Source organism: Solanum verrucosum, unplaced genomic scaffold (assembly GCF_900185275.1).
Source record: "Solanum verrucosum unplaced genomic scaffold, falcon-dt-bn FXZP01000142.1, whole genome shotgun sequence".
Taxonomy (NCBI): Eukaryota; Viridiplantae; Streptophyta; class Magnoliopsida; order Solanales; family Solanaceae; genus Solanum; species Solanum verrucosum.
Genome location: NW_026020259.1, coordinates 515744 through 584778, shown reverse-complemented (window position 1 = coordinate 584778; position 69035 = coordinate 515744). Strand labels below are relative to the sequence as shown.

Below are 69035 nucleotides of genomic sequence, written 5' to 3'. Positions count from 1 at the left end.
TCCTAGTTATTTCAATTTGCGAGATGTTACAATATTCCTCCCTTCGGAACATTCGTCCTCGAATGAGACTACTCTTACTAGGCTAAGGGTGTAATATTAGTCATACATTTCAAACACCCAACAAGCAAATCAAACACTACTTGCCAATTTATAAGTAAAATGCCAAGAAAAGGATTAGTACCTTGATTTGGAACTTCTCCGGATTCGAAGAAATGTGGATATCTCTTCTTCATATGCTCCTCAGCTTCCCAAGTGGCTTCCTCAACAAATTGGTTCCTCCAAATGACTTTGACTGATGCTACTTCCTTAGTCCTCAACTTGCGAACTTGGTGATCTAGAATCTGAACAGGAATCTCCCCATAAGATAAGTTATCCTTGATCCCAATATCTTCAGTTGGTATGGTCAATGAAAGATCGCCCATGAACTTCTTCAACATGGAGACGTGAAATACCGGATGAATGCTAACTTTTGTGGTAGCTCCAACTCATAAGCTACTTTGCCAATCCTCTTAGCTATTCGATAAGGTCTAATATACCGGGGACTAAGCTTCCCCTTCTTACCAAATCTCATAACGCCCTTCATGGGTGAAACCTTTAAATATACCCAATCATCAACTTCAAACTCTAACTCTTTTCTCCTAACATTAGTGTAGGATTTCTGACGACTCTGCGCCGTCTTCAACCTCTCTTGAACCACTTTCACCTTCTCCATGGATTGATAAACTAGATCTGGTCCTATCAACCCAGCTTCACCAACTTCAAACCATCCAATATGAGATTTGCAACTTCTCCCATAAAGAGCCTCATAAGGAGCCATCTGGATGCTGGAGTAGTAACTATTGTTGTAAGCAAACTCGATGAGAGGTAGGTGATCATCCCAATTACCTTTGAAATCAATCACACAAGCCCTCAACATATCCTCCAAGGTCTGAATAATGCACTCTGCTTGCCCATCTGTCTAAGGATGAAAGGCAGTACTTAAGTTCATCTTTAAACCCAAGCCATTTTGGAATGACTTCCAAAACTGCGTAGTAAATTGCTTACCTCTGTCTGAAATAATGGAGACCGGAACCCCATGAAGTCTTACCACCTCTTGAAGATACAATTTAGCATAGTCTTCTGCCGAATGGGTAGTCTTTACTAGCAAGAAGTGGGCTGATTTTATCCTTCTATCGACAATCACCCAAATAGAATCATGTTGCCTGCGAGACCTTGGTAAACCTGTGATGAAGTCCATATTAATAATCTCCCACTTCCATTTCGGAAGTTCTATATTCTGGGCCAAACCACCGGGCCTTTGATGCTCTACTTTAACTTGTTGGCAATTCAGACAGTTAGCAACAAATTCTGCAGTGCCCTTTTTCATGTTGTTCCATCAATAGACTTCTATCAAATCGCGATACATCTTTGTGGAACCCGGATGAATGGAATATCTGGAGCTATGAGCTTCCTCTATGATCCTCTCTTGGATTCCATCCACCATTAGTACACACAAACTACCTTGATATCTCAATACACCATTTCCCCCTTGTTCAAAAGCTAATAATTTTGACTTATGAACATTTGCCTTCAATTCAAGAAAAATAGGATCTTGTTCTTGATTTTTTATCACTTCTGACACTAATGAAGATTCAGCCCCATTCATCACCACTACTCCTCCTTCTGTGGAATCCTTCAGTTGGACTCTTAAGCGTGCAAGTCTATGCACATCTTTCGTTAACTCTCTCTTTTCTTCCTCAACATGGACGGTACAACCTATAGACAACCTGCTTAAAGAATCAGCAACAACATTAGCCTTACCTGGGTGGTAAAGAATATTCATGTCATAATCCTTGAGTAAATCTAACCACCTCATTTGTCTGAGATTAAGCTCTTTCTGAGTAAACACATACTGAAGACTCTTGTGATCAGTGAATACATCAAGATGAACACCATACAAATAATGACGTTATATCTTCAACGTAAATACTACAGCAGCCAACTCTAAGTCATGGGTTGGGTAATTCTTCTCATGAATTTTCAACTGTCTGGAGGCATAAGCTATAACTTTGCCATTCTGCATTAACACGCAACCCAAACCAACTCTAGATGCATTGAAGTACACCATAAAACCTTGAGGACCCTCTGGTAAACATAACACTGGGGCAGTAGTCAACCTCTTTTTCAATTCCTGAAAGCTTTTCTCACAAGCTTCAGATCGTTGAAACATCCCTGTTTTCTGAGTCAACTTGGTCAAAAAAGACGAAATGGATGAGAACCCCTCTATAAACCTTCTATAATAGCCAGCCAAACCTAAGAAACTCCTAATATCAGTTGGAGATGTGGGTCTAGGCCAATTCTGCACTGCCTTTATCTTTTGGGAATCAACTTTAATTCCGTCACCGAAAACTATGTGGCCCAAGAACGCCATAGACTCAAGCCAAAACTCACATTTAGAGAACTTAGCATATAACTCCTTATTTTTCAAAGTCTGAAGAACTATTCTGAGATGGCTAGCATGATGTTCTTCATTCCTTGAATAGATTAGTATGTCATCAATGAAGATGATAACAAACATATCTAAATAAGGTTTGAAAGCTCTATTAATAAGGTCCATGAACTGCAGGTGCATTAGTTAAACCGAACGACATGACCAAAAACTCATAATGATCGTAACGGGTCCTGAATGTTGTCTTGGAAATATCACATTCCCTTACTTTCAATTGATGGTAGCTAGATATGAGGTCTATTTTTGAAAAAAAAGAAGCACCCTGAAGCTGATCGAAAAGATCATCAATTCTCGGAAAATGATACTTATTCTTGGTGGTAACCTTGTTCAAATGGTGGTAATCTATACACATCCTAAGGGAACCAATTTTCTTTCTCATAAATAAGACCGGAGCGCCCCAAGGTGAGACACTTGGTCAAATAAAACCCTTATCTAATAGATATTTCAATGATTTTTTAAGCTCTTTCAACTCTGCAGGTGTCATCCTATATGGAGGAATAGAGATAGGACGGTATCTGGAAGAACATCTATACCGAAGTCTCTCTCTCTCTCAGGAGGGACTCCGGGTAAATCATCTGGAAAGACTTCTGGAAACTCTTTAACTATAGGAACTGACTGAATGAGAGGTATCTCAACACTAGAGTCATTAACTCGGACCAAGTGATAAACACAACCCTTAGAAACCAACTTTTTTGCTTTAAGGTACGAAATGAAACGACCCTTAGGCACTGCTGAACTACTTTTCCACTCTAATACTGACTCATTAGGAATTTGGAACTTGACAACTCGAGTTCTACAATCAATGGAAGCATAATAGGCATGAAGCCAGTCCATACCTAGAATGACATCAAAATCTACCATGTCTTACTCAATTAAATCTGTCATGGTGTCTTTGTGATTGATGAAAATGACACAATCACGATAAACTCGCTCAGCTAGAATAGACTCCCCAACAGGTGTAGAAACAGAAAAGGGTTCACAGAGTTTCTCAGGAAGAACATCAAACTTATTTGCAACATAAGGGGTTACAAAAGATAAACTTGCTCCTGGGTCTAGCAAAGCATAAACATCAAAAGTAAAGACTTTGATCATACCAATGACAACATCTGGAGAGTTCTCTTGCTCATGACGACTAGTGATTACATAGAGGTGGCTTGCTCCTCCGCTAGTACTGGATGTAGCTCTTCTAGGGGCAACCTTGTCTGGTGGTGCAATTGATGAAGATTGGGCTCTATTGCCCTGATATCCACTACCTTGCATGTTCTTAGGGCACTCTTTCATGAAGTGACCTTCTTGTCCACACTTGAAACAACTTGACTGGCCATCACGACACTTACCTGGGTGGGTTCTACAACACCTAGCACATGCAGGAGCCCAATTACCTCATTGTGCCACACTACCCTAAGACTGTGCAGGTCTAGCTCTAAAGTTTTGCGAATTCTAACTATTATACTCACCTTTGTTTCTGGGTGCAGGTGCACTAGCAGATGATGAAGTAGGTCCCTTTTGCTTCTGCTAAAAAGACGAACGGTTCACATCACCTTTCTGCTGCCCGGACTCATTCCCTGTCTTAGCTTTCTTATTTCTGAATTCCTTCATATCCCTCAGCTTCTCTTTCTCAAACTGCTGCACATAGACCATCAACCTTGATATATCTATGTTCCCAATTAGCATCGCTGCCTTACCCTCCTTGCTTGATAGACGGGACAACCCAGTAACAGACATACTCATTCTACTCTTCATAGCTGCAACCATCTCCAAATCATAACGGGATAGTTGGGTGAACTTCAACCCATACTCATGAACACTCAAGGAATCCTACTTAAGGGTAAGAAATTCTCATACCTTACCCTCTTTCAGTTCTCGGGGGAAGAAATGCCCCAAGAAGACCTCCACAAAACATGCCCAACTCGCAGGTGGTGCATCATCAGTTCTATCCCCCTTCCACTGGTCAAACCAATTCCTAGCAACATTCTTCAATTGATATGAAGCCAGTTCAACTCGCTCAGTATCGGGAACATACATAACATCAAATACCTTTTTCAACTCCTCAATAAAGTTCTCTGGATCCTCAGTAGTTCTTGAACTAGTGATGCTTGGAGGATTCATCCTCAAGAACTCATTAATCCTCGAAGTATCAGTCACTTCCTATTTAGCTCCTCTCTGTTGCCCAACCTGGTTAGTCACAGCTTGACTGAGTAACCTTATCGCTTCTCTGAATTCAACGTTAGTGACTTCTCCTTAGGGTTGCACTTCAGGTGCATTGGCTACCTCTTACTCCTCAACATTACGCCTAGCAGGACGACCTCTGACAGCTCTTCGTGGAGGCATGATTATTTGAAAACACGCGCAAACACGAATTAGAAGGAAGCTTTTTTTAGAGATTAAACTCTAACGCATGAAATTAGTATGAAAGAAGTGAGAATATTTCCTAAGTGTTGCAGCCTCCTAATTATAGATGTGGCGCGCTTCACACCGATAACTAGGACTCTATAGATACAACTTCATAGACTTTCTAGGACTCTTGAACTATGGGCTCTGATACCAATTTTGTCACTCCCCGAGCCTACACCCCACTGACACTCGAGAACCATTGCTATCCCCAAGCGAACCCTTGACCTGGCTTACTTACTTATCGGAAGACTCTATGCATATTTATAATGATTAAAAGCACTATACTCACTTGAATAATAAAATACTGAGAATGCTTAAAAAGTCAAACATTCAACTTGGCCAAAATGGCAACTCAAGTCTTAACATATGAAATGAAAATGTAAAGACAACTGAACTACTAACTATCTGATTGTCTATGAAGCCTCTAAAATAAAGAGGGATGTCGGGACAAGAACCCCGATCATCCTAACAATGAAATATTGAAAGCAAATGATAAAAAGAGTCCTCCGGAATGCAATGAGGCTCGCCAACTGACTCTGAGTGTTCAACTGGATCAACGAGACACTGGATGCTGATCCTGGTTACGTGTGTCTACATCATACTAAGATACTAAGATACAGGCCAACTGGCATCAGTACATTGAATGTACGAGTATGCGAGTTGGAATGCTAAACATAACATAAGCTTGAAACGATTCTGAAAAAAACACTTACCTTGGCTCTTCTCAACTGATGAATAACGTATCTCATAACAAAGCAATGAAACACATGCAATATATGAAAAACTTTATAAAAAAGTAAAAGCAACTTAGTTCGTTAAAGAAAATGCAATAACAAACTCAATTTTACTCATGTAATAAAGTAATATAGTTTCTGTGGGAGTTTCTCTAACTGACAACCACCACTATGAGCCTAAGTGGTAATACATCGTCTTGCCCATGCTGCCAGAGTTGTCCTATACTTTGCCGTCACATAGAAAACTTAACTAAGTGGATCCACTAGTCTATGCTAAAAACATCTTAAGGAGTCATCAAAAAGTATTATCCTTTACTACCCATGATAACTACATGGTTTATGGAGACTTGAGTTAATTTCAACTCGCATCCCCATATCGGTGCTCAATACTACTCCCAAAATATACCTAGCTCATATGATTTAAAATCAAAACTTCTTTCTTTGGTTTGAGATAATTACTCAAAACTTAAGCTTACAAGCTCTCTTGGAAATCGGTGTTTCCCTTTCTTGTTCAAATGTGAAATCATTTTAAAATATTGGGAATACTTAGTTTCCTTATAGCTTTTGAGAAATGAACTCAACTCTTTACTTTTTGCTTAACTTGAAACTTAAGTCTTAAAACAAAGTTAAAACGTTTGTGAAAGACTTTTGAAAACTTTATAAACTTCTTGACTTGCTTCTTAACTTCTAAGCTTGACTCTTAACTTTCCTTGAATTGAATTATGGATTCAAGGTTCATGATCTCATGTTTATGGATTATTTCATGATGTTTAGATGTACCTAAGAGTGTTGGAATCAACTAAGAAACATAGGTACATTGCTAAGGAACAAGTACGAAAAGATGGGAAACGAATGGGGAGAACTGGCGTCCCTGGAACTCTGAGAGGCGCGGGGAGCCAGCCCTCAGCATTCAGATACTGTTCTGGGGTGAACTGGCTGGAGCGGTGCCCCAAGGGTGAATATTCAGAGACCCTTTTGGGGCTCGCTGGCTGGCGCAATGCCCCACATCTATCCCCAGGTGTTTGACGACTTTTCTTCCCCATTTTTATCTCTAAACCCCCTAAACTTCAATTGTTCCATCCCCAAACACTTAGAATAATTTATACTCTCAATATATAATAGATTCAAACCGAAATTACACCCGGAAACATGGATCAAATCGCAAGAAACTGCAACAACACAACCCATAAGAAAATCAAACAAATTTTTCAACAATGTTCATCAAAAGCTCAATTTCTAAACTTTCAAAGACATAAATTCGCTAAATTAAATCATGGTTGGTGCGTGGGTGAGCTAACCCAACGCTATGTGATCTCACATACCTCGTAGGGACACCCCTTGACGAAATCCCCAAGTTAAACTCAACGATCTTGACAAATCTTGATTTCTCTTCTCCCTTCTCCTCTTTTCTCCAAGTCTTAGCGTGAAACTTCAACTTTTCTAAACTGACTAAAATCTGATTTTACCCCAATTAACTTCTAAAAGCGAATTAGAATAATTAGGTAAGGAAATGATTAAATTACCCTTCAAAAATCCGGATTAAACTTTCCTTATTCAAATAGCCCCACTTCCAAAAGGTATAACTCACTCATACGAACTCGGAATCGCGTAAACTCAGCGACGTTAGAAAGTTTATTCTAAGATCTTTCCAACCATATTTGGAAATACACCTAACTCATCCTGAGCTAGGAGTTATGGCCGTTTGAAGTTGACCAAAAACTCAACTAACATACTTCACAATTTTCCAAATTTTCATATACTTTCCAAAAAAGATTCTTTCCCCAACTTTTAATCTTTCCTAGTTATTTCAATTTGCGAGATGTTACAGGATCCGCCTGTCGGAGGCGCCGTGATGGAATGATATCACCAAAATGGTTACCAACATCAGATACAATACAAACCATTTTAATAATCTTGGTAATACAATACGATGAAAATCCCATCTTTATCATCATATTTCTTAAACAGTTCCACTCTATCATAGGCTTTGCTTATGTCCCTTTTCGAAGTAACAAATCCAGTCTTTCCTTATGTTTTACATTTTAAATAGTGATTGCCTAAAAAACAATCATGATGTGATCAAGAATATATCTTCCAGGGATAAATGCACTCTGAGATTCTGCAACACTATCCTCAAAGCAAGATTCATGCGATTTGCCAACATCTTGCAAACTATACAATCAATAACAATACACAGAGATATCAGTCTTAGCTCAGAAACTAGCTCAGGTTGCTTCATTTTTGGAATAAAAATAATTATTGTAAAATTATTTCATGTAATGACTCCATAGTTATTGACAAAACTGAGTATCGCATTCGCCACATCTTTAGCAATTACAACCCAAAAATGCGGATAAAACACAAATTCATCCCATCTTGGCCTGGAGCCTTATTCGAATGCATTGAGAAGACTGCTGATTTTTGAAATTAATTTACAGGTGTCACACAAAAGAGGACAAAAGAAGTAACATGTATTATTTAATTTGGAAACTACGTAAAAAGTATTGTAAATCTCAATAATAAACAACATTTGATTGACTCTTGAAATTCAATTTGTGCTACATACATTGGGGAAAGGGGAGTAACACATATTAATTAAAAATTACGTAAAAAGTATTATAAATCACAATAGTTAACAACTTAAAATAATTTAAAATAATATTAAATTTAATTAATTCTCTAAATTCTATCTATATCACATAAATTGAGATAAAAAATAATGAATAGCACGGGCATCTGTATATAGTGTATCAATAAAAAAAAATGTATAACTGAACTAACAAAGTCTTGAATTTTTTAAAAATCTTTTTCACTCATAGAACTTGACTTAATTAAGAAAGTGAAAACTTAATCACTTTTTCATTTAAATCATCTTATGACTGATCAAAAGAGATTGATTTTATATTATTGTTTGACATGTCTAGAGCGTGTTTAGAAGAGTAAAAAATATTAATAAGATTTGATGGGTAGAGAAGGGGGATATATTAACAGAACAGGTAAATATGCATCATTTAACCGTTCATATTTTCATTAATTATAAAAAAAATGTTGCTCTTTTGAATGCAAATAAATAGACAAATAATTGTATGGAATTCATAAATTGCATGTCATACTAATTGTATGGAATTCGATGAAGTTTATTTTCATTTTTCTACTACGGACCTTACACATACATTAAGAATTTCCTTCATTTTCTTGTAATTTTGTGAATTGTTAGCCAAAATTATGGTGTATTTATGAAAGTAGATTTATTAACTTACATAGTAAACTTTAAAAAAATCCATCTAATTACCAAAAATCCCTACAGAAAATATGCAAAAATTGGTCAGCTTTCAGACAGACGGAAAAATTGATTGAGTTTATTGTTTGGTAAGTTTGGTATGGATTATAAGAAATAATTAATTTTGAGAGAAATTTTAGGATGAATTTATCTTATATTTAATTGGGATAAAAATTAAAATTATGAAATACTCCCTCTGGCTAACAATAGTTGTACACTATTGATTTGACAAACACCTTAAGAAACAATAACAATAGGGGTAATTACTATAGTGCCCTTGGAATTTATTAAAATTAATGCTTTGGAAAATGTATTAGATATTGAATAGTATTTATTAGCAAATGAGCCCTTAACTTCGTCACTAAGCTACTCACACAACTCGTACTCCTTCCTATAAAAGCTCCCAAAATTCTTGGTATTATCGCTTCACATTTCCAGAATCTTTTGAGTCCTCTTCAATTGCAGAAAAAATCAACATCAATGGCTTTCCTGTAAGTCTTAATTTCCTTAATTTTTTGTTAATTGTTCATGAAATGTGTTTAATTTGTTCAAAATAGTTAGTAATTATCAGTAATCATTTACGGAGGTACCGATTAAGAGATTGAGTTAAGTTAGAGGTCCATTTGTTGCTTGGAATGTTGGGTAGGGTAGAGAGGGATCTTTCCTATAGACTCTTGACTCAAAAGAAAAGTATCAAGATTTTATGAAAAATAAAACAACAAAATTGCAAGATACAAGATAAATGCAATAATATATGGTGGTTGCCATATAAAATTCCCTTTGTGGAGGTGTCCGACCCCTATGAGTTAGCAGAGAAGGGAGAGGAAAGAGGTCTTGGTGAATCATCATAATTAGTGTACAAGTCCATATATTGGGTGCCATATGAAATTGTCTGTGTTTTAGATGTCCAGCTTTAGTTTTAAGTGATTTAGGAATGAATGGTCTTCTGAGGGGTTGAGTTAGCTTCAAAGTTCATTTCTTTATCCATATGATATTTGAGTTGAGTACCTTTTATATGAAAAGAAGAAGATGAAGCGTTATATGGTACATGTTATTGTTGTATATGTATGTTGTATGTAAATTTATTTTTTTGATTTGCTTTTGATATTGATGTTGATGGGGTTAATCTTTTATTTGCACAGAATTGTACAAGAAGTTCTACCACCAACTTTGGATTCTACTTCCCAACCCCCATCTCTCTTTGATGGAACTACCAGGTTTAATTAAATTTTTTCTCTTAATTTCTTTCTTGTTTGCCTTAAGAAAAGGTGGTTTTTGTCTGCCTTATGTATAATGTGTTCTTTGTCATCATTATGGTTTTATTTCTCCGAGTGAAGATTGTGATCTAAATCTATTGTGTTGTCTGAAGGTTGTATATCAATTATCAATGCCCCTATTCTCAGCGTGTGTGGATTACCAGGAATGTTAAGGTTGACCTTTTTACCGCTTCCTCTGTTCTACTTTATCTAGCTCTTCTCAATGCAGTTTGTTCTAAAAACAAGGACAACTTTCTATATTTGAAGATTCTTTAACCTTGAACTTACCATTTACTCGTGATTGTATATCTTTATAGCTATAAAAATGTCACGACATGTGTAAGATCGAAAGTCGAAAGATACTTTTGATATGTGTTAAAAATCTTTTTTTCTTTTTCAAATTTCATGTCCAATCAAATAATGCCACATAAAATGAAAAAGAGGGAGTAGTTCTCAATTCGCTTTTTCTATTTACTAGTACACTGCGCGCTACAACTACCATCCCATTTGCTAGGTTGAGAAAAGACTAGCGTGAAACGACTGATGAAAATCAACATGTTCTTACGAGTCATATAGGGTTGGAACCCTATACAAGGGGCAACTTGCTTCTCGACCGAAGAGAAGAAATTATCGCTAATAAGATATAAGACTCAAACTTATTATATACAACTCTTATCTACGAGAAGCCTTGGGTCCTCTCTCCGATTTTAATAGTCGTTACAATTTTTGTGAATTTTCATATATATATTCACATTCAATGTCCAAAATATTCGGTTTGGATGAACCCATAGTTCAAAAGTTCTATCCACCTATGAAAGGAATTGCACTAATTAGAATTTTTGATTTTGTTGATGGCTTTTGTTAATTTCAATTTGGAAGTAATTTCTATCCTTGTTGAAATTATTCAATTTGTGTGTTCTTATACCCGGCAATGGTCCTGTGCCTAGATAAATTTTCTAACATTTTGAATTGCAGGGTTTGCAAGACAAGATCAAGTTAGTTCCAATTGATCTTAAGAACAGGCCTGATTGGTACAAGGAAAAAGTTTACCCCACAAATAAGGTAATTTTCCACCAAAAAAAATTAATTTTCGCTTGCCCAATTCACTTGTATATGAAAATCTTGAGCTATGATTTTGACATTGGCATTTGGCCTCACTGTAAATTGTATGAAAGAAATTAAAATGTCCATGAATATTTGGGAAAGGGATTTCTCTTCCTCTTCAAATTAAATGATTATTGACTGAGCCAATGCATAAATGCTCTAGTCTTATCTACCATCCGATTGGCATATAAACTTTTATATAAAGACTTTGAAGCAAGTGAATGTTTAAATGTTGGGAGAGCATGCATCCCATTTTACGCTTCAGGTTATTTATATTTTCTACTCCTCACAGGTGCCATCCATGGAGCACAACAACAAAGTGATAGGAGAGAGTTTGGATCTGGTTAAATATGTTGAAAGTAACTTTGAAGGACCATCACTTTTGCCAGATGTAAGCTGCAAAAGTTCATTATTGTCCTATCTATTTAGGAAAATCTTAAGTTGTCAATTGATTAAAATAAAATATTGGAAAATTTATGCAGGACCCTGAAAAGCGAAAATTTGCTGAAGAATTGATAGCTTATAGTGATACTACATTCGTCCCAGAAGTATACAGATCTTTCGCAAAAGATGCGCGGACACTGGCTGGTGAAATTTGAGCTTTTGTTCGTTGAAACTCATTATGTTTCGTTTGTTAAATGTTTCTTATGTAAGTTAATTGTATTCACACTTGTACCAGGGGCACAATTTGATTACCTAGAAAAAGCTCTCCTCAAATTTGACGATGGACCTTTCTTCCTCGGTCAATTCAGTCAGGTCATTACTATATTTCATTATTTTTTCCTTTCCGATGATGTGTCGTGTGCGATGGTAGCTCTGCCGATAAACATACTCGATAATCAGTGCAGAGTAGTGTGGGTGTACTTTTATCCTAGAATTTGAAACTTCATAGAGACTATGTGCTGATATGAAAACTCTGTTGTGCTAGGTTGACATAGCATATGCTCCATTTATCGAAAGGTTCCAAGTTTTCATGCCAGAGGGGTTTGACTATGACATCACAACCGGGAGGCATAAACTAGCCAAATGGATTGAGGTATGACTCGTATTACATATGGAGTTTAAAGTATGATTAATATTTTTATATTATATATGAAATTTTATTATTCTTATTTTTAATTTAGTTGTACTAGAAGTTGTATCATAGAATGTTCATCACAATAGAAAAGGGTCCACGATTTTCTCTTGGAAACCATAGAGACTAAGGCTTGTTAAAATTGCCAGTGATAGCGTAAACTTCAAGGATAGCTGGTTGGTGCATTTTTCATATATAATTCATGTGCTTTATATTGAAGGGCAGCCTTGGAACAACAATAAAGTTGTCTCTGTGTTACTAGTAAGTCTTGAGTTGCGCAGACTCTTCACTTTTGATGCACCCATTGACATTTTTAAAGAGTCCGAGCTACATAACATGTTATTTATAACAGGTTCAAACCGTGGAATCAACCATTGATATTTGTGTTAGGGTAGACTACATACATTACACCCCTTTGGCGTGCAGTATTATCCCAATCCTGCAGCGTGAACGTGGGATGCTTCCTGCATCATATTGTTCTTTTTTAAATGTGTTTCATTAATCATCTTGTAGGAAATGAACAAGCTTGACGGATACAAGCAAACAAAAGTATTGGAACATGAGAAAATGGTTGAGTACTACAAGAACCGCTTTCTGCCGGTACTCACTTTGCAAATATTAGATACATTTCTTTTTCTTTTTCTGGTTTGATAATTGTATATATAGCTACTGACAGTTCACTATATATGCATTTTAATTTTTTTTACAGAAAGCTTGAAACTTCAAAAATGCATCGTCAATCTTAGGTGAAAGTCACAGGGGCTTAGTATTTTGGTATCAAATATGTAATGGAGTTCTATAATGTTATGCATCAATAATAAATTTGCTTTGTGTTTTTCTTTATATGTAGTCTTTGGGATTGTATTTTCCTGCTAGAACCTAGAGAGACTTGTACTTTTATTTTATCTTAGATGTAACAGTCATGCAGTGAATTTAATTTCGACAAAAAAAGTATTTTATAATTTATTTATTTTTATTTAATATTTTTATGGTCTGATAAATTGTATATATTTTGTCTAATATATTTCACTAAACTATAAAAGGGAACTTCAAGTGCTCAAGCAGGTAGTAGGTCAACATGCCGGATTGAGCACTTCAATGGTGTTTTTGAAATTTTTGATGGTTCTTTTGTTTTAGTTTGTTTGTCTTATTTTATAGTCTTTTATATATATTTAAAAAAAATTGCCTAAACACAGTGTGATGTAGGAGTAAACACTGTTTGATAATATTAGCCTGCGACTCCAAAACATTAAAGAAATATATGGTGTCATCTGCAAAAAAGAGGTAATTGGTGGAGCTTTGGGAGTGACTTTCACCCCATGAAGAGTTCCTTCGCGGGGATGAGCACTTACCAAATTAAGCTGAAAGACCCACTGCTACAATGATTAAAAGATATGGTGACAGAGGATCTGCCTGTCGGAGGCACCGTGATGGAATGATATCACCAAAATGGTTACCAACATGAGATACAATACAAACCATTTTCATAATCTTTGTAATCCAATCCGATGAAAATCCCATCTTTATCATCATATTTCTCAAAAAGTTCCACTCCACTCTATCATAGGCTTTGCTTATGTCCCTTTTCGAAGTAACAAATTCCGTCTTTCCCTATGTTTTACGTTTTAAATAGGGATTGACCTCCAAAGAGATCATGATGTGATCAAGAATCTGTGATTCAGCAACACTATCCTCCAAGCAAGATTCATGCGATTTGCCAACATCTTGCAAACTATACAATCAATAACAATACACAGAGAAATCGGTCTTAGATCAGAAACTACCTCAGGTTGCTTCATTTTTGGAATAAAAATAATTATTATAAAATTATTTCCTGTAATGACTCCATAGTTATTGACAAAACTGAGTATCGCATTCGCCGCATCTTTAGCAATTACAGCCCAAAAATACGGATAAAACACAAATTCAGCCCATCTAGACTTAGAGCCTTATTCGAATGCATTGAGAAGACTGCTGATTTTTGAAATTAATTTACAGGTGTCACACAAAAGAGGACAAAAGAAGTAACATGTATTAATTAATTTGGAAACTACGTAAAAAGTATTGTAAATCTCAATAATAAACAACATTTGATTGACTCTTGAAATTCAATTTGTGCTACATACATTGGGGAAAGGGGAGTAACACATATTAATTAAAAATTACGTAAAAAGTATTATAAATCACAATAGTTAACAACTTAAAATAATTTAAAATAATATTAAATTTAATTAATTCTCTAAATTCTATCTATATCACATAAATTGAGATAAAATATAATGAATAGCACGGGCATCTGTATATAGTGTATCAATAAAAAAAAATGTATAACTGAACTAACAAAGTCTTGAATTTTTTAAAAATCTTTTTCACTCATAGAACTTGACTTAATTAAGAAAGTGAAAACTTAATCACTTTTTCATTTAAATCATCTTATGACTGATCAAAAGAGATTGATTTTTATATTATTTTTTATCATGTCTAAAGCGTGTTTAGAAGAGAAAAACATATCAATAAGATTTGATGGGGAGAGAAGGGGGATATATTAACAGAACATGTAAATATGCATCATTTAACCATTCATATTCTCATTAATTATTTTTAAAAATGTTGCTCTTTTGAATGCAAATAAATAGACAAATAATTGTACGGAATTCATAAATTGCATGTCATACTAATTGTATGGAATTCGATGAAGTTTATTTTCATTTTTCTATTATGGACCTTACACATACATTAAGAATTTCCTTCATTTTCTTGTAATTTTGTGAATTGTTAGCCAAAATTATGGTGTATTTATGAAAGTAGATTTATTTTTTGGTCCTTTAAGTAATGATCACGAGCATTTTTAGTTTTTTCTTTATTTTGAATTTGCTAAATAGAATAATTTAATTTAACTTACATAGTAAACTTTAAAAAATTCCATCTAATTACCAAAAATCCCTACGGAAAATATGCAAAAATTGGTCAACTTTCAGACAGACGGAAGAATTGATTGAGTTTATTGTTTGGTAAGTTTGGTATGGATTATAAGACATAATTAATTTTGAGAAAAATTTTAGGATGAATTTATCTTATATTTATTTGGGATAAAAATTAAAATTATGAAATACTCCCTCTGGCTAACAATAGTTGTACACTATTGATTTGACAAACACCTTAAGAAACAATAACAATAGGGGTAATTACTATATTGCCCTTTGAATTTATTAAAATTAATGCTTTGGAAAATGCATTAGATATTGAATAGTATTTATTAGCAAATGAGCCCTTAACTTCGTCACTAAGCTACTCACACAACTCGTACTCCTTCCTATAAAAGCTCCCAAAATTCTTGGTTTTATCGCTTCACATTTCCAGAATCTTCTGAGTCCTCATCAATTGCAGAAAAATCAACATCAATGGCTTTCCTATAAGTCTTAATTTCCTTAATTTTTTGTTAATTGTTCATGAAATGTGTTTAATTTGTTCAAAATAGTTAGTAATTATCTGTAATGATTTACGGAGGTACCGGTTAAGAGATTGAGTTAAGTTCGAGGTACATTTTTTGCTTGAAATGTTGGGTAGGGTAGAGAGGGATCTTTCCTATAGACTCTTGACTCAAAAGAAAAGTATCAAGATTTTATGAAAAATAAAACAACAAAATTGCAAGATACAAGATAAATGCAACAATAGATGGTGGTTGCCATATAAAATTCCCCTTGTGGGGTGTCCGACCCCTATGAGTTAGCAGAGAAGGGAGACTCATTATGTTTCGTTTGTTAAATGTTTCTTATGTAAGTTAATCACATGTGAAAGTTACGGGAGCTAGTACTTTGGTATCAAATATGTTATGGAGTTCTATAATGTCATGCATCAGTAATAAATTGGCTATGTGTTTTTCTTAATCTGTAGTCTTTGGGATTGTATTTTCCTTCTAGAGCCTACAGAGACTTGTATTTTTACTTTATCATAGATGTAACTGTCACGCCCCGAGCCTACACCCTGGACGTGGCCGGTACTTGAGAACTATTGCTGGCCCCAAGCGAACCTTTGGCCTGACTCAACTCTCAGCGGAAGACTTACTCAACATTAGATGAACTCAAATGTCTCAAAATAAATATTCAGAATATTTTAAGTAAAACATTCACTGGCCAAAAGAGGAAACTCAAGTCTCAACATTAACAATGGAACGAAATAGACTCATGAACTACTACTGTCTATCTATGAAGCCTCTGCTAACTGGGATGGACGATGGGACAAGACCCACGACATCCAAATAACAAAACTGAAATGTAATTCAATGTGAAACCCTCCGGAAAGCAAAAATGCTCATCACTCTAGCTGGAACACGACTGGATCAACAGAGCGCCGGTAGATGATCTTGATTTCCTGTATCTACAGCATGAAAGATGCAGGCCAAATGGTGTCAGTACATGGAATGTACGAGCATGCAAGGGAAAATCTAAAATATGACATAAGCTTGAATTGGAACTGAAGAAACAACTTACCTCATCTCAACTTAACTCAACCTCATCTCAACCTCACCTCAATTCAATATAAAAGCAATAATAAAGATGCAATATAAAGAAAGCTCTTAAAATAGGAGATAACAACTCAATGTATTTAAAAATACAATAATAACTCAGTTTGTATGTAAAAATACAAAATAACTCTATTTGGGAGATTCTCTAACCGACAACCATCACTATGAGCTATGTGATGATACACTGTTTCGACCACGCTGCCAGAATTGTCCTATACCTTTCCGGAGTATAAGACATCATCAACTAAGTGAATCCACTAAGCTATGCTTAAAAGCAATAAGGAATCATCTAAAAAGTATGACCCTTTCTACCCACATTGATTACATGGTTTATGAAGACTTTGAGTTGTATGAACTCGTCCCCATATCGGTGCTCAATACTACTCCCAAAAATATAAATCAGCTCATATGTTTAAAAACATTTCCTCATCCTCAAACTTTGAGATTATTACTCAAAAGATTCCTCTTAAAAGAGACAGTACTCAAAACTCCTCGTGAACTCATTTAGAAATCGATGTTTCCCCTCATTTTAAATGAAAAAAAAAACATTTACTCTTTGGGAATACTTAGTTCTCATATATTCATTTTGAAAAATGAAACTTAACTCTACCTATCCTCATACTCAAATACTCAAGTCTTAAAACAAGTTTTAAAAGTTTATAAAAGACTTCTCACAATGACTCGAAAGACTCTCTCGAACTTGACTCTTAACTCTATCTTGAATTTTAATTATGAATTCAAGAGTTATGATTTATGATATGAAGGATCTCGTGATGATTAAGTGGGGTTTAGATAGCTGATAAAAAGAAACGAGAAAATATATTGACGGGGAGCAAAGGTGCGACACGAAGAAGCATTAAAAAAATTTGTCGCAAAATAAATTTTGGGACAGTAGAGTCCGTGTCCTCTCCGCGACGCGGAGAGAGGGTACTTTTCTGGGGAATGGAATTGGGAGAATGTCTGCGACGCGGACCTGGGCGCTTGTTTATGCCCGATCTTTTCTTCCTCTCCCAAACTCGATTTAACTCATACCCACTGAAAATTCTAAGTTCAAAATTCTCGAATTTTTATAACCCAGAACAATCTTAGCGAAACCCACACAAGAAACTATCAATTTACTCAACTCATTCGCAACTCTCACCTCAAGAACTCAACAAGAACTTCGTTATCAAAGAATGAAGCACAAAACCTCAAGAACTCAAAGCATTCACCCAAGAATGAAATTACAGATAAAAATCACATGATTGGCGTGTGGGTGAACGAACCCAACACTATGAAAACTTACTTACCTCGATTTGGCGAAACAAATCCTTGATTCACAAGAAATCTCGATCGCTCTTCCTTTTCTCCTCTTTTCTCTTCTTGAACTCTCTTCTAAAACCCTAAGCGTATTTTAGGATTGTGAAAACTGACCCAAATCAGTTTAGACCCCTAAACTATTACTAAAAATGTTTAAAGTTGATGGGGTAAGGAAAAGACAAAATACCCCTCATTAATTCGGGTAAATTTCCTTAACTGGACAAGTTGACTTCAAACGGGCATATCTCCCTCATCCGAACTCGAAATTTAGCAAACTCAGTGGCGTTGGAAAGAGGATTCAAAGAACTTTCATTTGATATCTTATGGGCCACCTAACTCATCTTGTATTGAAAGTTATGGTCGTTTGAAGTTGACTCAAAACTCACAACTTAAGCATAACTTGCCAAATTCTCAATTTGGCTCTTTCCAAATTAGTTCTTTCTAAATTTAGCTCTTTCTAAGACCGAGGTGTTACAGTAACAGTCATGTAGTGGATATTTTTGTCCCCATGATTTTACAGATGTTCATTCAACTTTTATTTTTCGATTTTACCTTCCCTTATCTTATGGTATAAAAAATGGGTAAAAAACTTAACTATACAAGTTAAGTACCTTAATTACCACTATATAGCAATATTTTTTTTTCGCCTATATAACAATATTTTTTTTTCAAAGTTGTGTTTTACTATTAAAAAAAGGTAAAAAAGTAAAAAAAAAACGGTTGATTAATGGCCCACGATTTCCCAATATTTCTCAAATCTTTTACCTTCCATGATTTGCTCAAATTGGTTATAAATATTTTCTCCTATCACCAAAAGGTTTCTTAACAAAAATAGAACTCTCTTTCTGTTCATTTCTGGTCCATTTCAATCATGGATACCAATAATTATTCAATCCTAATTCACCATAAAGGACGTTGGGACGCATCGGGTATTAGTGATAATTCAATATTTGATTGGTATTACTTTTTTAATTATTTTTTGTAATTGAAAAGTTGATGGTTACGTTGTGAGTACTATGATTGATATTTGATTTTGTATTACAATGAACAAAATAACGTTGCAAATATATTGAAAACTTGATGGTTCATTGTGAGTACTATGAGTCGTTTATTCATTTAATTAATGGTGTAATATATATATATGTTGTTTATGTTATAAGCCAGTTTCATGTTCATATTTTTTTTATTAATTCTTTGATTTTTTTAGGGTTATGATAATCGGAATACAAATATATTTAGTGATAATATATGTTTTGATAATTGTTTTGGTGAAAGTGAACATTTTTTAATTATCAAATGTTGGACTGCATGTTAGTTGTACTACTGATTTTCTTTGTGTCATTCGATATTGGTTTTCTTGGTACTAATGATGGTAAACATGTTGATTACCTGTTGGTACATAACTATGGTGTATATGGTGTAAACAACAGATTTAAAATTGTGTTTTAGCTATTATGAGTCGTTTATTTATTTTATTAATGGTGTAATATATGTTGTTGTTATTCACCAAATCCATGTTCATATATTTTTTTATTAATTCTTTGGTTTTTTTTTAATGATTTTGACAATCGGAGTACAAATATATTTGTATTACTAAAATTCTTGGTATCATTCGGAATTGGTTTTCTTGGTACTATTGTTGGTGAACATGTTGATTAACTGTTGGTACATAACTATGGTGTATATGGTGTAAGTAAACACCATATTTAAAATTGTGTTTTAGCTATTATGAGTCGTTTACTTATTTAATTAATGGTGTAATATATGTTTTTGTTATTCACCAAATCCGTGTTCATATATTTTTTAATTAATTCGTTTTTTTAGGGTTTTGACAATCGAAATACAAATATATTTAGTGATAATATATGTTTTGGTAATTAATTTGGTGAAAATGTTGACTGCGTGTTTATTGTATTACTGATTTTCTTGGAGTAATTTTGAATTGGTTTTCTTGGTACTATTGATGGTGAACATGTCGATTACCTGTTGGTACTACCTGTTGGCCACCAGGTAACGACCGAAAGAAGGGATTCAACGAAGGAATACAAGAGGAGTAAAATTCCTTGTAATAAATGTGGTACATCAGGGTATAACAAAAAGACGTGCCCAAAGTTTGCGAATCAGAAAGAATAATGATGTATTAATTTGAACTTTTTTTGTTGGTGTTATGTAAAACTTCTGGAATTTTTTATGAATGATAAATGTAGTTTTATCCAACTTTTGTTTATTCTTGATAAGTGTATTCATATTATTATTGATGCAATTAACCTGTCTCTGGTATTGTAATGTTTGGCTAAAATTCTGGTATTAACTACCAACCTGGAATCTTGAAAATAAACAACAGGATGTAGCAAAAAATAATACACAATGTTAATTTGAAAATTTTGGTATAATGTTTGAGAAATACCAAAAGTTTTAACCACCAATAATGATTATCTTATTATAATTGCTAACACGTATAATTTTGGTGAAATAATCACAAATTGTGGTGTATATAATGGCTGATATTTTGATATTGCCTACACACCTGAAAGATTGAATACGAAAATTTAATAGTTTTATTTGAATTGATATACACAATTGGTTTACTTTTGGTGGAGTAAGCACAAAAATTTGTAGAAATGTTTAAGTATATATTGGCTGTCAATGAAGCCCCACAAGAAAACTAGCACTTAAAATAAGTGAATTTTCAATCTTAATCACTGAAAGTGAAATTTCTGTAAATACAATAAAGATCAATTCTAAGGTCACACATATAATTCCACAATCTGAAATTAAAAAAATAGGACCATATCTTACTTTTCCCAGCAACCAAACAGATAAGGGAAAAAGAACACAATAAACTTAACGAAAAGGCAAAATACAAGAAAGTATCAACTTCCCTCACTAACACACCGATTTCGAGAAACCAAAAGCAAAAAAGTGCCGAAAAACTGAAAATAAAAAAATCACATGAAAACTCACAAAATCATCGAAACATATCCAAAACGCAACTAAGATACCATCCAAACGTAAAACAAGGGAATAAAATCCATAAAGAAATACATTATGGGCGTACTATCAACACCCATTACTTGTTTATTAAGTCGAGGGCTCTTGCGTGGAGTCTTATCCATCGGTGGAGGAATATAATTCTGATCGAAAAAGAACTATGGTGATTTTGGTTGTAAAAAATAAGGACTTGAAAAAAGTGGAAGGTTACAATTTTGTTCTTGAAATGTAATACAAAGAAAGATGGAGATTGAAATCTGAAAAGTAGAAGATGAATGGTTTTTACTTGGAAACAATGAATCACCTAGGTAAGAACACCAACTTTATTGAAAACATAAAAGGTTTTATAAAAAAGGAAGCAAATAAATTGATCCCAACAAAATAGTCATTAACTCATGGAAAGTAAATATATCATGTACATGAAAACGTATATAACCGGGACTATTTAGGAGAGATAAAATTGAAAATTATTAAATACCCTAATTATGCTCCACACGAAAAGGCACATAATTAAAAACCATAAAAAGATAAAACCGAATAGAAAGAGAAAATCGGGAAAAAAAATACATTAAAATAAAAATTAATAATTATTTTGTTATCTATGTAATTTAAAAACTCTTTATGTAATTCTATATAAATATATTGATTTTAAGTTAATTAAAGTCTTAACGTGTATATTTTTGTAATTTTTCCATAAAAAATGCCCTCGTCATCTGAAAATTGGACTACTTCTACCCTTAATTGAATACATGAAGCCAAATCTAAACAACGAAAGGGTTCATTCAACTTTTATTTTTCGATTTTACCTTCCGTTATCTTATGGTATAAAAAATGTCCTCGTCGTCTGAAAATTGGACTACTTCTACCCTTATTTGAATACATGAGGCCAAACCTAGACAACGAAAGGGTGAAATAGAAATATGCAATAAAAAAAAACTTGTCTTTTTTTATTCATATCTTAAAGTATCCAACACAATATTTTATCAAAATTCATAAATTCCAAATCTTATATTTGCAAAGAATGTAGTTTTATTTGCGAACAGGTGACATAAAGTTCACATGTGCTCTCTTGAAAAGGACAAGATAAAAAATTGTTCAAATGTCACATCAAAGTACAATCAAAATAAATGCAATATTATTCATATGATAAAAACTATTCAACTGCCAACCTTGTTGGCCCTCCAAGTTCCATATCCACCTATAGATTTAGAAGTCACATAATTTAGGTCTTCTAAGTTGTTTGATGCATTAATAATTTACTCCTTCCATTTTATTATATATGTTAGGTTTGAAACAAAATATAATCCACTATTTTTTAATTTAAGGCCATGTTAATTTAAGTGGCTTTGATTTACTACTTTTATTAATTTAATTTGTTTTAATTCGTTCAGATTCAATTTAGTTTACCAAGTTGACATGTAAGGATTAAGTAAAATGATAAGTTTTTGGGCTTGCTACGAATTTTTAACAATTGATTGAAAAATATAAGGGAAATAAACATATTTTAAAGCAATACACATAGTAACTTGTAAAAGTTTGAACCTTATGCATAATTTATGGGTTTGAACTTATAAATATTTTAACTCAATAAATTATTCTTTTGGTTTGAACTTTAAATGTTTGAACCCCATGAATTATTAGTACGATTCATAACTTTACTAAATTTTGAACTTCATGAATCATTTTTTTATTTTCACTTGTCAAAGCTTTGAATTCTAATATTATGTGTCGAAGTTATTTCGTATTTTATTAAGAAAGTAGTCAAAAACATATATGAAGTATCATTTTTTTCATAAGTTTCATACTTAAATTATTAATTGTTTATATTTTTTATCTAAATTATTACCAACTATATAATGATGTCATTTTTTGATAAACCTTCACCTTTAATTTATACCAAATGTGAAGAAAAATCTAAGCTTCGAGCGAAACATACATATTTCATACACAAACATTTGAGCCCAAAATATTTAAGCCATTAGTGATATATACACATTTCATACATGAAATTTTAACATTCAAAAATCCGTGAAACGAAACGTACTAAGCTAAGCACGTGACCTTATTTCTCTAACTTTACCATAAAACCCTCGTCCCTCCAAAAGATTTTTCAGTTTACATTTCAACCCCCAAAATATATAATTTTTCACAGAAAAAACAGAGCGAAACCGAAGCAGAAGATTAAGGAGGAACTGTTGAATGGGATATGGAAATTTAGCCCTTCGATCATCCGAAAAGCCCTAGATTCCCATTTGATCCAAAGCTCCTCCACAAATGACGGTTAAAAATTCTCCTTTTTTCCCCAATTTTGAGCCCAAAAGGTACATTTTCTTACATTCTTTCCCCCTTATCTCAATATTAAATAAGCTCGCATTATTAACATTTAGGAATTTTGATGTATTGGGTCGTAACCAAACACGTAAAAATCTGTATGAGTTAATGGGGTCTTGTTATTTTTTATTGTTTAAGTATATTTTGTACGTTTAGTTCTTGAGCTATACAGGTGTAAGTAAACCCGAAATAGAAAGGAATGTGTATGCATGGGAAATTTACACCTGGTATTTGAATTTAGGGGAAAAGAAGCAATTTTGAGGTTTTTTTTTTTTTTTTTTTAATGAATGGGTAGCGAGTTAACTCATTTTTTTGATTGATGATGATGACTCATTAGTTGGTTAACCATTGATACATCAGAATTTAGGGAAAAGAATCAGTTTTGAGGTTTTTTTCTGATGAAATGATAGCGAGTTACCGCATCGATTGACCAGTTATTGCTAAATCATAGCTATCTGTAAATGTTTCTTTGAATTGTGAGTTAAGGGATAGAGATAGATTCAAGATTTTTTGCTGATTTGCTGGGTCTTTCTAGGTTTTGTTTCTCTTTATAAGAAGTCATGTTAGGTTTTAGAGGCATCTGATTATATTTATTAGAATTGGGGGTGAACCTTCTCAGCACCAAAAACTTGGTGGGAGGAGGTAATGAGTTGGTGAGAAGAATGCTCTTCATGTCAATTGGTGTAGGTGTTTTTGATTGACTTTACGTGAGGAGCAAAGAACGACATGGGCTGTAGGGTCAGAGACTTTAATGAAGTATGTTGTTATCCTTCTTGAGTAAGCGTTCATTGGATGTTGATGCCAGGTAAAAGTGTTTTGGTCCTTCACAAATTAATTTGGTTAAATTGCTCGATAGAAGTGCATGTTTGTACATTTCAGCAGCATTTGACTGTTGTGTATATTTTGTGTGTGCCTCTTTTTTTCTTTTTCTTTTTGTACACTACTTTCATGCTACTTTTCACCCAAAGAACAGTTGATTTTCTGTACTTGGCGATTAAACCTTTTTTTTATATGTATATCTTTAAGTGAAACTAATAGAAATGTAAAACAAACTCTTTTGTTGTTTTGGCAGGGATGCATATGGATTTACTGTGAGACCACAACATCTTCAAAGATACCGAGAGTACGCAACTATATATAGGGTAATTGTTAGGTGTTTGGCCTGCTTCCATTAGTCACTTACTATTGGTATTTATCGAATGTTGCAAACTTTATAGTAATTCATAGTGAACCCTTATTTTCTTAACATTAGATATGATATATATTAAGCAAAAGGAAATTTAATGGAGAAAATGAGAATATTTGAAGAGATCATTTTTCTTATAATCCTTCTGGTTTTTTTTCCGTTTTATTATAATTGTTATGTTGCTTCCGTTTAAGGAGAAGCTCAATTGCATATCCGTAGATATTAAGCTTCGTTCCTGACTCGCTTAGACCATGTATCTTTGACATTCTTCTGCACTCAGGATTTTCTAACTAAATTAAAATAACTGTTCTTGTTTGGCTTGCAAAGATATACAGAAATGTCATCCGCACCTTAAAGTTTTCACTAGGCTACTTTACCTTGTTTTTAACATTATACAGTGGACCCTTGGGTTCTTCATTGCAACTCAATTGGAAGTGAAATTAGTAGAAGAAATTCAAAAGCATCAAGAATTTCTCGACTGAATGAACTGAAGAACTTCTAAATAGTGGTTACAGTTAAGAGTATAGGTTCTACAGAAATATGTACTCCTCCTAAAGTATATTTCTATAAAACAAAACACAATAGGAATTATAAGATAGCTATGCTTATGCTATCAGAAGCAAGGAATACAGAAAAGAGCAGATGAAATACCACATTACCATTTCTAAAGGATCTTGAAGAACTGAACAACTGAACAACTGTTCTCTTTTTAATTATGGACCCGAGACTTCAACTTAAGTTTGAGGATTTACTAAAATAAAATACTTTGTTGAGCTGAAGTATATTTGACTGCTTTACGAGGTGCCATAGTAGGGGAGGTTACATTAGGAGCTTTTGCAGTTTCTGTCCTTTAAGAACAAGGGTAGAATTGTTTGTTAGTTTTGGTGCACACATGAAGTTATGTCTGTATAGAAGATTGGGTGACATTTGGAGAGAAATATTATTGTGTAGGTTCTCTATTTTTTGGCATACGCCTTGTAAATAGAGTTTTCTCACATTAATAATTATTTACCTTATCAAAAAAAAAAAAAGGAAAAAAAGAAATGAAAAGAACAAAGGTAGAAAACAGTAATAGTCTGGCAGAAATGCACACAGTCTGTTCAATCATCTGGTTTGTCACTAGAGTATTCCTAACATACTTTAATATGTACATTTTAGGAAGAGGAAGAAGAAAGATCAGAGAAGTGGAAGGGCTTTCTTGATAACCAAGAAGAATCAAGTCAGCCACATGCTTCAGAGCAGTTGGACGTCCGGACTGTGGATTTAGAAGTTATAAACCAGCCGCAAACGGTTCCTGCTCAAGCGTCTCAAGAAGAAGGCAATGATCCAGTGGGAGAGAATCTAGTTTCAGACATTAAAAGGGAAAGTGATCTTAAAAGGGAGTTGCCAGCTTATCTACCAGAAAAATCCTGTCATGCTTATACGTGGTCTGAAATTAGAGCATCGTTGAGTCTCATTGATCATTTGATGAGCTTTCGTGTGAAGAAGACACCAAAGACGAAAGTTAAATTGTCAACTGATGTTCATAATCATCTTGCAACTATTAAAGAGCCAGAGGAGTCGGAAGAAGAAAATGGAGAAGAACGTTCTGTCAATGAAGAATTGGGTGATGGTACCAATACCTCTGCAGAAGTAGGTAATACTGACAGTGGAGTTTCTCCAGAACTTTCCTTTCCTTGGAAAGAGCTAGAGTTCCTTGTTCGTGGAGGAGTTCCAAGGGATCTTAGGGGAGAGGTATTGCCTGACATCTCTACCAGTTTAATGGTTTACTGAAACTCAATATCATAAACAATCTTGTAGCTAAAACCCAATTGATTTTCCAGGTATGGCAAGCTTTTGTTGGAGTCAGAGCACGTCGACTGAAAAGATATTACTTGGATTTGCTTGATCCAGAAAGTGATACTGGTGATGGTCAGGAGCATGATGGATCATCATTGGCTGAAGAGAACAAGAGACCGAGTAAAGAAAGCATTCATGTGCCAGAGAAATTGAGAAAGCAGATTGAGAAGGTCATTAGATGCATGGGCCCTGGACTTTATCGTTCAGTCTTTTCAATTTGTAGGTGCTACTTCTTTTTAGGGTCCATTCTGGTTGGTCATTCAACAATTTTGTAACAGATACTTCTGATATAATTTTCGTCATCTTCAACCTTTTTTGAGTTTCCCTTTTCCACTTGTCCATAATCAAATCTTACCAAGTTTATCTCATTTTGAGCATCCTCCCCACTAATACATTTCCAGCTTCCAATGGATGTTCATCTTCTTTGACTCAAGTGTAGAATATCTACTTTCATCCTTTTTATTCTTCTCTTTGCCGTTTCTTTTTATTTCCTCTCTCTTTACTGACATAAAACTGGGCACACATATCTGCATGTACATTATTACTTCCATTTCGTATTTGCTCACGTTACTCTTTAGGCTAATGCATCGGGTATTTTCAGGATCTTCCGCGAACCTTTCCTGGACATCCTGCACTAGATGAGAGAGGTCGAAATTCCTTAAGGCGTCTACTTATAGCATATGCTCGACACAATCCAGATGTGGGGTATTGCCAGGTATGGTGTGGCATTTTTGCAGAAGTATTCCTTTATCATTTCTTTCGTTTCCTCAATGTTGTTGGTTTCAAATCATGATATTAGTATGATGAAGGAAGCTATTAATTGTGCCTAGTTGACATGCTAGATGAGGATATCTTCCAAAATTATTAGTGCTTATGTAACACTTGAAAAATTGGTATAAAATGGAGAGAACATGTTGACTAATGTGGAAACCGTGAGTTGTGGAGCCAAAGCTGTTGATTGAATACAACTAAATATATGGGTATTAATGTTTGGATATCTCGTTCCCACTATATGATTTTTCCTGTTATTGTGTTTCGATATGTTTGGCCCATTTTTTGTAAATAGCAATCAATATCCTTGGGCCTTTTTCTTTACCCGCTAAATTTTTCCATATTTAAAAGAATTCCAGCGTATAATGACCTAATATTTCTTATTATGGTCTTAAATATGTGATCTCCTTTCTGTTTTTCCCCCTTTGCTATGTGGTCTTGATTTGACCTCTTTCCAATAGGCTATCTCACTTTTTATGCACTTCAATTTGTTTGAATACATGTAGGACTAGTTTGTTGGTAACAACCTAGGACTCAATTCTCATTTGATTCAATTCATAATGTTGTAGTCCTTATGCCGACAGGTTCATTTTAGATGGAGGGAGTACTTGTTACGCTAAGTAAAAAAGTATTACACATGCCATATTATGGTTGAAGGTTGTGGTCATGATTAAGAAAAAGGTTTAAGATTGTGGGACTTGTTTGCAATCAAGGCAGAAGGAGAACATTTGGCAGTGTTCTACACCCCCATCATGTGGGGTGGGATGAGGGAATAGGGAAAATTAAGACTGGTGTAGGTTCATTTGCCTATGGTAAGGGTAATGTTAAGTAGGGCTGACAAAATTAGTCCATGAAATATGACCCTTCCAACCTGCCCGAGTTCGGGTCGGTCATTGACTCGCGCATTTATTAGCTCAGTAAAAAATGGAAAATATGTGATCCATATCGACCTTAACAAAAAATTTCTAAAAAGATATATTTTTATTTGATATTTTATATAGAGCCATAATGAAGGGTTGGGTTATGACCCAGTTTTTAGTCAATTTCAGTCTAACCCATTCCAACACGAGTAACTTTGGGCGAGTCAATAACCTGTCCATTTTATTAACTCAGCTCATTTTGACCCGTCCAAATCCAGCCCAACCCGCCCATTTGACACCCCTAATGTTAAGCTAGATGAGGTTGCTTGTTCCAAATGGAGTTGAAGGCCTGGAAACCATTTCAGCCATAGCGTAGACTCAGTTGACAGAAATTAATGTTCAACAAGGTATAGGAGAATCTCCATATAACTTAGAGAATCTTTATGTCATGTTATCAAAGTTGTTATTATCCTTGTTTTCTTTAATCACAGATAGTAAACTTGTTGATAGATTAGGACTGCTCTTTAATCTCCATCAGATCCATATATTGTATGTCCAGTTAATCAGCTCACCTGATTTAGGTATTCTGATTCCACCAAGCCCAAGAACAAGAAGCCTGTGAGAATTATGCATCAAACTCAAAAGCTTAAGGCTATAGGTACAGTAGATCAGGATCTTTATTGTTGCAGACCTGATAAACAAATAAAAAGTCCTCTCTAACGACTTATTTTCAGATTAAATATTCATAAGTTTCAACATGGAACCAGAGTAGGCAGAGTTCCTAAGATCAAGTTCCATAGCCACCCATTAACAAAAATCTTTCTTGTGCTTGGTCTGTACCCACACAAAAGAATCATGCCATGCATGAGGGGTTGTTCGTGCTGCAGAAACGAAGGTTTTGGAATTTTGGCAAATTAAGTTTCTCCTCGGTAATCCAATGACACTTAAAAGAGTGTGATAAGAAAGAAGCACAATCCTGGTGGCTTTTTGTGAATACACTTGTGCCTTCAATTTTTCATAAAAAATGAGATGGAAGAGAATACCTTGAAATTCCATAGTAAGAAAGGGAAGAAAATGAGATGGGATGCACTCATTATTGTGGCTATGAGTTTTAAGAATACAGGGGTGCATTGTCTAAACCTGATTTATTTTTCCTTAACAGCCTACAAGATCAGATGGAAGTAGTTACTTTTGTGGTGGTACTATTTCTTTTCGTTTCATTGGCGTGCATGAAGTTTAATTGTCTGTTTTCTCCTCCTGCATTCTAAGTTGGATGTCCATAACTGTAGAGATGAAAACTTGATCACTTGTCCAAGCTATCCTTTTCCATAGTAAGTTCATCTGTTCTGTTATCTTCTTGCAGGCAATGAACTTTTTTGCTGGTATCTTGCTTCTAATGATGCCAGAAGAAAATGCATTCTGGTAAGTTCCCAGTGAAACTTCTTATATCTTCTTTTCACATGGAATGTCTGTGTATACCCTTGCCCCTAGGAGCAAATGAAGTTCTTTAATTCCATGCCAAAAGTCTTTTGCAAGTCCAAAGTTTGTAAAGATTACACAGGATTTTGAGAAAGTATTCTATTCAAATATTTGCTTAATTTTTCACTAGCAATGGTGCATCTATTATGTGAGTTGGAGAGTAGGGTGAATAACCCTACCAACAAGTTTAAGGAAGTCCAGTTCTCATTATTTCTTGAGTATGTATTTGGTTCCATCTGATGAATGATCAAAAGCTAGTCAACAATAACTGTGAGCTTGCAATAACTCTGGTGCAAGCTCACAGATTCATAGCAGAACATTAAGGAGACCAATTGTTAGCATATATTTATCTAAAAACAATTGTTAGAATATCAAGTGAATTTTTGTCTAGATTAATACACATCTAGATTCATTGTATTTGGCTAAGGTATAAATCTTATAGAATATTCTTCATTTTAGAAAAAGGAAGAACTTGTGGAATTTTCTATAGATGCTTTCTTTGAAATGTTAACTGTAGGATATTTGATTACCTTATTAGCGGATTAATTACCTATTTTATGGTGTATAACAGAACACTCTAATATAGGGAGCACCTCTGTACATTCTTAAACAAGTCAATGAGAAGCTTTTCTATTTCCACATGACATCTCATCTAAAAGATTAACTTTCTTCAGCATGGTCTCAACGCATCTACGATCTTGTTAGAGACTCAAACAACTTTTGCTACCGTCAGGCATGCTGCCAAAGTGTGTTCATCTGACCAATGTTATCTTCTACTTTTTCAATTTTTCAAAGGAATACTAAAATTAACTGTGTGAAAATAGAAAAGCTCTCATTGACTTGAATTAAATCATGTAAAAGAGGTGCTCCTTATATAGGAATCTTAGACTATGTATAATATGATAGGTTGATAATGTAAAAGAGGTGCTCCTTATATGAAATTTTAGACTATGTATAATATGTTAGGTAATGAATCCCTACGCTCCTTATATGAAATTTTAGTCCTACCCTGTCTTATTAGGACACACAATGTGCTTCTGAGTAGTAATAATATCACTTAGTGCGCAAGCTAACTTTGTTTCGTCAGAGATCACTAAGATTTCTCCTTTTCACACCTCACTCTATTGACAGAAAATTCAATTCAATTATCAGATCCTATAAGGTTGTATTGTACCATTTCTATCTTATGCTTTTTATTCAACGCATTATTTTCTTGAGACTGGTACAATGTTATTCAATGTGTTATACTGGTCACTTGTTTAAGTAGTCTTGCTCTTTATCAACTTTATTGCTTGAGGATTTCTTTCAATTTGGTGTTGTTAAGTTTGTCAAAACTGCAACTAGAAGACTGGCGCTGATATTATGATGGAATATCATAAGCTACTTGAGGTCTGTGCAAGGGACAATCTAGAATATGCGCTTTCTTCCACGTGACTTGTTAAAATTCATGTATCTTTGTTTGTGTACAGAATTGGTTGTTACCGAAGTATTTTATATATTTCTTGAGATTGATATGGAAACCTTTATCCATTTAATTTTAGTAACTATACAAACGCTATTTAATTTATATTCATATGGAACTAAACTTATAGACTGGTTTGTTTCGAATCTCCAGGGCGTTGGTGGGTCTTATTGATGAATACTTTGACGGCTGTTACTCACAAGAGATGATAGAATCCCAGGTTTGCATAACCTACACCTAATTCTGGCTATGCTGGATGATCATAACTCATGCAAATGATCCCTTTTTTCCCATTAGGTGGATCAATTGGTGTTTGAGGAGTTGGTGCGTGAAAGGTTTCCGAAACTTGGTCTGTCCATGGCTTATATCTGTTTTATCTTGGTTATCTTCTTTCCTCATCAAAACAATCCAATCGCTGTTTCTTATTAGATGATCCTTTTGCTGTAGTCAATCATCTTGATTACTTGGGAATGCAAGTGGCATGGATTTCTGGACCTTGGTTTCTTTCAATTTTTGTAAATGTGCTTCCCTGGGAAAGTGGTAAGGTTCTTGTTCTGTGCAGTAAACTTTAGCTATAATGTAACAGTTCATGTTCTTGTTGAAGGTTGTTAATTACTTTTCACCCCCGATGGATTGTTTTACTTCCAGTTCTCCGAGTTTGGGATGTGCTTCTCTTTGAGGGAAATCGTGTCATGCTCTTTCGAACAGCACTTGCTTTGATGGAGTTGTATGGTACTACATTTCATAGTGAATAATGTTTTTGCATGCCAAACTCATTTAGATGGGAGCAGCTGAGGCTATCTTAGACAACTATTAAGATCATAGCAAAATCTTGCAGGTCCTGCTGTAGTTACAACTAAGGACGCCGGGGATGCAATCACCTTATTTCAATCCCTTACGGGCTCAACTTTTGATAGTAGCCAACTTGTGTTGACAGCTTGTATGGGTTTCTTAAATGTTACTGAAGATAGGTTGCTAGCACTGAGAGAAAAACATCGGCCAGCTGTGCTTGCAGTTACTCAGGAAAGATCAAAGGGAGGGCCTGTTAAGAAAGATCCGAAAGGTCTTGCCTCCAAGCTGTATAGTTTTAAGCATGATCCTGATTCTTTTATGAAAGAAACAAAGCCAGAGGAGTGCTCAGGTGTTAAGAAAACAGACAATAAAATATCAGACTCAAATTCCAACTCCGCAAGTATGGATGAATTTCTCAACAGCCTAAACATAGATTCACATATGGATTCCCTTCCAGGTCTTCAAGAACAGGTTACTTGTTCAGTCCTCTTAGCATATCCAATGAAGAAGTCACTTATGGGCTGCTTCACCTTATTTTGCTTAGCTTTCAGCTGAGACTGACAATTTGATTTGTGTAATTCTAGTGTCAACACTTTGCAAAAAATAATGTTTATGAACTTTATATTGTTCCTGGTATTAGAAAACCAGCGGTTGGAAAGAAAGGGGGTTATGTTATTTGGATGTCAAATGGCTCAAAATAATCTTAGTATGTAACCTTTGGTCTTTTAGTTCTTTTTGGCTTTGACCTATCTTATAGTTTAAGGAACCACATGTGGATATGGTCTTTTGTTTATCTTATTTGTATGGGAAAAAATGCTGAGAGGGAGTTTCTTTATCATCTTCTAAATACGTATTTGAATCTCCGAGTTCTCCTTGAACGTTTGGGAGGGGCTTCCATGCCCAACCAAATTTTAATGAAAGTTGAATTTGATGTAGCATCTTTTCATGGGCCAGTCTTATTACTGTCTTCATCTTATTACATGTGTTTTGTGCATGAAGAAAAATTTGGCAAATTGGGTAGATTATTGAAATCTATTTCCCCCCCTGGGTTTTGGTCCAATGGTAAAGGAAGTACACCACATGATGTGTCGTAGGTGTGTGTCACGAGTCCCAACCTTGCTTAGGACTAAACTCTGGCATATAAGTTGGAGGAAGGCTTAGAGCCGGGTCCATACTCCAAGTTCTGAACCTGTGTGCTAATTGGGGCTGGGCCAGCTAATCAACAGGATTTCTTGGTTATTGCAATCTGTTCCAATTAAGTGTGATGCATTTGGCTCATATTCCAACAAATTGAAAACCCCTGATTTCCTTTGAGACTGCCAATTGTTTCTCTTTCTTGTTAGATACACTATGTATTAATGAAAATTTTATATTGGTGTAGAATCTGTCAATTCCTCTTACCAGCAAACTTCAGTGGCAATTGTTAGTGTTCTGTGATTAAGAAAAATACTTGTCTGTTTTATTAACTAAAGTAGTTGACCACTCCCTTTTTAGTGCAATTATTAACAGCTGCTATGCAGGTTGTTTGGTTGAAGGTTGAGCTCTGCAGGACACTGGAAGACAAGAGAGCAGCTACCCTGAGGTTTGCATTTTTATTTCAATAGTCCAATTTTGATTTCATTTTTTATGTGGAATCTCCTGTAGTACTTTTTGTTCCTGTGATTCAATCATGACGATTGCGTCCACTAATATATTTATTGACAATGCTAAAACACGAAAAAGAAAGTTTAAACCTGAAACAGATAAGTTGTAATTTTCTTTTCCAGAGCTGAAGAGTTGGAGACGGCGCTTATGGAGATGGTCAAAGAAGATAACCGACGACAATTAAGTGCTAGGGTATATATATTTACTTATGTTCAATTATTTTAGTACTCATGTTGCTGGTTGAATGTAAGTTATATGCACTTTAAACATGGAAGAAAAGGTCACTTGTAAACAGACTTTTCTAGTAAATATATATTATCTCTGTTCTTAAAATCTCCGTTTATTCTGGACTTTCTGAAACAAAGAAAATCATGTTGTCAACACATCTTTCTGAAGTTTTGTCAACAATCTGCAGGTTGAGCAATTGGAGCAAGAAGTGGCTGACTTGCGACACACCCTTAATGATAAGAAAGAGCAGGAGAAAGCAATGCTTGAGGTAGTTAAACAAAGTGCTTCCTGTAAATCTGCTTTTAAAGCTATATTTACATGCTTAAGATATGACCTGTAGGTTTTGATGCGGGTTGAGCAAGAACAGAAGGTAACAGAAGATGCTAGGATTGCTGCCGAGCAGGATGTGGCTGCTCAAAAGTATGCAGTACACGTTCTTCAGGTTTGATATCCACTACCAGTGACCAATATAGCTTGTTTATTTGAAGCAACTATTACAATTCTTTGATGCATAAGCACATTAACGGACGTTAGTGCTCAAAACTCTTACTAGCTAATTGCAGCTTGGGAAGGTATCCTGTGGTTCATTGGCTAATTCTTTTATTTGATAAGTAGAACTTTATTTTGTAATTGGCCCTGCACCAAAAATATGCTTGTGAGTCCATCACTACTTATCATTCTTGTGCCATTTGATGCATTGGTTTTTGAGAAGAAGTAATGAAATAGCTAAGTTTTTCATTTAAAAAATCTCTTGTGAAGCCAAAAGCAGTGGCATTTAGCTTACAGTCTCAGCTTAGTTAGAAGTTTCATAATGGGATACTTATTTTCCTGAACAACCTCTTCATGCAGGAAAAGTATGAAAAGGCTATGGCTTCTGTTGCTCAGATGGAGAAGAGAGTTGTCATGGCTGAATCGATGCTTGAAGCTACCTTGCAATATGAATCTGGTCAAGTCAAAGCTCTATCTTCCCCACGGTGTGTGAGAGTTCTGAGTTCATTCTAAATTTTACATCTTCTCTTTTCTTATGAATCTAGTTCTTTTGCATCCAACGTATGTGTAGAAAAATGTCAATAGTTCCTTTTTAACTTCTGCTGAACTATGTGGACACTAAGGGGTCGTTTGGTTTGAAGACAAGTAATGTTGGGATTAATTATGATGGGATAAGTTATGTTGGGATAAGTTATGATGGGATTCGTTATGTTGAGATTATTTTTTATTGGTTGTTTGGTTTGTCAAATATGCATGACATAATTTCTAAGAGTAAGTTGTGTGTTTACAAAAATACCCTCTAAGAATAGTTGTTTATTTGTAAAAGAGGGTTTAAGGGGGTAATTTTGTTATTTTACATTTTTATCCTAGGATTAGTATTCCACCCTCAAGTAGGGATAACTTATCCCAGTCATAATTATTAATCCTGGGATAAGTTATCCCACACTTTGTAACCAAACAAAGAATTGAGGGGTACTAAAAAGTTATCCTAGGATTATTTTTCTTTATCCATCACACCAAACGACCCCTAAAACCTTTCCTGCTTCTTTCCAGAAAAAAATGCACTAAAATAATCAATTCGGTATCATTTCTATTTCAAAAAAATAATAATCAATTGGGTATCATTTGTAAAAAATTACTTGGCAAAAAGCCCTTGATTGTCCATGGCATTGTCCATGATACTCCACAGTATGACAGTGCAGTCAAAGAAACTCCAACAGCTAAGAGCCCTTTCAGAAAATGGACCTTGGATACTAAAGTAGTCATCTGATATTCAGGGAGACTTGAAAGAGATTTCTTAAAATCCAGTTTGCCTCCTCTAGAAAGATATTGTTTCGTTCAACTGCCAACTTTGATTCACCTCAATAGTTCCATGACTCCACTTCTTCTAATTAGCACCTAAAGATGCACCAATTTATTTACTTGGCATAGAACCAATTAAGCAACCCAGACAGTCTGCTAAGCGGCTGTTAATGGGCAAAGAGCCTGCGGGAAAACCACTCTGCTTGGGAGTTTATGTTGTGAGTTTCCCCGATAGTGATTCACTCACACTTCCATAATTTATCTTTATCCAGGATACATCTTGAAAGAGGGGAATAACCAATTTAATGTAAAAATCTACTCTTACTCTGACTGAGTAAGAACCATGAAACCATCACTGAAACAACACAGGTTGATTGTATATTAGGTAAATCTCTATAAGCCAGCTGCACGACCCTGTCACAAGAAAATTAATTGAAGCAAGCATATAAGACAATTAAACCAGGATATTTACATTATGAAGCACACATAGGACTATGATCTGGTCAATGACGGGTGGAAAACATCAGAAAAATAGAAATTCAATGACTATGGTGGCTGGCTAGGGAGATGTTACTGGAAAAGTAATATCGTAGTTTAGTAATTCCAAACACAACGTTGATGCAAAAATAGATTCATTTGACAACCTGCTAACCTAATTTCTGTTACAAGGAAAAAGTTTCTCCACAGGGTGTAATGTCAATAAATTATTAAGCGATCATCTAATTTTCATAAGCTGAAAAGATCTTGCCCAAGTGTCCGCAAAAAGTGTATGGTGCCGCTTGTTGCCCAAGTGTATGAAACAAAAGAATTATAGTTGCTTATGATTTTCTTCCCTCAGCCTATTCTTTCTTTTTTGGTGATGTGATACTTTCAGCACTTTGGTATTTGACGAAAGAAAAAGTCAAAACAACTAACACGATCAGTTTACCTAGAGTATCTCAGTATCCTTGCTCTCTCCTATGTCTATCATAACAAGTATAACTTTATTTGTTAGATGTTAGGAGTTTGAGATGTGTTCATCCAATAATATCATAAAGCTATTATCAAAAAAAAAAAAAATATCATAAAGTTGAACAAAGGCTTGATAACTGTTGGTTGGTATTCTGTCTTTGACGGAGATTTGAACAGTACAATAATTTAAGAACTTTTTATAGTTAGGTGGGTATTTCTCAAGTCAGACTCGTGCTGAAAGTATCTCTGTATAAGCCAAGAGATTATTATGTTATAAAATATGATTCATGTTCGTGTTAAGGGATTTGTCATTCAGCATTACAAAGTTTTTTTTCTTGTTATTTTGGCGTATAGATGATTTAAAGTGACCATGTATTTGTCAGGTCGACAAGACCAGATTCTCCGCAAGGTGCACCAGCAAAAAGGACAGGTCTACTATCATTCGGCCTTGGTTGGCGTGATCGAAACAAGGTATTTTTGACACTCCCCTCAGTTATAGGGTAATTATCTGCTATTGATACAAATGATAAATGATAGCATCTCTTCTTGGCATGTAAACATATAAGCATAATATAATTTAGGAGGCGTAACTAGTGAAGATTCCTAATTACTAATTAGTGGTGTGAAATCACACATTCTGAAATTTGATCATCATTGTCTAAGTGGTTTTTTTCAAGTCAAAAACCACAAGTATCGTGGGGTTTAGGCCGTGGCTCATGCCTGTAGATTGTATCCAATACGAAAATATATGGAGGACCAGACATGCCTAATCCTGTATAAAAGGTGACAACATTACCAATATGAAATAGAAGTGTCAGAAAGATGAGACTTCACATTATGCATTAGAGGACTCATTTCTTTCACTAATCATGATTGTTTTAAATGGCTATTATTGCCCGTTTGGCCTTCCCAAAAGGGTCTTAACTTTCGGTATCAACTTAGACCTAAGAACGAAAAAAAAAAACGAGAACTTAGACCTAAGAATGCTCAATGATGAATTTTGCTGATTTGACAGGCGAAACCAAGCAATCTGAACGAAATGAAATCTGCGAATGAAGGACCAGAAATGAGCAGTACGGCGACTGAAGCTATTGGACAGCAAGAATAGTAAGCATGATGCTGCTTATTGAAGGTGTATACTGAAAGTTATGATTATAAGAGGTGGTGATTACACCCTCAATTGGTTGCATGTGTAGTTAGGTCCTTTCTACGTCCTGTTGAAGTGTAACTTGTACCTCCCAGCTCAATTTTGTTTCAACAGTTATTTGATTCTTCTGTACTGTTACAACTTACCTGTAAAGAAATTTGGCATCTTCTTGTAGCAGTTGTGGAATGTGAGCTTCGATTTTGCTTAATTGTGAATGAGTTTAAGTTATATACACCTATATGAGTTCTCCGTATTCATCCAACCCTATCCGACCCATTTCATTTCAATACTCAATTATATTTCAAGTTAAATGATTAAAAATACACTTACATAGCTCAATTTTGAGTGTCGTAACTGAACTATCATCAAATATTTATTGAAACACATCTTAACTATTTGTTGTTTGCTTTTCCTACCTGAACAATGGGTGATACTTCAGGTAGAAAAAGTGGTCAGCTGATAGAAGTGTGTTTCAATAAATAATTGACAATAGTTCAAATATTAAAATCAAAAGAAAGATACTTTAAATGTGTTTTTGACTGTTCACTTCAATGATTTTTAATCACAAAGATATGGCTAAAAAAGAATATAATTAAATACAATCATTGAGTCTGTCATTATATATCATAATTTGCCTTTTCACAATACAATACTTACGCACACGGAAATGGTTAGGCAAGCCCACTTTGTACAACAAAAAATACTTTTCCAAGCTATGCAGGGCTACCAGGAAGTGAGCAAAACCATAAGCTGCACTAACACGAAACAACTACGTACTCACATGCTCGATATTAGGGAAGATAAGCATAACTGGTCTGACTTCCGAGTACAAGATTTTGGTGGTCATTGACTATACAAGTTCCGTTTGGTTGAACTTGTACTTGAGGTGCATTTGATTGTCGTTTGTACTGTGATCTATAGCTTCAACTAGCTGTAATCCAAGAGGTCACTCGTCTTGATATTATGTACTTGTTCATAGAGCAACTTGTTTAGTCTTCCTATCACCATCTAGGTTCATAACTGCCACCCTTTTGTCGCTTATCAGCATCACGTCTTGTTCTAGGTGGAGTAGCAGGTGTCCAGCGCAAATTTTGAACTCCCTGAGTATCACTGTCAAATTTCTGTGCAGCAAGGTAAGATAAAGCTGTGACGACGTCTGCTATGACTGGACGCATGTTAGGTTGCTCCTGAACACACATTGCTGCAACTGCTAGAGCTTGGTACAGGCCTCTTTCTGGATATTGTCCTTGAAGCATTGGATCAGCCATCTGTGAGAATTTTCTCCGATCTCTGAACAACGGTTTTGCCTGAAAAGGAGAGCATGAGTATAATCTTTGAACTTGGTTCTATAAATTGATTTTCTAATAGCAAAATTAATATTGTTTTCCATTTATATTAGTAGTCATAATATTGCCTCTGTAGTTTCTCATCCTTCGATTTTTGTTAATAGCTATTGTCCTTGTACCATGATTATCGAATTTGTTTTGATGTAGTTGGTGTTCTGTTACCATCTGCTTTCTTGTTATTATATGTTGTTTATTGTACTTCCATTACTTCTTGTTCGGGACTGCTTTGGATTGTTTTTCTTTGAGCCAGGGGTCTATCGGAAACCTCTCTACCTCTGAGGTAGGAGTAAGGTTTGCAAACATTCTACCTCCTCAGGCTCCACTTTGTGGGATTATACGTCCAAATTCCATTATTAAGTACTCCAAATAACAGAAAACTGAACCTCACTGCAAGCTGTTGCTCAGACTCTCCAAAATGTTGCCTCACCTGTGCGGACCCTCCAAAAATGCATACTTTTAGAGGATCCAACATGCCTCAAGAGGTATTTTTGGGGAGTTCGAGCAACATAGACTGCATGGCTGGATCAGCCTGGAAGCCTCTAAAATATCAATCCAGTATCTAGACAGTAGGGATATTGAAGTTCTATCCAAAAATGATTGTAGTATTTTGTTTCAACGCAAAAAGGAAGTAACTTTTTTGATCTTCCAAAAGGTTCTTAAGAACGGAGACAACAAGATAAAGGTACTTCCTCCGTTGTTTTTCTGGTAGTGACTTGACGTGGAGTTTAAGAAGGAAAGAAAACATTTGAATATTGTGGTCTTAAGATATGTAGAATGTACCCAAATGTCCTTTAATGTTGTTGTATTATATAAAAACCATGTGGAAAGTTAGAATAAAAGAGTTGCAAAAGAGAAGAAGAAAGAGGCTTTCTTTTTTTAAACAAACTCGTACTAAAAAGGAAAGTAAGACAAACAAATTGAAACAGAGGGATTATATAATCAGAAAATATCTTACCCATGCAACCAGATTGTGTTCTCCTCCAGTTTTTGAATTTTCAATTGCTTTCCTTCCGGTGATGATCTCCAAGAGGACGACTCCAAAGCTGTAAACATCCGACTTTAACGTCAACTGACCAGTCATGGCATACTCTGGTGCACAGTACCCATAAGTACCCATAACTCTAGTAGAGACATGAGTGTTATCTCCTACAGGTCCCAACTTAGCCAATCCAAAGTCAGATAGCTTCGGGTGATACCCCTCACCGAGCAAAATGTTGGAGCATTTTAAATCGCGGTATATTACAGGTGGACTTGCTCTGTCATGTAAATATTCCAAGCCCTTAGCTGCTCCAGCTGCAATTTTCATTCTCGTATTCCAATCAAGCACTTTCTTACCGGGTGTAAGATCTGCAAATACCTGATTTAAATCCATATCTCAACCAAAAATGCATAGATAATGGAAGAGGCTACCAATATTAGAGAAATTACCATGAAGATGGTCATCCAATGATCCTAGTGGCATATATTCATAAACCAGAAGTCTTTGATCTCCATCAGCGCAATAACCAGTTAAATTTACCAGGTTAGGATGGTGTAACAGACTTAGCATCAGCACTTCAACAAGAAATTCCCTGTTCCCTTGCAATCCATTACGATCGAGTTGCTTGATGGCAACAATCTACAGAAAATAAATGAGAAGAGATGTCAAAGCATAGCTCCAGCCCATATCTTAGATGTCCAAAGCAATATCATGAAGCATAGTACCCGAAAATAAAATCTATATCTATATTTATCTATCTATCTATATATTTATACAGTATTTATTAAAGCAGGGGCAAAAACCCCACAAACAGCCAAGTGGCATTATCTTTAAATGACACATGGCCATTGTTAAAATAAAACTAACTACCCTCGTCACAAAACAATTTTTTTACAATTCAAATGTCACGGCTTTTAATTATTCAGCTTCCTCACTTCTCTTAATTGGCCACCAACCCACTACCCACTTTGTAACCTCCCTCTGTAATAAACAAGCAAGAAGAAAAGAAAAAGTAACCTCCATATTTTACACTTTCTGAAAACCTATGAAAGCAAGCACAATAACAGTTGATGCGACTGTCAAATGATTTTGTTAAAAAATTCGCCAGAAGAAGTCAAAATCAAAAGATAAAGATCCAAACTTTCTGCAATAGTTTTGAGGTTTCTTTTGCAAATCGAAAAGCTCATTTCGTTTTGAGAAAACTACCTCAATTTTTCCAGTAACTCCACTTCATGGCCCAAATCTCCCACCCCACGTCCATTTATACCCCAACCATAGTTGATTGATCTAATCTCCCTCATGAACCCTATGCGACAAAATAGCCAGTTCAACCAAAATCTGGTGGATTGGGGGCATAACCAGACTGGAGGGACAAAATAAAGAACTTCATTCCAATATTGAAAAGAAAAAAGTGACAGAAAAAAACCTGACTGGAATTGAGCCGCCCTTTATATACTCTTTCAAATCCTCTCTCTCCAAGAAGGCAATCACCTCGAAAGTGTTAGGTATGATAACTGGGCTAACAGGTAGGCGACAACAAAATCTGGCAGCAGAGCATTTATATGTAGTATATTATTTATGGTTGTGGCTGTTATTTGGAGAGAAAGAAATGGATTATGGACTAAGGTTCAATGTTGCTCACTATTTTGTTGATAAGTCTGCAGAGAGGTAGCCCTTCACATACATATCAGAGGCCAAGATTTACCAAAGTGGAGGTGAATACTGAACAAACTGCATTGCCTACCACAACAATGGAGTGCTGCCTTTCTATCTTCTGTCTTTTCATGTTTTGTAGGTTGATGTTTATAGAAATGAAATGTTATAGTGCCTAGCAAGCAGTGTTATCAAAGGCGCACTTAAGCCCTGAAGCAAGGCCCAAAACGTGTTGAGCACTTCACCTCACTTAATGTGCACTTCAATGTCGTCATCAAGGTTCTTTTTTTAAAAACTGGTAATGCTGTATTTTTCAGCATTAAGGATATGCTGGAGACCTTCAAAAGAGGAACAAAAGAAGAGAATGAGGGAGAAACTACTTACAGAGAGCCTAACAGATCTACAAGCTCTAATTCCTCTATATCTGTTTCTTTACACCAAAAAAAGAAAGATAGAATACAATTCCATTTAACTTTATGAATGGAATTGGACTTATCTTAAAAACATCTACTGTTTCTCTCTCTCCACAGTCCACACAGTCCACCAGATGCAATGTGGAATGATTTTCCACCATCTCTTCTGGCTCTTGCTTCGTCATCAAGTCTAAGGCATATTTTTCCTTGCCAATGAACCTCTTTTGAAGAGACGACACTAAACAATTGATATTTTCACTTTATCGTAATTATTTTTCAATTTCTTTGTTCATATATTGGTCATTCATGCTTAAAAATTATTCGTCTTGGGCTAAACATATATATTTGTATTTTGTCTCTCTTAGCGCTTTTTTACATTAAGCCCACACTTTCTTTGCGCTTAAAGCCCCCAATGGACTTTAGAGCTTTTTGCTTTTGATAACACTGCTAGCAAGCTGTTGCAGCCTATCTGCAAATAGCTTTAGTTCTTAGATCTGTTTTTGTTATAAAAAAAATGTGTGCATCGTGCGAGTACTATACTAGTAATTAAAATAATAGCAATAGTGATAACAGCAAAAATTGTTATTTCCATTTTTATTATTATTAATTATTATTATTTATACCCGAGAAATCCACAAGGACTAGTTGCGCACGGTTTGAAACTTGATGGATTATACTAAGTTGTTGTCTATGGCAGGGTTTGAACCTGTGACATGTACCCATATCCCACACATCACAAGTAGCACCCCTACCAATAGATCATCGTCATTATCATTATTATAATAAACAAAAAGGAACTGATAAACACCAAGGTCATTTCCATCCTACTCCTTCCATAAAGAAGAGGGTAGACTTGGCACACAATTTAAGAAAGAAGAAAGGAAATTAAATAGTGAAAACCATACTAATATCCCTCATGAACACTATGCGACAAAATAGCGACTTCAACCAAAATCTGGTGGATTGGGGGCATAACCAGATGGAGACCGAAAAAAGAACTTCATTCCATTATTGAAAAGAAAAAAGTGACAGAAAAAGACCTGATTGGAATCGAGCCGCCCTTTATATACTCTTCCAAATCCTCCCTCTCCAAGAAGACAATCACCTCGAAAGTTTCTTGTTGCAACTGCTAATTCACGAAATGTAAAAATCTTGGCTCCAATATGACCAGACTCGCCATCCTTGACATACTCCTTTGAACCTAACAGAGTCTTTGCCTTCAACTTATCTGAACACGAAAACAAAACAGAAATTACAAAAGGAAAGAAAATCACGGAACTGAAAGTCTGAAACCAAACAACTAGGGTTCAAAAACATCAAATATAGCCGACTGGGTGATCAAGAAGCCGAAGCGATCTAGTTCACTTTTCAATTAGTCCAATCGTGGGAAATGCATGATACAGAACTTGGTACAACCACTTGATGTACTGGGAAATTGTGCAGTTTCAATAACCAAGTGTTCTCAACAAATTTTCTATTATGACAGTCATGCAAGATACAGTAAGAACAGCATGGTTGGATTAGCTAACTCAGTAAATATCACCAAGAATTCATCATTTCTACTAAGCAACACTCGTTATTATTCCCTATCAACCGGTTCCCACATTACTGGGTCCATTTAGAAATGAAAACTTTCTAGAGTCACCTGATGGAACCTTATAAAAGAAAAAGAGATAGAGTTAAATTTGCATAACAAAATAGCTTTGTGAAACTTGGATGGTAAAATAGAAGTTGAAACTCTTGGATATCCAATAGAAAGCTCCTCATTTTTTTCTTAAAGAAATTTTGTGGAGTTGACTGAAGTTGGATGGCTCTTGTTTTCGTTTTAGTATATCTCACCTTATGAATACCAATAAAAACATTAAAAACGGGGAGGGAAAGAAGCAAAGTTGCTCCTTTCCAGAAAGGAGACGGGAATAATTGACCTCAAGACTCCTTTTTAAATAAATATTGTAATCGGGCCAACTTGTCATTATTTAACTAATCCATCGAGTACCTACTACTTCCCCCATCAGCATATTTACCGGGTAACTCTGTCCACCAAAACTTACATAAATGAACATTTAGTGTTTTTTGTCTCTATTGGTATTTGAACCTTGGTTTCTCATAGTCTATTGAAACGTCATTGACTGCTAGCCACACCTTTGGGTGCCAATTCACCTTAAGATTACTGACAGCTCACCATTTTATCTTTTTATTTGTCATTTCTATGCTTCCTTTTGATCCTAGAAGCACAAATACTCATGACATAATATATCTGATGAAATTCCCAGTTGACTTAACTCCAGTTCCATGAAACAGACTTTCATGCAACCTTAAGAGACATCTTCACCCTAAAACACAGTTGACATTGTTCTAAGTCACCGGATGGCAAACTTCACCACTTTCATATTTAAGAGCAGTATCCACCAGCTTAAGCCACAAAACTAGCCCCTAGAACCCTTCATACTACATTCTGATTCATTCTCTGGCACCTCCTAAATCCTTAGTCTCTACTAATTAAATCCATGAAAACAACCCAAAGCAATAAAGCAAAATTTAGCAGGTCATTGGGGCTACCCCTAAATATTACCAAAAAATGACCATAACTACCATTGATTGTCGAAAGGGGTATAGTTCCGCGCCACCAAACAGTTGCAACTGTACATCTTAAAGCAATCAATCAGTCAACCAATTGTCCCTCAATCCTAAATTAATTGGGGTCGGCTATATGAATCCTCTATATCATTTCGCTCAATTTGGGATCATTCTATTCCAATGTTAACAAATTGCTCATGTTTTTTAGGCAAACTAGGAGTTCTTAGAAACCTCCTAAAATTCCTCTAAATAATGTAAAAAAATGAAGCCCCAAATCATCTAAACATGAGAAAATTGACAAAAATATAACAAACCCATTTCATAGAATCATTTAAACTTGAACCTCCAAATCATCTAAAGACGAACAAATTTGACAAAATACAACAAGCCCATTTAACAGAATCATTAAAACTTGAAGCTCAGAATCATCCCCAAGAAGAGAAATTCAACAATATTACAACAAACCCATTTCACAGAATCATTAAAAGTTGAAAACTTAAACTCCAAATTCACATAAAGACGAGAAATTCAAAGTTACCTTTTCAAAAAATTAAAAAAAAAAAAAAAAAAAAAAAATAAAGACGAGAAATTCAACAAATATACAACAAACCCATTTCACAGAATCATTAATAAAAAAAAAAGCTCCAAATCATCTCTAGACTGAGAAATTTGACAAAAAAACAACAAACCCATTTCACAAAATCATTAAAAAAAAAAACTCAAAATCATCTAAAGACTCAGAAATTTGACAAAAATACAACAAACCCATTTCACAGAATCATTAAAAAAAACTCAAAATCATCTAAAGACTCAGAAATTTGACAAAAATACAACAAACCCATTTCACAAAATCATTAAAACTTAAAGCTCCAAATTATCTCAAGAGGAGAAATTCGACAATAATATTTTACAGAATCATTAAAACTTTAAAGCTCCAAAATCACATAAAGACGAGAAATTTTAACAACAATACAACAAACCCATTTCACAGAACCATTAAAACTTGAAGCTCCAAAATCACAATAAAGACGAGAAATTTGACAAATATACAACAAACCCATTTCACATAATCATTAAATTAGTCTTCTTATACGATAAATATGCATTTTTATAGTTACCGGAACCCAGTTGGACCGAATTAGTCGAATCTTTCTTCTTCTTCTTCCTCTTCTTTGATGTCTGCTTCAATGCTCCAGAACATGGAAACCAACCCATATCTCTCACCTCCTTCTACTTTCTCTCTATATACATAATATAGACTCTCTCTCTCTCTCTCTATTATATACTCCCTCCGTCCCTTTTTAATTGTCCACTTTAGAAATGGCACACAGATTAAGGCAACAATGATTAGCACAGTGAAGTTACAATTTTATCCTTATGACAATTTTTCACTTCAAAATTACAACCACTTCTTTGAATTAAAGTGAAATAAATTGGAGGGAAATAACATACACTTTTACAATTTTTAAGAAATGTAAATAAGGATATAATAGAAAAAAATTTGTTATCCTTTCTTGATTTGTCAAAATGGACAACTAAATAGGAACAACTAAAAAAGGAAATATGGACAAATAAATAGAGATGGAGGGAGTATATATATACCTTGTGAATATTGAAGAGTGGCACCTTACACAGAGAGGGAAAAAGAAAAAGCCTTTCACAGCTGAAATGACAGAAAAGAGAGCTCATATAGTCATATCATATTAAACCTTTTTTGACCAAAATAAAAAATTGTGGAGTTAATTTCTTGTTTTCACTCTCTATCAAAACAACTCCGTATCTATAATACTCTTAAAACTTTTGAAGTAAGAGAGAAATAACCTTATTCACGGTACTACATCTTTCTTTTTGCCCTACCCCTACCCCACTCCCAAAATGCTCAAGTATTAACTCGTCAACTCGATTTTAATTTTTATATCTATTAGTTATGTGAATTTCAAAATTATCAACTATGGGTGTGTTTGGTATGAAGGAAAACATTTTCCGGAAAATGTTTTCCAATTTTCTCATGTTTGATTGGGCTAAATGTTTTGGAAAATGTTTTCCAAATCAACTCATTTTCCTCAAATTTAAGGAAAATGACTTCCCTTCTAAACTTAAGGAAAACATTTTCCAAAACTCTCTTCCAACTTCAAATTACAATTATTTTTTATTGAAAAATCAATTTATTCCTCAAACCACCCCCCAACCAACCCCTCCCCAAAAAAATAAAAAATTTAAAGTTTGTTTTTAAATTCAATTTTTTTACCCCGACCTCATCCCTACCCCCACCCCCTCCCAAAAAAATATTAAAAATTATTTTAAAAAAATATTTTCAATTTCAAAATTTCATTTTTCCACCCCTACCCTCGACCCCACCCACCCACCCCCTACCAGCCGCCCCACCCCCAAAAAAAATAAAAAATTTCAAGTTTGTTTTTAAAAAATATTTTCAATTTCAAAATTTCATTTTTTCACCCCTACCCTCGATCCCCACGCACCCACCCCTACCAGCCCCCACCCCCACCCCCACCCCCAAAAAAAAAAAAAAAAATTTCAAGTTTGTTTTTAAAAAATATTTTCAATTTCAAAATTTCATTTTTTCACCCCTACCCTCGATCCCCACCCACCCACCCCCTACCAGCCCCCCCCCACCCCCACCCCCAAAAAAAAATAAAAAATTTCAAGTTTGTTTTTAAAAAATATTTTCAATTTCAAAATTTCATTTTTTCACTCCTACCCTCGACCCCCACCCACCCGCCCCCTACCAGCCCCCCCGCACCCCCACCCCCAAAAAAAATTTAAAATTTCAAGTTTGTTTTTAAAAAATATTTTCAATTTCAAAATTTCATTTTTTCACCCCTACACTCGACCCCCCCCCCTTCACCCACCCCCTACCACCCCCCACCCCCCAAAAAAAAATTTAAGTTTGTTTTTAAAAACTATTTTCAATTTCAAAAATTATTTTCTACTCTAATAAAAATAAAAGATATTTTTCATTCATAAATCAAACACTAAATATCTTTTCCGAAAAATATTTTCTACTCACCAACCAAACATGAGAAAATAAGTCAAAAATCAACTTGTTTTCCTGGAAAACATTTTCTAGGAAAACATTTTCCTTCATACCAAACACACCCTATATATCGTTGTAATTTTTACATAAATAACTTATTGTTTATCTATCTATCAAATGTCATATGAGTTAATAAAAAATAATATATGAATAACTTATTTTTTATTCAGCTATCAAACCATCCTTACTCATTTAAGTTATTATTTATTGACCAAAAATAGAAAAAAAAAATGTATTAGTGCGTGGCAAGTAAGTAGATATTTGGTAATCTTTTAACACATGACATGTCCTATTATAGTATGTGTGATTAAAGATTTTCTTTTAAAATAAATAAATAAATAATTGACCAACACATAAAATAATTTATTACACTAAGATACCTCGAATCTGTAACACATGACGTGGTAGCCTAGCAATTTATAAGTAAAAAAATAAATTAAAAAAACTTTTATCTTATTTATACACTTCTTCAAAATCTACAAACTATATATATAGTACAAAAAAAAATCTAACATCTCCGGCCTAAAAAGAATTTTTATTGATAAATTAGTTCTCTAATTACCAATAAAGTCGTCTCATTAACACGTCATTAGATTCTTTAGTTAAAATAATATTTACCCCTTTATTTATTTTTGGTCAATGACTAAATCACAATATTACATAATATCGAAAATATTTTCATTAACTTAAAAAAAAAATCCACAAGTAGCATAAATACATAATCATGTTAACTAAGAAAATTAATGAAAAAGAATCTACAAATTTTGATTATTTCAAGCATATTTCGCGATTTAATAACAAAAGAGACAACTCATCGTCAAACGTAACAAACAATTTCAATTTTCACGTGATAGCTTTTATCATCAAACACGATATTTGATGCCATTGTAGCAATCAATGTCTCATTCATAAATTTTCTATTCCTACGTACGATGAAGTTGAAAAATGTGTGGCTCAAGACAATATATCCTCCAAATTTGTTTTTTTTTTTCACTTAATTTTGTGGTCCAGGTGAAAGGGATAATTATAAAAAAAGTAGTTAATTAAGACTTAAGAAAAATAATTACCAGAAGATTATTAATGACTTGTAGCAAATCTTTACTTATCTCGAAGATCTATCAGATATTTTTTCTCTATTTTCATTCTTCTAGATTCCACTAGCTTGTAAATTATATCAAGTATAGTGATGATTTGTAGAAAATACCAAATGATAAAACATCAAGCAAGAAACAAAAAAAAATGTATGTATCGTAAAGATTAAATCTTTTTTTTAATTTCTTCGTATGTTCATTGAATTGAAATAAATACCTGATGTGAATAAGTTTTTATCGAAAATAGATAAAAGTAGGGTATAAGAAAACGAGAGACATAGATATACAAAATTAATACACTTCATGATTCTCCATGGGGAAACTGATATATGCAAAGTCAAGAAACCAATCTTCTTTTGCCTTTTGCTCATCAAATTGCAAAGATTTTATTTTATTATCTTTTTAGGTGGCAAAGTCAAACCTATAGTTTAATTATTATTAATAAAAAAATTTAAGAAAAGTATATATTCCCAGGCACTGGGGCCCACATATATTGACAAACAAAAGATGTTTTAATAGATATTTAATATTTTCATTATTTCTCCACATATAGATTTTATGTTTGTTTTTTCATGTATTCTTGTATGGGTCCCACATATATTGACAAATAAAAGATGTTTTAATAGATATTTAATATTTTCATTATTTCTCCACATATAGATTTTATGTTTGTTTTTCCATGTATTCTTGTATGGGTCCCCTCAATCACTCGGACTTCTTTTTCAGTCCTCTCACTTCGTTCAAGCTATATTACATCTTTCCTCTCACTTGAACTGGTCGAGAAGGTTGCAATAGAATTTAAGTTTTGGTTGTGGCATTTTTTTTATTGTAAATATGGGAAAATGCACTTCTCCCTGTCCATCTTTGGACGGAGCAAGTAATGACAAATTCAGAATTTAGAATCAATAAGTTTCATTTTTTTATATGTACTTAATTCGTTTTCTCACACACATACATAATGCTAGATGTTTAGGAGTGTGTTTGATATGCTTGGAAAAGCTTAAATAGTCCATAAAAATATAGTATCACCTTATCTCTTGTTTGATTACTAATCTTGCGATAAGTTATACCAATATTAATAATTAGTAATGAGATAAATTATTCATGTTCAACATGAGTGACTTGTAACTAGTCTCAATAGACTTGTAGGAAAAATAGTACATATACATGTTTTTTAGTTTCCATTACTCCATTCGTCTCAATTTTTATGTGAAACTCTTTCCTTTTTAGTTTGTCCTACCCACACAAACAAAAAGAAAAAGGCACAGTACATAGCACACACCTTTAACATAGCATCAACTGACAACGGAACACTTGATACACATCTAGACGCCTCAACTCATATGTACACTAACAGATGAAAACTCCAACTTAAAAATATTCATCTGTGTCACGTCAGTATTGAGTGTCTACGAGACAATGAGAATGAGTTGAGGTGTCTGTGTGTGCATTCTCAAAGTTGGAGCGTTCAGTAATCTAATAGAAGTTCACTGCTAAGCTGAATCCAATCCAATATAAGTACCTCAATAAACACATAAATGAACAGTATTAAGTAATGTTGTTTACTATTATAGAAGGCTATTCATTTGAAAAACATAACTTCCTCCTGTAATAACTCAATGACTGTTGTTCTTGCAATATGCCATGAAAAATTAAGTTTTTGCTGCACATAAAAAGATACCTTTGTGAAGAGGAAAATGGATTTGACTCATTCATCTACAGTATTAGTTGGCTTGTTTTGTCCAAGAACTCTGCAAAACATAAGTTTTATAGTAAAAAAGAAATACTTATCATATTAACTCTCTGGATTTTCCAATGGTACCTAAGATTTGATATTTTGATCAATTTTCAATCATCTTTGCTGGAATTTTTTAAAGAGTTTTAAAAAAGTCACCAAAATAGCAGAGAGAAATTGCAATAGTTACCTGAATCACTATGACTTATAATAAAAGATTAAGCTTCATGAAATAGGAGAAAGAAAATTTGAGGAATGAAACACACTTCATAAGAAGCTTAATTAATGTATTTGAATTTGTCTCCCTTATAGAGGAAAAAAAACCTACAAATAATAGTGGCAGAAATAGAAGTTTGTTTACTAAAGAACCAAATGTTATGAATTCAAGTACCATTCCAACAGTATTATGAGTTGTGGACCGAGAGACGCAAGAGTAGTATTTCACATTGCAATTGAAATCAATTTTCTTTGTTTATTTTTTATTCTTTTGGTGCCTTAGATTAATGTATTTGATTCGACTCCCCTACAGCGGAAAAAACGTACAAATAATAGTGGCAGAAATAGAAGTTTTGTTTCCTAAAGAACCAAATGTTATGAATTCAACCATTCCAAAAGCGTTATGAGTTGTGGACTGAGAGACGCAATAGTAATAATGTCGCATTGCAATTGGAATCAATTTTATTTGTTTATTCTTTATTCTTTTGGTGTCTTGGATTAATCTATTTGAATTAGACTCCCTTAGAGCGAGAGAAAACCTACGAATAATAGTGGCAGAAATAGGAAGTTTTTGTTTACTAAAGAACCAAATGTTATGAATTCAACATTTCAGCAGTGTTATGAGTTGTGGATTGACAAGCGCAAGATTAGTAATGTCGCATTGCAATTGAAATCAATTTTTTTCGTTTATTCTTTATTCTTTTGGTGCCTTGGAATTATATGTTGGATTTTAAAATGTGTGAACGAAAAAATGAAGAGTTGTGACTTTAATGAAAGGTTGGACTTTTATGAAAGATTAAATAAGAATTCTGATATGTGAGGAAGCCACATAGGTGTGTCACATAAACATGGATATATTTAGTTGAAACTCAAAAAAAAAAAACGTTTTTAAAGATGAAATGATAAAAAATAACTTTGAAAGTTAAAAATGTATTTGAACATGTATTTTATTTAAAATTAAGTACAAGTTTTGTAAGTGGAAAAAATAATTTTACTAAAAATAGGAAAAATAATAGAACAAACAAATTAAAACGAGGAGAGTAACTATTTTTGTCTAGTTATCACTTTAATCATTGACTTTAAAATTATCCTAATCCATTAATAAATGTTTTATGTACTTCCTCTTTTACCCTTTCTTTTCATGCTATTGGCTTATAAATTAGACACGTTTCTTTTCTATATTGTTACTTGTTAGTTTGGATAGCTTTAGAATTTTCCATGACCAAAAGATTAGTTGAATTATTCATTTTAATTAGTGTTTGGCATTATTCAAATCTTGACAAAATAAAAGAAAGTTGATGTTACACTTGGATGACTTTATGTGTTGGCACCAAAACTTGTGTAAGCACGTTTTTCTCCTTTATTTTTTCCCCCTATTTGACCAATGCGTTTTGATCTATACATACCGTATAATTTACATAAGATAAGAAAGATTATTTCCAAAACACCCTTAGCTCAAAGTCAATTCCCTTTCTCTTCTACATAGTAAACACTTTTAACCTGCAAAGAAGCCAATTGACAACTTTCAGTTGTAATTGGAGAAATTGCCAAAAGATCAACCAACTAACAACAACATTAATTTACTAATGCACCAAATAAAACCATATTAGTTGCATATATCAGATTATATGTCATTTACCTAAGTATTAAATCAGAATGTATCAATTACTATAAGCTTATTACACAATTGTAAAAAATAATCATCTTTATAACTCTTAGTTGAAACTATGGTACAACAGACCTCTTCATATGAATTTGAAATTCAACAATGGCAGCCACCGTATTTTTACGGCTTCAAAGTACACTCAAAAGGTTTGTTATTTGACTTAAATTAAGAGGAAAATAGAAGGGAAACCAATGAATATGTTCTTTTTTCTGCAAAATTGTTAAGCGTGTGCACACATGCAAAGCAGCGGAGAGAAACTAAGCTGCAGCAGACAGTTTATATTCCTGTTCATCAAGGTTGAGAACTTCCAGCAACTTAGGCCATGATTCGGGGATGCCTCCCGGTAAATCAAATTCCAGTAACTTTCCTTGGCTACGGTAGAAGTCCTCAACAGGCTGACTCTGCAATCATAAAAAAGAATGAGAATCATACAGTTTTTCTATTTTTTTCGTTTTCTAGAGAAAGCCTGATAATAGCATAGATGCTGAATGACTATTAAGGCGTTAACTTATGAGGGGAAAAAATGTTGCTTTGATAGTAGTTACTCATGTTGAAGAAAAAATACTTTATTAGAGTATTAGCGAACTTGAAAATATTGTGGTTAAAATATCAGAACAATACCTTATCCCAGTATATACTGAGCCTTTCCTTAACAATAGCTTCTGTATCATCTGCTCGAGTGATTAACTTTGAAACACACTGTGAGGGGGGGTTAAGCGGAGCCATGCTGATCCTAGGAGCCCCATTTTCACCAGCGACATCTATAGATGCCACGTTGAAATTCTTTCCACATTCACTGCAGATCCTTCGGCCAAGGCATTTCTCAACCAATACCCGCTCTGGAAGCTTGAGATTAACCACCAAATCTATGTCTGTAACCTCAGTCAGTATTTCCTGATGCAGAAATAGACACAAATGTAAGAGAACTAGCACAAAATTTTGTCTGACACGCGTGACATAAATTGAGATTGCACGAATGTACTTGGAAAAGTCACTAGAATAGGAAGTAGACTTTTGATATCACTTCTATAATCTTTTCAAACCCCGCCGCCACATACAGGAAGCGGGGTACCTTCTCATAGACAAAAAGGTAGCAAAATGTGGCAAAGGATCTTCACTTTCTTGCCCAGTTCCCATACCTCTGCCGACAAGACTGAAATCAGAAGTATTTGTTACAATGCTTTTTACCAAAAGTCACATCATATATCTAGACAAAGAAGTAGTGTGAAGTTGTGAACAGGGCAGAAATTCCCAGCAGCATTCAAGAAGCTACTTTAATGAACAGTGGTAACAAAATCCTATTTTATGAAATTTTTAAGTAACTAATACAACAATACACTATTTCAAGCATCACTCTTGACTCCCAATATTCAGGCTAATGCATTTAACATTGACACCTAAATTGAGCAGCGCTTTTCACTTTTTGGTTAGACGGGAATGGCTAATTCATTCTCAGTCATAGCCTAGTATTTTTTGAGATAACCAGAGCCAAGAGGGCATAGACAAACTGAGAATGACAGAATTTTATGCAGGAAATTAAATGTATACTCACTGCTTGTCTCACAGTTCTAGGGAATCCATCAAGTATGAATCCAGCTTCACCCTTAGCTTCCCCACTCTCGAGCCTTTTAGATAGTAAATTCAGTATAATCTCATCTGAAACCAATTTTCCTTGGTTGACAATCTGAGCAAGCTGAAAGAGAATGAAGCCGATCAGGAGATGAACCAATTTCATTAAGTAACACCATAAAGCTGGAAATAGATATAATAAGAACAACTATGCCTCAATCCCAAACTCAAGCAGGGGTCGGCCATATGAATCCTCACTAACCATATAGCTCCATTTTAGATTATCTCAGGCTAATACACAAAAATCAAAACATAAATAAAAACTTCAAGAATATGTCTATATTTTGTACTGGTATATGAATCTCAATCATGACTAAAAGACTCCCCAAAAGTATAGGAATCGTCTCGACCTCTTGACAACAATATAGCATACAAGACATATATGCTATAAACATATCTCTCTTTATAAGAAAAAAATCCTTGAGCATAGTTGATCTTATGCATCAAATACTAATTAAATTCAGGGGTTGGATTGGTTTTGAAATAATAATAACCAAAACTAACTACCCCTATGTTGGTTTACTAATCTATAAACCAAATCAAATTAAACATATTCAACTTTTACATATTTGGGTTCTGTGTCCTTTTTCAAGTCACTGTCCCTCTTTCTCGTACTCCAAAAAGCTGCTAGGATAAAAAGCCCACAGCTTTATGGCGATATTCTACTCTTTTCGTCTTGGACAACATAGGAGTAAGTAAGACTCCAGATAAGACCTCCTTCCCATTATTAGGCTACCACCAAACCTCTAAATTGTTGATTAAGAGCTCACAAACTTCTTCCCAGACATCACCTGAATGGATCAAATTTTCTTGGTCTCTATTCTCCCAAATTAGATTCAATCTAGCATACCATACCCCTCCCTATCATAATTCATAAGGAATTCCTTTCCCAATATTTGGTTCTTCATCTCTACCTTGGACACTCAATGACTTAAAAACTTCCTCCATTCTCCTTAGGGGCCAAGGCATATAGATCTAACCTTACCATCACCAGATAAGACTTGTGTAACTGTCATATCATTAATGAATCAGAAAGTTCACATTTTTACAACCTGAAAGCTGGTTTTGAGTTCATCTAAACACTATGGTCGAATTCAGCAAACAAGCAATTGATATTAGCACCCACTATCTCCAACTCTCAACATATCCATACAAAAAAAATGAACATATATACATATATATCCACCGTCTTTAAATCCCACCTTCGGTTCTACAGGCGACACTTGAAGAAATCATCATCATCAACAACAACATCATACCCAGCGTAATCCCACAAGTGGAGTTTGGGGAGGTTAGGACGTACCCAGACCTTATCGCTACCTTTGTGTATTGACTCCTAAAGAAATCAACCACAACAACAGTGTAATCCAACAATCCACACACACCTTATCACTACTTTTGTGGGGTAGAGAGACTGTTTCCGATTGACTCACTACGAAATCAATCTCTAAAACTACCAATATATAGAAAGCTTTAAACCCAAAATGGAAAAACTAAGTATTTGACTTAACAGTTAAACCCAAATTTATTGGAAAAAGGGAACAAACAGCTCAACTTACTTGTTTTGACAAAGGACCTGAAGATTTCAACTCATCACGAACAAGATCTCCGGTAGCAATATGAGGAACGCCTAAAAGGGTTGAAAGACGGCTAGCATATGTACCTTTTCCGACACCAGGACAACCCAAAAAGACCCATTGGACAGTTTTAGCCTTGGGATCAACACTTGTAGAATGGGGATTATGAGGGTAAGATTGGGATTTCACTGTCTCAGATGCAGCTGCAGTAGATAAAGATCTACTGATAAGGGAAATTGAATTGGATGAGGAAGATGATGAAGATCTGAACAGGCGGATCATGGCCGCCATTGCCGGAAAATTCTCCCGGAGTTATTTTTCTTGGGAAGTATGAAGAGTAAAGTGAGAAAGGGGAGAAAAAGGGAGGCGATTTCCTAGTAAATAGGAAAGAATGTTGAAAATTTCTAGGTCTTAATGATAACGGGTCACATGAATCGACCCGACTTTATCGGGTTGAAAGTTGATATTGTGTCGGAGAGGACGATGTCTACACAGTCTTACTCGTATTTAAATGAAGAGAGGTTTTCGATTTAAGTAAATTATCATATCAAAATTTAGTATGAAAAGGACATATTTTATTTTATTTTTACCGTGGTTTCCGGGCGTCGCTTTGCGAACCCGACTAGCTGTACCCACCGGGTCCCGCTGTTTCAAGGCGGGTCCACCACGGTTAGTTCCACGGGGCCCTGGAGACGCGGCCGGTTTGTAATGCCTCCAGTGGCCCTGCTGGGGCTCGAACCGGCGACCTAAAGGACTTTGTCTCAGGCCTTTACCAGCTGAGCTACCCCTCAGGGTTATGAAAAGGACATATAATAATAAGAAGTCGTGTTAAAAAGGGGAGGAGAAAGTAATTACACTAACAATTACAAATAATATGGTAATTGAAGCAATGGTTCTAGCGAGACAACATATAATAGTCAAATTGAAGACTAAAATAGTATGAGAGTAATAATAATAAAAATAATAGTAATTAAATAATGCTCGACTATTTACTAAATGTTTATCTAAATAAGAGAAATTAAATAATACTCGATTATTTACTAAATGTTTATCCTAATCTTCGACCTCCATATCTTTCAATCTTATGATTATGTTCTCGATAAGTTGTAGGTTTGTTTTGTCTTGGGTAAATCTCTCTTCCCTGTTTTTTCGACCTATCTCAAGTTCTTTTCACACACATAATAACCAACTCTAATACCGCTTTACTGGGTATATGTATATCTCCATTTCACCTATCCAAATCATCTCAATTTCACCTCTTTTATTTTGTCCACCACAAATATCACTCTCACCTTATTTCAAAAATCATTTCTAATCTTATACTCCCTCTGTCCCTAATTACTTGTCCACTTTTTCATTTATAGTTGTCCCTAATTACTTGTCCATTTTGACAAATCAAGAAATGACAATTTTTTTTACCTATTATACCCTCAATTAAATGACTAATTACTTTGAATAATGCAAAACTTTTCATCCACTTCATAATTAATAGGGGTAAAATGGTAAACTCACTATGTCATTAATTGATTTCTTAATAGGTGTGTCAATTCAAAAGTGGACAAGTAATTAGGGACGGAGGTAGTATATCCTAATATGTCCATACATCAATTTCAATTACTTTCATCTTTCGGACGTATAACTCTCAATTGACCATTAATTTTTTTTGTCAAAGAAAAAAAAACTCCTACTTTTCAAATTATTTATCGTATTTATTTTTTATATAAAAGGATTTTTGACTATCGTGTGTATCTTAATATATGATCTTTCTTCGTTAAAAAATATTCACTTAGTGAGATGTTTGCCATCAAGAAAATTACTATCGAGCATAAAATAAAAAAATGTTAATTTTATTTTGAATATTTAAAATAATTTTTTTTTTAAATCGAGATAAATAATTTAAGATGAAAGAAATACCTATTAAGATTATAAATTTTAATACTTTTTTAAACTTTCGTATTTCTAGATTAAAAAAAAAAAAAAGATGAAAAATAATATATTGTTTTTTTGTAATATTAACGGAGGTAGGGGTGGGGGGTGTCAATTTCTTTTGGATCAACCCGTATTCATTGGGTCAGGAATTGGAAGACCAGACCAAATTAAATAGGGACTCAATTACCTAATTATAATTTCTCGATTTTCGAATATGCCATTGTGCAAGAATATTCTATCTTCTCAACTTTTCTTTACACGTTTTTAAAATAAAAGTTTAGATAGTTTGGTTGCACTTTATAGATATTTTACACCATTTTTGTTATCGGTAAGAAAGATAGTTTGAAACACTAATGCATAGTTTATAAAAGAAAAAAGTTGAACTAAAAAAATTGTGGTAAGTTAATAAAATTACGTTTTTAAATTTGAGATTAAAGAATAAAATTACTTTTAATAGAAAATTAGGTACATTGCAATCTCTTTTTTCAAGATTTTTTTTTTGTTTTTTTAGTTCTAACAAGTTTGTAAATTCAAATGTATTATTGTGATACATTATTTAAATTTTAAGGTTTTTTTTTTAAAATACTAGAATTACATTTTATTATTCATCTACTTATAAAATAATATTAACATGTGACCAAGGTTTAATCTTAAGGATCAAATAAATTATTATAAGAATTTATAAATTTTAAAAATTAAATTGCTTTATATATTTTTATATATATATTTGAATATAATATCTTTATTCGAAATTTAAGACAAATAGAAGAAATTAACTTATCCCCTTTCTCCAGCCCAACCTCCTCATCTTTCATCACCCCACCTTATAATATTTGTTTAGATTTTTATTTATTTTTAAATAATATTTTTTATTTACTTATAAATTTTTAAGAATAAGTAAAAAATTAATTATTAATATTATTTTTTCAATTTATATGTCTTATTTTTTTTAGTTGATCTCAAAAAATGATACATTTCTATGTTAAGTAACAAATTAACTTTAAACTTTAAAATGTTCATTTTTGTTGCACTTGACTCGAGAGTCTTTTGAAAATAGTCTTTCAAACTCCACGTGTTAGTGATAAGATCTGTGTACATTCTACTTTTTTCGAACCTCACTTGTGGAATTTTATTGAGTATGTTGTGGTTGCTGAAATAATTATAATCACACAAATATGTATTACTTATTTAGACCATAAGTTTCAAAAAAAATTTCCTTCTTTTTTAAACTTTATGTCAAATTAAACTACCTCACATAAATTATGACAAATGAAATACGATTTCTTTCATACCAAAAATTAGGCATTCAATTGAAAAAGTAGGCTTTAACCAAAATCTACACCCTTCAACTTTGAATGTGTACAGATAAAATTAAACAAGTAGAGATACATCCTATATTACGTAATACAGATAGAATGTCACGGAGAATACAAATTGTCACGTATTATTCCTAAAATATTTTTAAGAAGGGCGTATTTAACCACGTGTAAGCTTAGTTTCCACAATTCCAAAAGTTCGGACATTCAAGAATCCTCTGTTTTACCCTCTTTACGCCAATGGCTATTTCTCTCAATTCTGGCCTTACTGTTGCAGTTAGCAGAAGTATTCGTCAAACCCCACTTTACAATGTTAATTTGACAACAAACCCATTTAGTTTTAACTGCAATTTCAGCTTAACCCCCAATTTTTCAGCCATTTCTGCCTCCCACAGGTCCTCCTCTGTTATCTACAGCTCCACAGGTTAGCTTATCTTCTTTGTCTTGTTATAAGTACTCCAATTTTGAGTATGCACCTCAATTCGTATTCATTTTGTCAGTTGGATACTCAAATTTATGTGTTACGTCAACGTTGGGTGTCTATGAGATATAGTGGGGACGAGTTGGAGTGTTTAGTTGCTAGTTAACACTAAGTTGAGGTGTTGTAGATGTACACGTTCAAAGTTGGAGTGGTTACGTTCTAGGTGAGGCCAAGTGTAAGTGTTTGTTTATATATTATGTCTATTGATATTATGTGAATTATAGAGGTGATGTTGGGTGTCCACTAGACATAGAGCAAGTCACGTTAGTGTAGGGTGTCCATGAGACATTGTGGGGGCGAATTGGAGTGTTTAGTTGATCGTTGAGACTATAAGTTGAGGTATTTAGACGTGCACTTCTAAAGCTGGAGTAGTTACTTGTGAAGTCAAGAGTTTGAGTGTGTGTTTATAAATTATGACTAATGTTATTATGTGAAATAGAGAAATAGTACAACTTTATTTATTGTAGTTATTCCACCCCTCTCTAGACGTGGAGTGGATATTTTTAGTTTATGCGTTACGAATCACAATTCATTTCGTATATTGGGTTCTGGATAGATTATTTATACATATTAAACAAATTTTTCGAAACAAATATTGGGTTTGAGTCTAAGCTGCTAGTTACGCTGAACACATAACTAGAGGCGGACCCAAAATTTGTAGGCGACGGGGATACCACTATCTTTAGTACGCCAATTGAAGTAAAGAATCAATGAAACACCATAATAAATACGAATTATTTTAGCCAAGACTCGAACTCAGGTGATTCACGCTCAAGGGCCAAAGCGGCACAATAACCAGATGCCCCAATCCAACAGATATGTTTGAGGGGTCCTTTTATAAAATATGATAGTTCTTCAAGGTATATTATAGACATATATACAGAGTTTGTCTCTCAAAGCTTGGGTAGATGAGAAAAAATCACCTAGTGTTTTTGCCTCCGTTGGGAATTGAACATCAGACCTCATGGTTCTCAATACACTTCATTGACTACTAATGATAATTAAGATGTTTAGTTTTGTTAATAAATATTAGAGTACTGGTTGAAATAGGAACTGAGACTCCAGTGGTGAGTGAGGACACCATCAATGTGTTGGACGATGTTCAAGTATTTGATCTGAATGGACAAGGAGTACCTATTTCGGATCTGTGGAAAGATAGGAAAGCAGTTGTCGCCTTTGCTCGTCATTTTGGGTAATCTTTCTATGGCCTTATGCTCTATTTCTTCAAAACCTGGTAATCAAAAAGCATGTTATTGGTGAAGTATGTTCTACTTATGCTAGTTCCCGATTGCAGATGTGTCCTTTGTCGCATAAGAGCTGATTATCTTGCAGCTGAGAAGGTAATGCTTCTTCTTGACTACATTTTCGAAAGTCATCATTTTTTTTCTTCCAAGTGTTCTGCTGAAACTATCCCAAGGTTGACTAATGTATTTCCAAGGTCTAAATGACTAGTCTTTTAGTATCCTTGTTTGATGTTGGCGAGTTAAGTCGTGGGAATAGCATAAGTTGCAGTGTCTATCATAATGTATAGATTTTCCATCGGAAACATTCTCTCTACCTCCCAAGGTAGAGGTAAGGTCTTCATACACACTACCCTCTCCATACCCCACTTGTGAGATTACACTGAGTATGTTGTCATTTTAATTTAGATTATGTTATCTTCAATTCGTTAAACAAGTTGTTCTAACCACAAAGTGACAGTGCACATATCCTTAAGTTCCACCATTACTACAGTTTACATCCTTATACCATCTTCTGTTCACAGGATAAGATGGATGCAGCTGGAGTTGCACTTGTTTTGATTGGACCTGGTAGTGTTGATCAGGTATATAGCAGCGATGCTTCTTGCACCGAGTTGCTTATCCATGGATTAACTCTCTTTATTCTTTCCCCTTCGAGAAATTTTTTAAATGGTTACTTATCAACAATAACAAAAAAATCTTAAACGGTTATGACACCTTCCATTTTTCTTGTCCCAAGTTACATCATCCCATTTTTAGAAGTTGCTTCTTAACTCTCACAATCATTTTGGGTATGAAGAATAAACGCATAATAGATAAAGAAACGATCAAACTTGGCCTCAGCTGACAAGTACAAGCACTCAAACTTTGAGAGTGGACATCTAGACACATCAACTTTGTCATAACTGACAACTAAAACTCCAACTTGTCCCCATTGTGTCTCATGGACACCCGACTATGATGTGACACATACATTTTGGAGGTGTCTAGATGATCATTTTTTGAAGTTGGAGTGTTCAACTAGAATAGCGGAGACGAGTTATGGTGTCTAGATGTGCATACTCAAAATTGGAATGTTTAGTTACCAGTTACGACAAAGTTTGAGTGTCTGTTTATGTATTACGCCAATAATAGAAGTTTTCTCTATTACAAGGATCTTCTTCTTTTTTTAAGCCCATTTCGACTTGTGCTGCAGTTGTTTGCTTCCTTTCTGTTTCTTGCTCCTTTATGATTTCAAGAGCTCATTAAAGCTGGATTTAGTTGTGACTCGTGTCCCCTTCTTTTTCTTTTCTCCAGGCCAGAAAATTCTATGAGCAAACAAAGTTTAAAGGAGGTAAGTTTCGAATAAAAGACCTTGTGTCCACAGTGGCTCAGTGTCTGTTACTGGAAGTCCGTTATATCCCATGAACTCAGTTCTAGCAATGTCCAATGATATATATGCTCCACACGACCAGTGACCTCGCTCGAATGCTATTGCACTATAAGTTACAGTTTCCCCTAAAAGAAATTTTTCTGCATTAGTAGAATTAACAATGTGAAGCAGTGAGGGATATAAGATATATTCTATCTGATGCGTATAATTCTAAAGCTACGGGAAGGGTCAAAACAGGTAAAAATTCACAGAATGGCTAAGAGGGTTATTACATCATTCACTACTAAAACACACGTTCATCCTCGAACGTAAAGAGAAAGAAAGTACCAGGGCCTGATCACGTGATGTTATGTTCCCCTTCTAAACAAACTAGAAAGATCCAGAAGACAAAAACCTATCACGACCCAAAAAAATTCGAGGATTAATTTGTAAGACAGCTGCTAGAAGTGTTGCTAGTTTGTTACATTGGCATTCTTATTAAGCTAAAGTATATTCTGGTTTTGTTTCAAAGCTTTCTTTATCTGCGGTTTTTTGAAATGTGACACCTTGACAGAGGTTCATTATTGTTATTTCAGAGGTTTATGCTGATCCAAGCTATAGGTCTTATGAGGCTCTGAGATTTGTGTCAGGCATTACAACTACATTCACTCCCGGGGTATGCAAATAAGATCGATGCTCATAAAGTGTAGCATTTCCAGCTTCTCAATGTATTCTAATAGTGGTCTTGCTCATCTTTTCTTATTTACATCAAATATAGGCAGGTTTGAAAATAATACAGGCATACATGGAAGGCTATAGACAGGATTGGGAGCTTTCTTTTGAAAAGGACACCAGGACACGAGGTGGCTGGTAGGTCAATTTCCATAGATACTATTATAATCTTCTGATCTGTTTGCCAAGGGTCTTTCGGAAACGGCCTCTCTACCTCCACGAGGTAGGGGTAAGGTCACACCCTCTCGTCCCCAGACCCCACCTAGTGGGATTACACTAGGGTATGTTGTTGAATCTGTTTGCTAATAGGGCGAGTACATATCTTGTAATTGGACGACATTTACTATTTCTAGAAGTTGCACAATTTTGATGGTGGACTCCCAATTCCCAAACACCGAATCAAGTTTGGTATACTAAGAAAACAAGGAACAATCATCTTATCCAAGTAATTCCGTTGTTGTAAAATCCGCCTGAAGTGAATGGGGTAAAGAACTTTATCATTTCCGTTTATCTATAGGTAAACCATAAGCCATAGTTTCACTATCATTTTAGCTTATAGTTGGTATATAACATTCTTGGTTGTTAGATTCTTTTGAATTTTGCGCAAGACGACTTAAATGCGGAAACATGTCTTTTTGTCATATTATTAGTGACTGTTTACTGGAATAATGTGAGACTAATAAGCTTGTAAATTGTCAGGCGACAAGGAGGAATTATTGTTGCAGGTCCTGGTAAAAATAACATCACAAACATACACAAGGTTAAATTTCCGTCCCTTCGTCTTCTCAGTCTTGATACAGAATTTATATGCACCAATGTAGCTCAGAATTTTCTTTAAAGGCTCTGTTAAATAACTCGTCATTGTCTAAGAATAGCTCGAAGCTTCATGCTCTCCGACTAGTTAGTTTTCGACTTTACTTCTCAATACCATTTAGATTTCACTAAATCGGGGTACTATCCGGTTGATTTTGGGAAAATTACTTGACAGAGCAAACATATGCCTATTTACCCGCAATACTGAGAGATTATGAGAGTTTGAGTTTTATCAGTTTCGCTTTGTATCTGTTCGCTTCGAGCTATATCGACTCGCTCTGATAACCGAGTGAACAAATACAACAGATGGAGTGAATTGATACACTGATACAAAGCGAGTTTTTTTAAAGTTAAGTGTGGCAAATTTCCACAAATATAAATAGAACCACTTATATCCCTCAATCTTACAAACCTCATTCAATCTAAAACCCACTAAACATGTTTCTTTCTCTCTTTAATTTCTTCATTTTAGGGTTTCTTACCCATTCCTTTAAACTTCATCTCAAATTTAGAAAATTCACTCCAATCTATGGCCCTTCCTCTTACCCAATCCTCAGATGTCTTATTTCCTTCTATAAAAATCGACATCGACTATTGGACTGGTACACTCAACTTTTATCTGAATCCCCAACACAAACCATTCTAGTTCAGCGATTCGGCGCTCCTCAGACCATAATCACAGCTAATCCGGATAACGTTGAGTACATTCTCAAAACGAATTTTATAAATTATCCAAAGGGGAAGCCGCTTACGGATATTCTAGGCGATTTTCTAGGGCGTGGGATATTCAACGTGGACGGGGAGCTGTGGAGCGCCCAGCGTAAATTGGCTGGCCATGAATTCAACACAAATTCATTGAGGGAGTTTGTCGTCAAAACTCTACAAGAAGTAGTCGAAACCAGGCTTGTTTCGTTGTTAATTCAGGCAGCTAAATCTGGCAAAGTGTTGGACTTGCAAGACGTGCTTAGGCGTTTCACCTTTGATACAATTTGCAAGGTGTCCCTTGGTACTGACCCGCACTGTTTGGATGATTTTTATAGAAGGAAATAAGGCATCCGAGGATTGGGTAAGAGGAAGGGCCATAGATTGGAGTGAATTTTCAAAATTTGAGATGAAGTTTTAGGGAATGGGTAAGAAACCCTAAAATGAAGAAAATAAAGAGAGAAAGAAACATGTTTCTAGCAAAGTGGGTGTTAGAGTGAATGAGTTTTGTAAGATTGAGGGATAAGTGGTTCTATTTATATTTGTGGAAATTTCCACACTTAACTTCTCAACATTACATACACACACAAGGTAAATCTCCGTCCCTTCGTCTTCTCAATCTTGATACAAAATTTATATGCACCAATGTGACTCATAATTTTCTTTAAAGGCTCCGTTAAATAACTCGTCATTGTCTGAGAATAGCTCGAAGCTTCATGCTCTCCGACTAGTTAGTTTTCGACTTTTCTCAACACCATTTAGATTTCACTAAATCAGGGTACTCCCCAGTTGATTTTGGGAAAATTACTTGACAGAGCAAACATATGCCTGTTTACCCGAAATAGTGAGAGATTTACAAGTTGTAATACATAATGAGAGTTTGAGTTTTATCAGTTTCGCTCTGTATCTGTTCGCTCTGATACAGGTGAACAAATACAATAGACAGTGAATTGATACACTGATACAAAGCGAATTGATACAATGTATCACGAGTTTTTTTAAAGTAAATTATTGCTACATGTGGTAATTAGCTAAAATATCGCTATGATTGGTAATTAAGGCTCAAAGTTCCGCTATTTGTGAAATTTCGTCATGATTTTATCATATGAAACTTGGATAATTCTTGTCTCATTTTATCTACTTGATTGTGGCAGGACAAAGAAGCAGGTGATGATCCAGATATAAAAGAGATCTTGAATGCTTGTTGTGTACAAGGCTAATTAATCAAGACAGTCTATATATTATGTGTATATACAGATTACAGACACATTATCTAAGTGTATCATTGTATATGTGTATCATAATTAAACAGAAAAAGAAAATCAAGATGCATCCCTTGTTCTATTACATTGGTTAGATTTTTCACACAGGAGGAGTTAATTGTTTGAGGCATAGTCAGAGTTAGAATTTTAATTTTAAAACTTCTATTTTGGGAAGATGACTTTAAGCATTGATAATTGATTTCTAAATGTAATTTGTGTACATATTTAATGAACTTTCTAAATTAAACTGTTTAATGAACTTTCTAGTTACACAATATATTTATTTTTAAAAGTATATAATACCATTTGTATTTATGTCACTATAATGAAGTGAATTGATAAGAAGCAACTCTTTCTTTTAAATAAAGAATAACACGCTATGTTTGTTAGAGTGAATTGGATGATCGGGTTGAGAGCCGCCCCTATTTTTTTTTTTGCATCACTTGATATGACAAGCAAACCTGAAAGATGGAGTGAATGACTTGATCAATGAATATTTGATTCTTTCTTCAATGTAGAATGAATTCACACCTAAAGTAGAGAAAGAGATGTCTTGTCAGAGGACCAAGCCTCTTTTCTTAAGAATCTTGATCAATGAATATTATTAGTAACTCGATTTTTACATTTTTCTAAAGAATCTTGATGGTTTTTAAAGTAACATGTGATTGATGTGCACTAATTCAAAATTTGGAAAAAATTCAAAAAAAATAGAATATTGCAAAATAGAAGGAAAAAAATAGTAGAAATTTTAAAAGCTCGATGAAGCAGAGTAAAAGTAGGAAGAACCTAAACACAACATGACAATATATGTTAAATTTAACGAATTAAAATTAATATTTTCCTCCCATCTTGCTCGATTTTTCATCTTGTAATTTTTATATTCTCACTTCTTTATACTTCGAACTCCCTCAACAAAAATCTTGAATCCGCCACTTGGGACTGTGTTGGCTTTTAGTATGATTCTGATGCGATTACTTGGTCAAGATGGCTGGAAGATAGCTGCCGCTCTTATGGAAGACACATGTCCGCTTTCGAGTGAGTTACCATTGGAATATATTAAATGTTGTTGCAAAAGAAAGTATTTTACTCCCTCCGTCCACAATTGTTTGTCAGGGTAAGGTCATGCACACCCCTTAAGGAAAATTTAATACAAGGTGTAATTTAACTAATATAACCCTACTATACCAAGAATACCAAAAATCCACATAACTTTTCAATTGAACTACACTATTATTAAGGGCAGAATTGGAAAAAAGTGACTAATTATTTCTTGATTGTTTAAATTGACAATTAATCTTGGACATCTATTTTTAGTATACCTGCCAAATAATTGTGGACGGAGGGAGTAACTAATACTTACTCTAAATATAGATAGAGACAAAAATGGAAAAAAATTGAATCGTAATTTTCAGAATATCCAATATAGGAATTGACATAATCACATATAGGATATAGGGATATAGGGGTATTTGTGGTTCGGTTTGGATCGATTATTGGTTAAAATCGAAACCAAATCAATTTAGTTGGTTTTTAAAATTTCTAAAATCAAACTAAATCAAACGGAAAAAAACAACTGTCGATTTGGTTATTGTCGGTTTAGTTCTGTTTTTTTTATTTTTTCAGTTTGAAAGTAGTAAATTTTTTGAGGACATACGTATCTCGATAGACACAAACTAGTCATGAACAATCCACAGGAAAACTACTGTTGGTTCAATTAAGCAATACTAGAGTTATTATTCCACGAATAATGCGATTAAATTAAGAAAAAAAGCATGACTATTTATGTGAGATAAGGTAGGTAAAGACTAAAATAATAGATTTTGATGGACTTGGACTACAAATTGTAATAATTAGGCTAAAAATTTTAAGTGTTGAATTTGAGAAAACGATAAAATTAAATACTTAAATCAATCAAGATTTAATAAATTATTTATATTTTATTTATGAATAATATATATATATATGTCAATTATAAAATTTTTACCTAATTTTTCCTTTTAAAAAATAAGAATGTTCCAAAACATATTGGGCCTGGCATTCCAAATCCTTGTGAATATAGGAAAGTCCTGCTTCGTCCCTCCCTGTTATAAAACGCCCTCCAATTCTTTCTATTTGCCCTAGAATCCTCTTCATCTTCTTCCAATCTATTAAGCTATGGCGGACTGGGCAGGATTGCCCCATGACCTCCTTGTTCTGATTGCTAAGCGTGTTAAAGTGGTTGAAGATTACATTGCTTTCGGTTGTGTTTGTAATTCATGGCAAACAGCTTCTACCAAGGACAATTTCGATGTGCTTTCTCCCCAACTTCCTTTGCTAATGCTCCCTGATGATGATGAAAAAACTTATTATCGAGAATTTTACTCTCTTTCCAAAGGTAAAGTCTCACGCAAATTATACCTCCCTGAGGCTAAAGGGCGAGATTGTTTCCCAACTCATCACGTGGGATGGCTTCTCACCCAATCATTAGACGGAGAAGAGGTCAATTTGTTCAATCCTTTCTCCGCTACCAAAATTCATCTTCCTAACCAATTCGCGTTAAGAGCTTTACAGAGTCCTGACGACTTAATTGAAGAACCTGAGTTCTATCGCCACATCAAACTGGCTACGCTATCTGCCAATCCATCTTTTACATCTGATTATGTACTCGTAATTTCATATGACACAGATGTTAATTATTTGGCTTATTGGCTACCTGGAGATATCAATTGGACTCTATTTGACATGGATGAAAGACATGGTGGAGTCTGCAATATGACTTACTACAAGGGCAAATTTTATCTTCTTACTTGGGGAGCTGAAATCTGGGTTGTTGATGTCCAAAGTCGTGATCGACGCGTAGAGTCGCACTTGATTTATCTTAACGATAACAAGGACTTGTTTCGACATTCAATTCAGTACTATCTAGTTGGGGTAAACGATGCACTCTTATTTGTTGCCAAATTTGGTAGAAATCGCTCTAATGATAACAGTGCCGTGGACACTTTTAAATGTGAAGTATATGAATTAGATGAAATGAAGTGTAAATTGAAACGGATTCACAACTTGGGAGATTCAACAATTTTTTTGGGTCTTAATGGAGCAACTTTCATCGACTCCACTAAATTTACAGGAGTGATTAAGCCTAATCACATATATTTTACTGATGATTGGATTGAGCAGAACTTAATGTCGGAATGTGGTGGTGGAAAAGACACAGGAGTTTACAATCTTGAAGATGGAAATATTGAATATTTTTATCCTGAATTACCACTAAGTTGTATTTGCCCGCCAACTTGGGTAATACCATCATTGTGATGCCAACTGGAGCTATTGTGCTATATATGTTCAGTAATTTATTTATTTTTGTTATTTTTGCAATTTATCATAAAGTTAGGTTCTAGTATTTGTTTTCCTTCGTGATTTCAATCAATAAGAACTTTATGTTATTTGTTTTATTGAGTTGAACTTTGTGTCACTTGATCGAATTTATTTTGATTGACTTGGTTGCTTTGATTACAAGTATGAAAGAGAAGTGCATGATCTTGTGAATCACTCGTGGTATAAGTTTGTCGGTTCTTTTCTATTACTGTATTTCTTTATTCTTCCATATCCTTAATAGCAGGTTGGTAATAAATAGTTTCTAAACTTTGTATTTCTCCCATACC

General features: G+C 34.4%; 6 protein-coding genes across 8 annotated transcripts; 4 read left to right on the top strand and 2 right to left on the bottom strand.

Moving 5' to 3' along the window:
• Positions 1-9376: 9376 nt before the first annotated feature.
• On the top strand, positions 9377-13049 carry LOC125833365 (glutathione S-transferase L1-like). The gene is made up of 10 exons (XM_049512506.1): positions 9377-9387; positions 10039-10113; positions 10266-10326; positions 11128-11214; positions 11549-11647; positions 11739-11844; positions 11936-12012; positions 12185-12292; positions 12845-12931; positions 13041-13049. The coding sequence occupies exons 1-10, from the start codon at positions 9377-9379 to the stop codon at positions 13047-13049; spliced, it is 720 nt and encodes a 239-aa protein (XP_049368463.1).
• A 10244-nt stretch (positions 13050-23293) lies between these two features.
• LOC125833463 (uncharacterized) lies at positions 23294-37841 on the top strand. Of its 3 annotated transcripts, none has more exons than XM_049512628.1 (18): positions 23294-23467; positions 24550-24619; positions 25822-26397; positions 26487-26672; positions 27104-27217; positions 29497-29555; positions 31228-31294; positions 31372-31423; positions 31522-31614; positions 31723-31806; positions 31913-32337; positions 33387-33448; positions 33633-33702; positions 33926-34006; positions 34079-34180; positions 34588-34712; positions 36864-36951; positions 37496-37841. In XM_049512628.1, the coding sequence occupies exons 1-18, from the start codon at positions 23421-23423 to the stop codon at positions 37586-37588; spliced, it is 2394 nt and encodes a 797-aa protein (XP_049368585.1). In that variant the 5' UTR covers positions 23294-23420; the 3' UTR covers positions 37589-37841. The 3 variants fall into 3 exon arrangements, with proteins under 3 accessions (XP_049368585.1, XP_049368586.1, XP_049368587.1); XM_049512630.1 differs by lacking the exon at positions 23294-23467 and adding an exon at positions 23882-24282; XM_049512629.1 differs by lacking the exons at positions 34588-34712; positions 36864-36951; positions 37496-37841 and having other exon boundaries at positions 34079-34186.
• A 357-nt stretch (positions 37842-38198) lies between these two features.
• LOC125833468 (probable serine/threonine-protein kinase PBL7) lies at positions 38199-45867 on the bottom strand. The gene is made up of 5 exons (XM_049512635.1): positions 45714-45867; positions 43059-43246; positions 40402-40591; positions 39929-40320; positions 38199-38934 (listed from the first exon to the last, which is right to left on the bottom strand). The coding sequence occupies exons 1-5, from the start codon at positions 45808-45810 to the stop codon at positions 38629-38631; spliced, it is 1173 nt and encodes a 390-aa protein (XP_049368592.1). The 5' UTR covers positions 45811-45867; the 3' UTR covers positions 38199-38628.
• A 6484-nt stretch (positions 45868-52351) lies between these two features.
• LOC125833471 (adenylate kinase) lies at positions 52352-55935 on the bottom strand. Its single transcript, XM_049512638.1, has 4 exons — positions 55547-55935; positions 53911-54051; positions 52980-53252; positions 52352-52759 (listed from the first exon to the last, which is right to left on the bottom strand). Exons 1-4 carry the CDS (start codon positions 55853-55855, stop codon positions 52616-52618), a joined length of 867 nt encoding a protein of 288 aa, XP_049368595.1. The 5' UTR covers positions 55856-55935; the 3' UTR covers positions 52352-52615.
• Positions 55936-59019: 3084 nt separating this feature from the next.
• Positions 59020-65476, top strand: LOC125833473 (thioredoxin-like protein AAED1, chloroplastic). The gene is made up of 9 exons (XM_049512640.1): positions 59020-59233; positions 60341-60482; positions 60585-60630; positions 61056-61115; positions 61828-61864; positions 62479-62558; positions 62661-62752; positions 63314-63374; positions 65284-65476. The coding sequence occupies exons 1-9, from the start codon at positions 59050-59052 to the stop codon at positions 65347-65349; spliced, it is 768 nt and encodes a 255-aa protein (XP_049368597.1). The 5' UTR covers positions 59020-59049; the 3' UTR covers positions 65350-65476.
• Positions 65477-67545: 2069 nt separating this feature from the next.
• On the top strand, positions 67546-68685 carry LOC125833364 (F-box protein SKIP23-like). Its single transcript, XM_049512505.1, has one exon. It carries the CDS (start codon positions 67546-67548, stop codon positions 68683-68685), a length of 1140 nt encoding a protein of 379 aa, XP_049368462.1.
• The last annotated feature ends 350 nt before the right edge of the window (positions 68686-69035 follow it).

Coding starts and splice junctions, on each gene's coding strand:
- LOC125833468 (XM_049512635.1), bottom strand. CDS start 45,810: ATGGGTTGGTTTCCATGTTCTGGAGCATTGAAGCAGACATCAAAGAAG. Junction 43,247..45,713: donor TTCGGTCCAACTGGGTTCCG/GTAACTATAAAA, acceptor TTTCGTGTTCAG/ATAAGTTGAAGGCAAAGACT. Junction 40,321..40,401: donor ATTGGATGACCATCTTCATG/GTAATTTCTCTA, acceptor AGGTATTTGCAG/ATCTTACACCCGGTAAGAAA.
- LOC125833473 (XM_049512640.1), top strand. CDS start 59,050: ATGGCTATTTCTCTCAATTCTGGCCTTACTGTTGCAGTTAGCAGAAGT. Junction 60,631..61,055: donor ATTATCTTGCAGCTGAGAAG/GTAATGCTTCTT, acceptor TTCTGTTCACAG/GATAAGATGGATGCAGCTGG. Junction 62,559..62,660: donor CAACTACATTCACTCCCGGG/GTATGCAAATAA, acceptor CATCAAATATAG/GCAGGTTTGAAAATAATACA.
- LOC125833365 (XM_049512506.1), top strand. Junction 10,114..10,265: donor CTCTTTGATGGAACTACCAG/GTTTAATTAAAT, acceptor TGTTGTCTGAAG/GTTGTATATCAATTATCAAT. Junction 11,845..11,935: donor AGATGCGCGGACACTGGCTG/GTGAAATTTGAG, acceptor CACTTGTACCAG/GGGCACAATTTGATTACCTA.
- LOC125833364 (XM_049512505.1), top strand. CDS start 67,546: ATGGCGGACTGGGCAGGATTGCCCCATGACCTCCTTGTTCTGATTGCT.
- LOC125833471 (XM_049512638.1), bottom strand. CDS start 55,855: ATGGCGGCCATGATCCGCCTGTTCAGATCTTCATCATCTTCCTCATCC. Junction 53,253..53,910: donor CTAGAACTGTGAGACAAGCA/GTGAGTATACAT, acceptor TTTCTGCATCAG/GAAATACTGACTGAGGTTAC. Junction 52,760..52,979: donor TCAGTATATACTGGGATAAG/GTATTGTTCTGA, acceptor TTATGATTGCAG/AGTCAGCCTGTTGAGGACTT.
- LOC125833463 (XM_049512628.1), top strand. CDS start 23,421: ATGACGGTTAAAAATTCTCCTTTTTTCCCCAATTTTGAGCCCAAAAG. Junction 26,673..27,103: donor TGAGAAAGCAGATTGAGAAG/GTCATTAGATGC, acceptor GGGTATTTTCAG/GATCTTCCGCGAACCTTTCC. Junction 31,295..31,371: donor AAGAGATGATAGAATCCCAG/GTTTGCATAACC, acceptor TTTTCCCATTAG/GTGGATCAATTGGTGTTTGA.